At 42.6% G+C, this 72,089-nt stretch overlaps 2 protein-coding genes across 3 annotated transcripts in view; one reads left to right on the top strand and one right to left on the bottom strand.

The window, feature by feature from the left end:
• LOC138955945 (rhodopsin-like) overlaps positions 1-10,895 on the bottom strand; it is a 20,157-nt gene extending 9,262 nt beyond the window's left edge. The window contains exon 1 of the mRNA XM_070327437.1: positions 10,648-10,895. Within this exon, the coding sequence (XP_070183538.1) occupies positions 10,648-10,895 (248 nt within the window). The remainder of the gene's footprint in view (positions 1-10,647) is intronic.
• A 12,504-nt stretch (positions 10,896-23,399) lies between these two features.
• LOC138955943 (ADP-ribosylation factor-like protein 4C) lies at positions 23,400-54,986 on the top strand. Of its 2 annotated transcripts, none has more exons than XM_070327435.1 (3): positions 23,400-23,808; positions 45,544-46,542; positions 51,169-54,986. In XM_070327435.1, the coding sequence occupies exons 2-3, from the start codon at positions 46,313-46,315 to the stop codon at positions 51,503-51,505; spliced, it is 567 nt and encodes a 188-aa protein (XP_070183536.1). In that variant the 5' UTR covers positions 23,400-23,808; positions 45,544-46,312; the 3' UTR covers positions 51,506-54,986. The 2 variants fall into 2 exon arrangements, with proteins under 2 accessions (XP_070183536.1, XP_070183537.1); XM_070327436.1 differs by lacking the exon at positions 23,400-23,808 and adding an exon at positions 44,648-45,044.
• The last annotated feature ends 17,103 nt before the right edge of the window (positions 54,987-72,089 follow it).

Genomic DNA, 72,089 nt, shown 5'->3' with positions numbered 1-72,089 from the left:
ATGCGTTATCAGTGGCTACAATGTCAAAATTGCTCATTTGGCATGACCACTCGTCATGCTTCAGTGTAATCTCGTGAAACTCGGGGAATATTGAGCTCTCACCATGTCTTCCAAAACCCATAAAAGCGGATTGTTCGCCACAAAGAAATCAGACGACAATTCAGCGACGAAAGATGGCCCGATTGAGCAGAGAAGACCGCCAAATTGCATTGGGTCGTTTACAAGCAGGCCAAAGTCAAAGTGCAATCGCCAGGCACTTCCACGTGTCCCAGAGCACCATCAGTAGACTGTGGGTCAGGTTTCAAGCCACTGGCTCCGTTGCTGACTTGCCAAGAGCGGGAAGGCCAAGGGCGACAACTGCTGCTCACGACCGCTTCATACGGCTCCGCCACCTCCGGAATCGTTTCCTGTCGGCCTCATCTTCTGTCCAGGCTCTCCCCGGGCCACACCGATTATCGGACCAGACCGTGCGGAACCGCCTGCATGAAGCTGGTTTGAGAGCTCGCAGACCTCACAGAGGAGCTGTCCTCACCCGCCGCCATCGCCAGAACCGAGTGCAGTGGGGCAACCAGCACCTTCGCTGGACCGTCCGGAATCACTGGAGACACGTGTGGTTCAGCGACGAGCCCTACTTCCTGCTCCAGCGACATGATGGTCGGAGGAGGGTTTACCGGAGAGTAAACGAACGTTACGCGCCCAACTGTGTGGATGAGGCACCCGTTCATGGTGGTGGAGGCGTCATGGTGTGGGGGGCGATCAATACCGCTGGAAGGAGCACCCTGGTGCACGTCCAAGGGCGCATAACTGCCCAGCGATACGTGGAGGAAATTCTGCGCCCACACGCCCTTCCTCTTCTGGCTGACCAGGATGCCATATTCCAGCAGGACAACGCTCGCCCGCACACAGCACGACTCACCACCCAGTTCCTCACCGACCACCATGTCCAGGTGCTTCCCTGGCCATCCATGTCGCCAGACATGAACCCGATAGAACACCTCTGGGATGAATTGGACAGACGTGTGCGCAGGCGAGAAGAAGCGCCGGCAAATCACCGCGATCTATTGCAGGCACTTCAGGAGGAGTGGGACACCATCCCACAGCAAGATATCCGGCATCTGATCCAGTCCATGCCCAGAAGGTGCCGGGCAGTTGTTGCTGCTCAAGGCAGTCACACCCCTTACTGACTTGACAGCCTCGGCACCCAATCGTATTGATTGACTGATTGATTTGAAGATGCAAATGAACTGTGTGTGCATTCAACTGTGTCCATACCAAATTTCAAACAAATAATCTAAATATTGGATTTTCTGTTAATTTTTTCGAAAAATAAAACAAATTTGGCAAGTAGCAACTATGCGTTTCTTTTTTTGAACAGTATATTTGCTGAGTCTGGCAGACATTTGACTTCCACCCTTGAGATAGAATGGTTTTTCCTCGTAAACTTTGTGCCTCAAACCTGACTAAGAGGATACAACTCTACATTAAATCCCCGATTATCAACCCAGATAGATGGGACACTTCCGTCTCAACTCGGACGCCGCAGTAAGAACGATCTCTAGCAACAGACGCTGATACGGTACAGCTATCTGCTCGCCGGCTCCTAAGCCTGTTGGGGTCCTTTGAAGTATTTTATGATTTGTCACGTGCACGATCTGTGAAACACGTGTCCCTTTCCCGGGGGAGGTAACTCTATTTGGAAATCACTTCCTGGATTTGTGGCGAGCAGGAAGTCTCCACATTACTATTGGAAAATCGTCCGTTCTTGGAAGTAGTCCATTCAAGACTTTATTATGGAGATATAATGAAGGACGGGCGCAGTGGCTTAGTGGATAAAACATCGACCTCCTAATCGGAAGGACGTGAGTTCAAATACAGGCCGCGGTCGCCTGGTGGGTTAAGGGCGGAGATTTTTCCGACCTCCCAGGTCAACGTATGTGCAGACCTGCTAGTGCCTTATCCCCCTTCGTGTGTACGCGCACGCATAAGACCAAGTGCGCACGGAACAGGTCCTGTAATCTATGTCAGAGTTCGGTGGGTTATAGAAACACGAAAACACCCAACATGCTTCCCCAAAAATCGGCGTATGCTGCCTTGAACGGTCAAACAACGTAAAATACACTCGTGCGAAAACATGAGTGAACGTGGGAGTTTCAGTCCATGAACAAAGAAGAAGAAAAAATAACGAAGATTTCACGATTTTCAGTTGTTGGCAAAATGCAAATAGAGCCTTGTACTGGATGTTCGATCAGGTGTGTTGCCATTGTCGCGACGCGAGAACAGCACTTGTGTTAGTATGACGTCTGAGTTGGAACCATTGAGTCATCGTGTCCACGGGATTTTTGACCACTTCGTTTAGAGATCTCTTAGCGCCATTTTTACAACAAAAGAGCACACTGAACAACCTACAATCAGCAATAAGTAATGAAGCTGGCCCCGGATCTACGTTATCACCATCGTTCTAACTATGATGTCATATGAGCACGGCATGGTGTGTCCACTGAAAATGTGTAGTGTGTGTGTGTGTGTGTGTGTGTGTGTGTGTGTGTGTGTGTGTGTGTGTGTGTGTCCCGATAATACCCCGTTACGGGGTTTTTTGTTTTTATTTTACTAAATGTCTTTGATGACGTCATATCCGGCTTTTTCCCCAAAAGTTGAGACCGCACTGTGGTGACGTCGACATTTGATAAAGTTTTGGCACGTGTCACTCATCTCTCTGGCTTGCCAATTTCACAACAACGTTAACGAACTTGCCATAAATAAGTGTGCAGGTATCGCTCAACAGGTTTTAGTAGTCTCGACGATGACTGATCCACTATCACAATGTCAACTATCCAACCAGAGATCTCATTTTTTTCTGAAACTGCAATCATCATTGTGACGTTTTATTCAGCTGTTTTTCAGGAAAAAAATATCTGAAAATCAAGGAAGCTGTTGAAATTAGGCACCAAACTTTGCAGACGGAGAAAACCGTGGCAGTGTTCTAAAATCGTTGTAAAAAGCGATATTTTTTAAAAACTTTATTTCGATTCGTTCCGTAAACTCTATTGTTTATGTTCAAGGGGCTTGTTGGCGGAGAGAGTCAATTTGAAACACTGATGATCTTGAATGTCACCGTCAAAACTTGTCTCTCGGGTAGGATCATGTGCAATATAATTTGATCCTGCCTTGGCTGTCCATACTTTCCTCAGCCGGAGGTACCGACACTCTAGCTTGAATTTAATCCCAAGACACCTGACGGCTTTATTTATTTATTTTTTTTTTTACATTTAGTCAAGTTATGACTAAATGTTTTAACATCGAGGGGGGAATCGAGACGAGGGTCGTGGTGTATGTGCGTGTGTCTGTGTGTGTGTGTGTGTGTGTGTGTGTGTGTGTGTGTAGAGCGATTCAGACTAAACTACTGGACCGATCTTTATGAAATTGAACATGAGAGTTCCTGGGTATGAAATCCCCGAACGTTTTTTTCATTTTTTTGATAAATGTCTTTGATGACGTCATATCCGGCTTTTCGTGAAAGTTGAGGCGGCACTGTCACGCCCTCATTTTTCAACCAAATTGGTTGAAATTTTGGTCAAGTAATCTTCGACGAAGCCCGGACTTCGGTATTGCATTTCAGCTTGGTGGCTTAAAAATTAATTGATGACTTTGGTCATTAAAAATCTGAAAATTGTAAAAGAAAAAGAAAAATTTATAAAACGATCCACATTTACGTTCATCTTATTCTCCATCATTTGCTGATTCCAAAAACATATAAATATGTTATATTCGGATTAAAAACAAGCTCTGAAAATTAAATATATAAAAATTATTATCATTTTTTTTTTTCGAAATCAATTTAAAAACACTTTCATCTTATTCCTTGTTGGTTCCTGATTCCAAAAACACATACATATGATATGTTTGGATTAAAAACACGCTCAGAAAGTTAAAACGAAGAGAGGTACAGAAAAGCGTGCTATCCTTCTCAGCGCAACGAATACCCCGCTCTTCTTGTCAATTCCACGGGCACTGCCTTTGCCACGGGCGGTGGAGTGACGATGCTATACGAGTATACGGTCTTGCTGCGTTGCGTTGCGTTCAGTTTCATTCTGTGAGTTCGACAGCTACTTGACTAAATGTTGTATTTTCGCCTTACGCGACTTGTTTTTATATTTAGTCAAGTTTTGACTAAATATTTTAACATCGAGGGGGAATCGAAACGAGGGTCGTGGTGTATGTGCGTGCGTGCGTGCGTGTGTGTGTGTGTGTGTGTGTGTGTGTGTGTGTAGAGCGATTCAGACTAAACTACTGGACCGATTTTTATGAAATTTGACATGAGAGTTCCTGGGTATGAAATCCCCGAACGTTTTTTTCATTTTTTTGATAAATGTCTTTGATGACGTCATATCCGGCTTTTCGTGAAAGTTGAGGCGGCACTGTCACGCCCTCATTTTTCAACCAAATTGGTTGAAATTTTGGTCAAGTAATCTTCGACGAAGCCCGGGGTTCGGTATTGCATTTCAGCTTGGTGGCTTAAAAATTAATTAATGACTTTGGTCATTAAAAATCTGAAAATTGTAAAAAAAAAAAAAATGTTTATAAAACGATCCAAATTTACGTTTATCTTATTCTCCATCATTTGCTAATTCCAAAAACATATAAATATGTTATATTTGGATTAAAAACAAGCTCTGAAAATTAAATATATAAAAATTATTATCAAAATTAAATTGTCCAAATCAATTTAAAAACACTTTCATCTTATTCCTTGTCGGTTCCTGATTCCAAAAACATATAGATATGATATGTTTGGATTAAAAACACGCTCAGAAAGTTAAAACAAAGAGAGGTACAGAAAAGCGTGCTATCCTTCTTAGCGCAACTACTACCCCGCTCTTCTTGTCAATTTCACTGCCTTTGCCATGAGCGGTGGCCTGACGATGCTACGAGTAAAATGGCATTGCGTTTCATTCTGTGAGTTCGACAGCTACTTGACTAAATATTGTATTTTCGCCTTACGCGACTTGTTGTTTTTGTTGTACATTTCTCAACAATGACAGAAACACAATTTCTCCTTACACCTAACTTGATACCAAAAAAGGCTTTCTTTCTTCTGCTTCTATATATATATACGACTAGTGTCTGTGTATCTGTCTGTGTATCTGTCTGTGTATCTGTCTGTGTATCTGTCTGTGTATCTGTCTGTGCGCGATGCACGGCCAAAGTTCTCGATGGATCTGCTTCAAATTTGGTGGGCATATTCAGGTTGACCCGGTACAGGACACAACCTGTGTGTGGGCAAAAACCTGTGTATTGTAGAGTTCTTTTTGTGATGTGGTCTAGCGGCTTTTGTCTGTCTGTATGTTCTGGCATGTGAGAAGCCACAGCAGATAATATAGGGCCAAGAAATAAGCTCTAAAATTCTCAATCCCGTTTGACAGGACTTCGCCTTCAAAGGTGATTGTGGTGAACCGCCACGCTGTCTGTCTCTGTCTCGCGCCGTTCACCCCAAATTCCCGTTTCTGAGTAACTATTTTTAGAATGTCACTGCGCTGTCCAGAACGCTTCCCTTGCACCCGTAAATTGTTCTTACTGTCAAAGTGAAAAGGTCGAATCAATTTATAGCCACGCGAAAAATACACTCTCACCTATCTCTATATATTTATAGATATAGATATACATATATATATATATATATATATATACGGCTTCTCTGTGTGTGTGTTTGTGTGTGTGTGTGTGTGGGCAAAAACCTGTGGATTGTAGAGTTCTGTTTGTGATGGGGTCTAGCGGCTTTTGTCTGTCTGTATGTTCTGGCATTTGAGAAGCCACAACAGATAATATAGGGCTAAGAAATAAGCTCTAAAATTCTCAATCCCGTTTGACAGGACTTCGCCTGCAGAGGTGATTGTGATGAACCGCCACGCTGTCTGTCTCTGTCTCGCGATTCACCCCGGCGAAGCCGGGTATTCCTCTAGTCTTTTTATATTTAGTCAAGTTTTGACTAAATGTTTTAACATCGAGGGGGAATCGAAACGAGGGTCGTGGTGTATGTGCGTGTGTCTGTGTGTGTGTCTGTGTGTGTGTGTGTGTGTGTGTGTGTGTGTGTGTGTGTGTGTGTGTGTGTGTGTGTGTGTGTCTGTCTGTGCGTGTGTGTGTGTAGAGCGATTCAGACTAAACTACTGGACCGATCTTTATGAAATTTTACATGAGAGTTCCTGGGTATGATATCCCCAGACGTTTTTTTCGTGTTGTTTTTTTTATAATGTCTTTTATGACGTCATATCCGGCTTTTGTAAAAGTTGAGGTGGCACTGTCACACCTTCATTTTTCAATCAAATTGATTGACATTTTGGCCAAGCAATCTTCGACGAAGGCCGGACTTCGGTATTGCATTTCAGCATGAAGGCTTCAAAATTAATTGATGACTTTGGTCATTAAAAATCTGAAAATTGTAATTAAAATTATTTTTTTATAAAACGATCCAAAATTACTTTTATTTTATTCTTTATCATGTTCTGATTCCAAAAACATATAGATATGTTATATTCGGATTAAAAACAAGCTCTGAAAATTAAAAATATAAAAATTATGATTACAATTAAATTTCCGAAATCGTTTTAAAAATAATTTCATCTTATTCCTTGTCGGTTCCTGATTCCAAAAACATATAGATATGATATGTTTGAATTAAAAACACACTCAGAAAGTTAAAACGAAGAGAGGTACAGTAAAGCGTGCTATGCAGCGCAGCGCAACCGCTACAGCGCTGAACAGGCTCGTCACTTTCACTGCCTTTTGCACCAGCGGCGGACTGCGGTCATTGTGAAAAAATGCAGTGCGTTCAGTTTCATTCTGTGAGTTCCACAGCTGGACTAAATGTAGTAATTTCGCCTTACGCGACTTGTTCTTTTTTGACATAGAGGCAAAACACAAATTATCCTTGCACAGACTTTAGTCCTAAGGTCTTTTTACATTTAGTCAAGTTTTGACTAAATGTTTTAACATAGAGGGGGAATCGAGACGAGGGTCGTGGTGTATGTGTGTCTGTGTGTGTGTGTGTGTGTGTGTCTGTGCGTGTGTGTGTGTGTAGAGCGATTCAGAGTAAACTACTGGACCGATCTTTATGAAATTTTACATGAGAGTTCCTGGGTATGATATCCCCGGACATTTTTTTCATTTTTTTCATTTTTTTTATAAACGTCTTTGATGACGTCATATCCGGCTTTTTGTAAAAGTTGAGGCGGCACTGTCACACCTTCATTTTTTAATATAATTGATTGACATTTTGGCCAAGCAATCTTCGACAAAGGCCGGACTTTGGCATTGCATTTCAGCTTGGAGGTTTACAAATTAATTAATGACTTTGGTCATTAAAAATCCGAAAATTGTAATTAAAATTATTTTTTTATAAAACGATCCAAAATTATGTTCATCTTATTCTTCATCATTTTCTGATTCCAAAAACATATAAATATGTTATATTCGGATTAAAAACAAGCTCTGAAAATTTAAAATATAAAAATTATGATTAAAATAAAATTTCCGAAATCGTTTTAAAAACAATTTCATTTAATCCTTGTCGGTTCCTGATTCCAAAAACATATAGATATGATATGTCTGGATTAAAAACACGCCCAGAAAGTTAAAGCGAAGAGAGGTACAGAAAAGCGTGCTATGCAGCACAGCGCAACCGCGACCGCACTAAACAGGCTCGTCAATTTCACTGCCTTTTGTGCGAGCGGCGGACTACGGTCATTGTGAAAAAATGCAGTGCGTTCAGTTTCATTCTGTGAGTTCCACAGCTTGACTAAATATAGTAATTTCGCCTCACGCGACTTTTTTTTTTTTTTGGGGGGGGGGGGGGGGGGGGGATCTGCATGAGAAACTAAACAATTCAAACAATTGTGTAGTTCGTTGCTGAAATTGTTACCAGCTTAGTAATTTCGTCTTCTTTTGTGTTTCTCACCTTTTTACTAACAGGTTTGTCCTATGGTGAGGGTTTTGCGTGCTATCCCGTTTTTTACCTCGCTTTTAAATCTTCTTATGAAAAAAGCTGTTCTAACCTTATGGAACACACTTGCAATAGCATTTAATAGCATTAGATGAAACTCGCGTAAACCACACCAGATTTCGTGGTTTATCTATCCCCTGAGCCATCGTGAACCCGTGAACATCATGAGCAGACCTGTTTACCCCCATAAGTGTTTTGGAGTAATGCTCAGCCCCAAAAATAGTAATCCTGGCACAAAAATAGTAATCATCCAGCATTCGTCGCCAATTACAACGCACATGACAACTGTGTCTGCGAAACGCAATCATGCACATATATCCATCATTCACAAACAAAACACATCAGTCAGTTTTTGTGGTCATCATAATTTCAAAGAAGATCACATCAAAAGCACATGCATCACTGATTCTTTTTCTTTTGCTCGTAGTAGGCCTTTTTCAGTGTGTCAAGCGCTTCTCTACTGTACTTGCGCTTGCCGAATGAGTGAGGGCGAGACTTCACCACTAGAATAAGGCTCTCCAGCATCTCATCAGACAGATCTCTGGTCAGTCCTGTGCTTTTTCACCCCATTTTGCCATTGACAAAAACAATGCCAAACATGTGAATTGATATAAAAAAAATATAAAAAAGAAATTTTTTTTTTTTTACATTTTTTTTATTTATGAAAATCGTAGTCTTGACACGGATAGCAGAATGGCGTATTTTTTGCAGAAAATCGTAATAAATTACGCCAAAATCCTAAGGGTAAACAGGTCTGCATGAGCCATCGTGAACCCGTAAGATCCAGTTTCCTTTTTTTCACAATTTAGTAGTCAGTGTGTGATTTCAATGCGACTGGCTGTATCTGCAATAGCACGTTATTGTGTACCTCTGATTCTAAAACGCAACAAACGGCTGCGAATCACACAAACTTGTCGGCGGCGGCTGGCTTCAAAGATTAAGAAAGCGAGCGCTATGCAGAAACATCGTCTGCTTTGAGACACGACCTTTCGTGACCCTGCTTCCGGGCTATCTTTTTTTAAACTTTCAAAACTTCGAATTGTACTGATCTTGTTTTGGTGAAAAAAGAAATCTTTTATGATTTAAGAATGTTTGTGTTACAAGCTGTCAATTTATTATTTAGATTTTAAAAGTTAGTTCTAGCGCCAAAACGAGGCGCCTGATTGTAGATCAGACTGTCCACGAAAATAAATTTTTTGAAAATGTCTCACTCTCGACGGAAAGCAGCCAGGATGTTCCCGTTCGGTGAGCGTTCAAATGGAAGGGTGTTTGTGCTGTGTGTAAAAGCCTGACAGTATCTGTGATGGTTTACAGGAGGCTTACTGTGCCTAAGCCTCCCGTAAACCACCACAGATACTGTCAAGCTTTTACACACAGTACAAACACCCTTCCATTTGAACGCTCACCGAGCGACACACACACACACACACTCACACACACACACACGCACACATATACACACACGCACACATACAAAACGCGCGCGCGCGCGCGCGCGCACACACACACACACACACACACACACACACACACACACACACACACACACACACACACACACAGTTTTAAACACTCACACGCCAACATCTCCCAATCAAATCGTACATGACAGACGTTTACACAATGATGTTCGGCGTCTTGTTCTGTTCGGGCGTTGACCTTTACGCGACCAGGACTCCCGACCCCTTCCTCCGCCCCCTTCTCCCCTCCAACATCGTTTTCCCTTCTCATTCAATTTCTCCGAAGAGGCGGTGGGAAAAGGTATGAAACGATCGGCGATCAAAGCCTACATTCTGGAGACAGAACTCAATTAATTAAAAGATAGAACAAGTTAGATTAACGGTATCTCACGTGAAATGTACACCGGTGTAATTCGAAAAAAATATTCCACGAAAAATTTACTCCCGAGTAAAAATCTTGTTACGAAATTTGTACTCCGAGTACACATGTTGTACGAGCAAAGAACTTCCCATTGAACGAAAAAATGACTCCCGCCACGAAGTTTTTTCTCCACAAAATTTGTCTCCCAGATTTTTACTCACTTATATTTTAGCTGTGAATGTTCTTCTTGCGCGACGTGCTCATTTTAAGGGCAAGGAAGTTTTGCGTCAGGGGAGTACAATTTTCATACGACATGTTTACGCGGAGTACACCTGTCGTGGGGAGTAGATTGCTCGTGCTACGGTTGGAGTAATTTATTCGTAAGGGGGGTAAACATAATGTTTTGTACGACATTTTTACTCAGAGTACACCTGTCGTGGGGAGTAGATTGCTCGTGCTACGGTTGGAGTAATTTATTCGTAAGGGGGGGTAAACATAATGTTTTGTACGACATTTTTACTCAGAGTACACCTGTCTTGGGGAGTCATTTGCTCGTGCTACACCCGGGCAGTAATATCCACAAAGTGTCGTCGGCGTTTCCCCTCTTTCATGAAAGGTAGGGACTTGATTTTTCGCTACGGCCGTGTATCACCCTCTTCCATGCTACACACTCAATATCAACTCAATCGGCCCATACACACTAGAGATCTGAGTGCGGACAGTAGGACAGAAAGCCGGACAGAAAGAATACACAGTGAAACCTAATATTTACAATGTACCTTAAAATTTACAGGAGTGGGGGTGGGATTGAGGTTTTAACAAACAAGTCATACCTGACACAAGCCCACACAACGATGACGTTTCCCGTCACAGCAATGGCGGCTAGCAGCAGCATGTACACGCCGATGATGCAGTGCTGCCAGGTCGGGGTGGGGTCAAGGTCACGCCAGCGGGGATGCTGAAGATCTGTCCACATACGTGACGCACGTGCTAGTTTGGCAGAGGTGTTGTTCTCCGTGTCTAGACTCGTGTTCAAGGTTTGCTGGAACACGTGCAGAGGCTCCTCTGACATCTTTGGCATTGCGGGTTGAAGCTGGGGTGGCCGGTATTGGTATATATCATTCAGAGTGTTTTTGTGGTGAAAGATGTTCACAGACAAGTCGGTATTGGCCGGTCAGGTTTCTCCTGCAATGGGAAATGTTCACTGATCAATCGATATTCAGGTTTCTTCTGTAATGAAAAATGATCACTGATCAATCGATATTCAGGTTTCTCCTGTAATGGAACATGTCCACTGATCAATCGATATTCAGGTTTCTCCTGTAATGAAACATGTTCACTGATCAATCGATATTCAGGTTTCTCCTGTAATGGAACATGTTCATTGATCAATCGATATTCAGGTTTCTCCTGTAATGGAACATGTTCACTGATCAATCGATATTCAGGTTTCTCCTGTAATGGAACATGTCCACTGATCAATCGATATTGAGGTTTCTCCTGTAATGGAACATGTCCACTGATCAATCGATATTGAGGTTTCTCCTGTAATGGAACATGTCCACTGATCAATCGATATTCAGGTTTCTCCTGTAATGGAACATGTTCACTGATCAATCGATATTCAGGTTCTTCCTGAAATGATTTTTTTTCATGAATATGGTATCGTTTGGCACTAGCTGCGGAGATTCACTGATCATTAGGTATCATTCAGCTTGCCGCTACTGAGTCCGGAAATGAAAGTGTTCAATGTGACGGTATAGTTTCGTTGATTTGCTCCAGGTGCGGAGGTTGCGGTATCAAGATAAGTCTATTCTTGTGATGAAACTCGTGAAGTCAGCTGCATTCAGACAGTCTATGTAATGAACATGTACACGCAATAGGTATCCTTTAGCTTAATCTTGAAATGAAAACGTGCACACGTCCGGTTTCGCCGGACCTTTTGGTTATAAAAACCTGCTATCATTTAGCCTTTTCTTGAAAGAATGCATGTCCAAGCATCCGTTGTTGTTGCTGCTGCTGTTCCGGGCGATATTTTTGATGCAGAGTCAATGGCCGTGACAACACTTTTTAATTATCCTAACTGAAGCTTTCACTCTTTTTTGCACACGGAGTATGACATATTTTCAGCAAAATCATTTGTTATCAGCATTTATCCCCGCAAAAAGTTTTCCGTGTAAAGGTCCGGACGCACAAGTAGTTTTATAACACGCATTATAATTTGAAGATCGTCTGTTGTTGGGTTTTTCTCCACCAGTTTCTTTGACTTAGATGATGTCAGACTTCGAAATCTTCGAGGGGTTAGTATCAATGACGTTTACAAGACCACTCAATCAATCATAATCAAGTTGAATATAATATGCAGTGCGTCGTCTGTGCCGCGGACTCTGCGCATAACTCAGTAACTGGAGACGCGATAATTGGTAGCAGTAACCAAACTCACCTCATGCTGTTAATAAAAGGACAAAGACAGGTTTGTTAGTTTCTTGGTGTCCGTCACAGGACGGGTGGGAGGAGGGTGGAGAGGACAATCTTTCTGTGTGTGTGTGTGTGTGTGTGTGTGTGTGTGTGTGTATGTGAGTGTGTGTGTGAGAGAGAGAGAGAGATAGAGAGAAAGAGAGTCTGGAGGGAGAGACAGAGACAGGGGAGGAAAGCCGGACAGAGTGAAACAGGTAAAGAGATGGGGATAGAGACAGAGAGGAAGAGGAAGAGAGAGAGAGAGAGAGAGAGAGAGAGAGAGAGAGAGAGGAAGATAGTGAGATAGGAGAAGGAGGGAGGGAGGGGGAGAGAGAGAGAGAGAGACTGATAAACATAGCAAGTTTGGCAAAAGCATCGTCTTTCTATCCGGGTTTTTTAAAAATATAAACGCACAACACACGATAATCATCATAGGCATATAACTGCACAACAAACACACCGACTAGCACAAAAACCGCAACTTAACCAACAAACAAACAAATGAACAAACGAACAAAATAAACATACGTATTTACAAACAAAAATGACATACATACTAACGCTATTTCCAGCTAAATCGGAAAGACACGTAACAATAATTCAAATAGAAACACATCATCACAACAACCGTAAACCAAGGATTAACACCACTTTAAAAAAAAACAAGTCGCGAAAGGCGAAATTACTACATTAAGTCAAGCTGTCGCCGGAACTTACGGAATGAAACTGAACGCACTGTATTTTTTTCACCAAGACAGTACAGCTTCGTCAATCCCCGCGAGAAGGAAATCGCTCACCTCCCACGTGCAAAACGCAGTGATATGCACACGCCAGAATAGCGCCAGAATTGTGCTAAGCAGGAAAGCGCGCTTTTCTGTATTCGTGTTAACTTTCTGAGCTTGTTTTGAATACAACCTATCATATCTATATGTTTTTGGAATCAGGAAACGATAAAGAATAAGATGAAATCATTTTTGGATCGATTTCTTAAATTTTAATCGTAAGACTAATTAATCTATTTTCGTTAATTGTGATCACATTTTAAGAGTAAACATGACATATGTATATATTTTTAGATTCAGAATGTGATGAAGAATACGATGCAATCAATTTTAAATCTGTTTGCGAAAAATCGATTTTAATGACAACTTTAATGAGCAAACTCATTAATTAATTTGTAAGCCTCCAAGCTGAAATGCAATACCAAAGTCCGGGCGTCGTCGAAGATTACTTGACCAAAATTTCAACCAATTTGGTTGAAAAATGAGAGCGTGACAGTGCCGCCTCAACTTTCACGAAAAGCCGGATATGACGTCATCAAAGACATTTATCCAAAAAAATGGAGAAAAAAAACGCCTGGGGATATCATACCCAGGAACTCCCATGTAAAATTTCATAAAGATCCGTCTAGTAGTTTTCTCTAAATCGCTCTGCACACACACACACATACACCACACCCTCGTCTCGATTCCCCCCTCTACGTTAAAACATTTAGTCAAAACTTGACTAAATGTAAAAAGGTCCTGTGATTGTAACTGATTGGTCAGATACCCCATTCAATTACCCAACCCTCGTTTATATGCTTCTTTGCATGTCATCATATTCAAAATGTTGTTTCATAAAGTCTTACCGATTGATTTATCTAATTTTGTCACACTGGTTTCAACACACTCTGAAACTTTCACAGGCAAAATAGTTGCGAAATCTTATTTTGGGGACAATCGGTGTCCGAAGTCTAATATTTTAATTTCCACAAAATTTCTAATTACGAAGAAATGACACACACACAAAACGTGTATACCTACACAAATCGGAGTTTCGAGTTGAGCAGTCAACATCCTCCGAAATCTTCTTTTCATTTTTTGTTTTGCATTTTTTTCAACGTTCGTGGCCATCAACAACTGATTTGCACAAAAAATAATCGACCGTTACATTTGCTTGCTCGAACAAGAACTGATACCTTGTGTGATAGACTCAGTCAGCCTAGCATGCGGTTGCCACAAGCGCACGAGCAGTCACGTGGCCTTTGCTGTCGTCTGCATTCTGCTAATGTTCCATCCAAGGTCATGGCTTTGCCGGCGGTCAGCAACGGGCGCAGTGGCGTAGTGGTAAGACATCGGCCTCCTGATCGGAAGGTCGTGAGTTCAAATCCCGGTCGCGTCCGCCTGGTGGGTTCAGGGTGGAGATTTCTCCGATCTCCCAGGTCAACTTATGTGCAGCCCTGCTAGTGCCTTATCCCCCTTCGTGTGTACTCACAAGCGCAAGACCAAGTGCGCACAGAAAAGATCATGTAATCCATGTCAGAGTTCGGTGGGTTATAAAAACACGAAAATACCCAGCATGCTTCCCCCGAATTCGGCATATGCTACCTGAATGGCGCGGGGTAAACACGGTCATACACGTAAAAATCCACTCGTGCTAACATATGAGTGAACGTGGGAGTTTCAGCCCATGAACAAAGATTTCTTCTTCTTCTTCTTCTTCTTCTTCTTCTTCTTCTTAGAAGAAGGCGGTCAGCCCTACAAACATAATGGACTGATCAGACACAGTCATACTCAAGACAGCCTCTTCCATAATATCTTATCTGGAGGGATCTTAGTTACGTGATATCGACGGCTTCTGCAAGTCAGCACAAGCGTGTATACCCTTTAAAATAAGTTAAGGACCACTTTTGCTTGTCGGAAAGACAATCGGCCTACGCGCATCTCTCAAATATGACCTTCTCTTGTCTACTGTCTCGGAAGATTTATTCTACTCCCAAATAGCACTTCTTTGCACCTCTTATGACTCCTTCGTCCTCTAGAATCCCGTACCCACACCAAATACGAGCTGATTTGGTGAAATAAAGCACATTTTTACTTGCAAAACCCATCGAACAGCCATTTCCGGTGCTCGATCGCGGACATTTTCAGCTTTGAAGGCTATTTACGGGCAAATATCAATCGCTCCCTGACTTTTTATGCATCGAGAAACAAATTTAGTCATCGCTGAATCAGTAGCATACCTTAAATCCCGACATAAATCAAACAATACCTAGAAAACAGACAAAACTTACCTTCACGCGTGTCATGAGCGGCCTTCGGCTTCTGTTCGGCCTTTGACAGGTTATCCCCCGTGAAGTAGCTGTCGAACTCACAGAATGAAACTGAACGCAATGCAACGCAGCAAGACCGTATACTCGTAGCATCGTCAGTCCACCGCTCACGGCATAGGCAGTGAAATTGACAAGAAGAGCGGGGTAGTAGTTGCGCTGGGAAGGATAGCACGCTTTTCTGTACCTCTCTTCGTTTTAACTTTCTGAGCGTGTTTTTAATCCAAACATATCATATCTATATGTTTTTGGAATCAGGAACCGACAAGGAATAAGATGAAAGTGTTTTTAAATTGATTTGGAAAATTTAATTGTGATAATAATTTTTATATATTTAATTTTCAGAGCTTGTTTGTAATCCGAATATAACATATTTATATGTTTTTGGAATCAGCAAATGATGGAGAATAAGATGAACGTAAATTTGGATCGTTTTATAAAAAACATATTTTTTTTACAATTTTCAGATTTTTAATGACCAAAGTCATTAATTAATTTTTAAGCCACCACGCTGAAATGCAATACCGAAGTCCGGGCTTCGTCGAACATTACCCGACCAAAATTTCAACCAATTTGGTTGAAAAATGAGGGCGTGACAGTGCCGCCTCAACTTTCACGAAAAGCCGGATATGACGTCATCAAAGACATTTATCAAAAAAATGAAATTTTTTTTCGGGGATTTCATACCCAGGAACTCTCATGTCAAATTTCATAAAGATCGGTCCAGTAGTTTAGTCTGAATCGCTCTACACACACACACACACAGACATACACACACACACACACACACACGCACATACACCACGACCCTCGTCTCGATTCCCCCCTCTACGTTAAAACATTTAGTCAAAACTTGACTAAATGTAAAAAGAGGCGGTACCCATCTGTAAACAAGAACAGATAACGTAACCACGTCACATGTCGAGTGCACCAGGCTCGGTGGGCAGGTGGATGGTTGACAGTCAATGTTGTTTTGCTGACTGGGCGTCCTTCACTGAAGTTGAAAGCGTGTAAGCAGTTTGTAACACTTTGATTCCTGACAACAGTGTGGTGGCAGTTCATGGTCGACGCCTGCTGCCTTTTCAGTAACCTTTTTTTGTTATTGAAACAATCCCAGTGCACTAAGGGATTTATAGAGCAAATCTCGAAAATAATTATTGAACTCAGCGCTATGCGCTTCGTTCAATAATGAATTTTCTCGATTTGCTCTATAAATCCCTTGGTGCACTGGGATGTCTCAATAACTTAAATAATAATAATTGTCAGTAAGTACTGGTGTCACATGACTGATGTGAACCAGTTGATTGGCTAATGGCGATGCGCTTAAAACTATTAGCGCACTCTTGGAGTGCGCTAACTTTTCCACAGAGCGTATTCTTCCGCCCTTTGCCTAAGCGAGACTGTACTCTCATCCTCACAATTAATTAATGACATGTAGCTTATATTCTCCACAATACCAAATGACCATAAATTTCCTGCGGCTCAATATTAAAGCAGAAGTGGGTTTTTTTCTGACAGATTGCATGTGCCTGTGCCACAGTGAAGCCCACTGATCTAAAAATAGAAACCGCTGTGTCTCATCTCATTTTCGACTTGCATAGATTCTTCTCATATGCCGTGTTAGTGGCATGTAGCTTATTATCCACATTACCAAATGATGAGTTAGTATACAATTCCCAGCGGCTAACAGAAAACACAAGTGTTATTCCGATGACGTACCAGCTAGACAAGCATATGGAAGTCGACTGACTCGATCGACTCTGTCATACGTAGCAGACTACACTGAAATACGACTGCATCAGTTCAGTAAATGAATTGTTTCCGAATTATTATTTCAAGGCAAGAACAATCGGAATCGGCAATGACATTGTCTGATCAACATTCATGAATTGGAACTATAGTAAAAAATAGAAAAGAAAATAATAATCGTAAACAAATATATTTGTTCAAAAACACATAAAGGACAGAATCACATTTTAAAAGCAAAAATAAACAAATAAACCGACACTTTTTCCACTTCAGGCAAGGGAGGCAACATGTACATATCAGTCTCCGGCTTGGTAGGATTACAGATGTGCTCAGTTCTTTCCCCTGTCACACTCTTCACTTGCGTGGCTCTTCAAAGAATTCTTCCCTATCTTCTGATTTGTGCCCCCCTTCTAGAGAGAGAAAGATAGAGGAGGGGGGGGGGGGGGGTATGAAAGCCTCTATAAAAATACACTCAAGAAGTGACTGATTTTTCTTCCCAGTCTGTTTTCATTTCATTTGTTCATGAAGTTCTTCCTTTAGTTCTTCATCCCTCCTCACATTTCAGTCAGTGTTAAAAGCACAAAATAACAAGTAATTTTTGAAGTTGTCCTTATCCCAATTAGACTGAAAACAAAACCTCAAATATGGAAGGAAGCATGCAAGCAAATCTAATATTTGTTTTTCATTGTGTGTGTGTGTGTGTGTGTGTATGTGTGTGTGTGTGGACGGTGTGTGTGTGTGTGTGTGTGTGTGTACCGGTGTAACACTCCGTTCCGGCTGACCCCGACATGGAAGTGGCCCCAGGGGGACACTTTGGTAACCCAAACTGGTAACCCCCAGGGGGCCCACCTGGGATAGCCCTCACATACTGAATTTAGCCCCCACCGCACTGTCCACTCGTCCCCCATCCCAACTGATAGCGCCCCCACCGGTTTTACATCCTTCCGACACCCCCACCCCACTGACTTAGGTATATCTTCTGGGTGAAAATGGAGATCATCTGTTATACACCTTTTCGGACCCCCGGCTGATGCCCAGTGTTACTGTGACCGGTGTGTGTGTGTGTGTGTGTGTGTGTGTGTAGTGTCAGTGTGTGTGTGTGTGTCAGCGTGTGTGTGTGCGTCAGTGTGTGTCTCAGTGTGTGTGTGTGTGTGTGTGTGTGTGCGGTGTGGGTTTGTGTGTGTGCGTGTGTGTTTGTGTGTGTGTGTGTGTGCCTGCGTGGGCCAGTTCCAGCGTGTGAGTGTGTGTGCCGGTCAGTGTGTGTGTGTGCCCACGGTGTGAGTGTGTGTGTGTGTACGTATGTGTGTTTGTGTGTGTGTGTGTGTGTGTGTGTGTGTGTGTGTGTGTGTGCGTCTGCGTGTGGTGTGTGTGTGTGTGTGTGTGTGTCCGGTATGCCAGTCAGTGTAAGCCACCGGTGTGTGTGCATGTTACCCTTTGCGGTTCAGTATTAGTGATGTAAAGCTGCAATCACGCACGCATGCTAGCGCGCACTCACACACATACACACACACACACACACACACACACACACACACACACACACACACAAACGCACGCACCGTCATATCACACGCACAGACGGACTCTACTGACTGAAGTTGAGAAGTGTCCGCCTAAGGTATAAAAGATGAGATTCTAAATCATTAATATTAATCATACTCCGCTACTCAGAAACTGATCAATACTTTTATGAATTTGAATACCTATTTATTTGATTGATATATTTTTCGATTTATTATCGATTAATTTATTTTATATCTTACGATTTAAATATGTTTTGAAAAAATGTTGATTTTTGATAATAATGTAAAATAAGATATTTTTGTAAGGAACGTAAATTCAGGCACCTCCGTTCGCAAGCCCTAATATCTCTGAAGAAAAGCTGATTCCAAAACAAACAAAAAAAAAGAAGAGAAAAAAAGAAGAAAAAAATATATATATATACTTTAAAACAATAATAGTGTTCACCTCACACTAGCCTGAACTGTTCAAGTACGCGGTCCAATGTCAATGACTGAAGAAACTGATTGCACATCATGGAGAAAATCAGTGTAAGGGAAGTAACTCGGTAAAAAGCTTGTTGCGACCCATCTCGTCATCGGCGCTTTTCCGGAAATGACCTGCGCTTTGTTGGAATTCCAACAATCGCCGCCATTGTAGGAATTCCAACTTTGCGCTACGCGATTCTAGAAATGTACCGCGCGCATAGTGAGAATTCTGCTCTTTCTTAGAATGCGATGTAAAATGAAACAAGTCATGATGGCCTATGATGATCCTTGTGTTTTAAAGTGATCAATGCTTAGTCTTGAAAAAGCACCGAATTACAAAAAGCCAAAATTTTTTGATAACTTCGGCGGGCTGTAACAACACAGTTCAACGACTCGACCAAAACGCACCAATTTTACGTAATTTTTAACGTTTTAGATCTTACATTTTACAACAACAAAAACACAACAAGAGTGTTCCGATATTACTTTTCACAGGTAACTATCGATTGTAATAATTTTTTACTCAGTCTTAACTGATTATATATTAAACTCACACAGTCTCTCTGGGCTGCAGAGACAGCATTACGTCCCTTTACTGAGTAGGCTCTTGTCACTGCATGGTAATCTAGGCTCTTGAAACTTGATGTGCAGGCCGTCTGTGCGCTATATTGATGTGATTGATTGTTGCAAAATGTTGATTCAAATTAAAGATGATTTCAGCCTGTTGTAACAAACTAACACTCTACTCTGAGAAAAAAATCATTGTGTTCAAAATAGATCGAGACAGCAGCAACTAGCTAGCTGCATGCGCTGAGTCAGTGTCACTGAGAGAATTGTTACACAGTGTACCCCCACTCCCCCAATTCAAGACTTCCCCTGAATAAGACCTTGCTTTTTCATATACCTTATTCATGACCCGTGAAAAGGGTATACTTTTTTGTGCCAGTCGAAGGGTTGCCATTTCTTGAACGAGGCAGCTCGTTTCCGGAAATGCGGCGCTTTGTTGGAAATCAAAATTTAATGAGGTTTCGGGAAATCCCGATTATTCAAACTCTGCCCCGGATTCTTACTTTGCGCCCAACAAAGCTGTTTCATTATGGGGGCGAGGACGCCCCCATTCTATACGGATAGTTTCGAGGTTGACCATGGGCAGCGCCATTTTGTTGTGAAATACGTCATCAGTTTGTGTACACAGGAAGTTGTGACATCCGTCACCCTATGGGAGGGGTGACGTCAAAATTGTTCATCTGTAGAAAGTTGTGAAATCCGTCACCCTATGGGAGGGGTGACGTCAAAATTGGTCATCACAGAGTTTGTGTAACACAGGAAGTTGTGAAATACGTCACCCTATGGGAGGGGTGACGTCAAAATTGTTCAACAAAAACATGATATGTCGCATTGTGCAGGGTCAACTGCAACAAACTCAAACCGAGCCATTCATACCTAGCTGTATTTGAGTGACTTATATACCCGACATTTTTATTTCTTATTTTTAGCACAGGTGTAGGAAAAATCATGAACCAAAATGTTATTTATTTTCTAATTTAACATTTTTTTTACAAATATGACCATGGTCTTTTAAACATACAGTGACATTAAACATTGTTATGTTAAAAAAAAGAAAAAAGAAAAAAAGCTTTTGTGCACAAATCAGAAAATACATTGTACATTTTACCTACAGGCCAAACCGTGAGTGTCTGTGGCAAAGCCCGACCCAGGAAATTGCACTGATTTTATATTTAGATCAGAGAGAAATTGTCAAGAACAGGCGCTTGCATTTGGATGTGTCCAATGATAGTAGGTTTGGTTGTGATCAATCAGAATAATGTAGGAATAAAAATGTATGACAGTTTAGTATGATGACATGTAATTCACATATGCTGAAATATGATATTATACATCATGTAATATTATTATGGCTGTTGCCATGACCATGAAACCCAACAAAGGTTTAATGTAATGTAATTCAAAATACCAAAACCGAGCACCTATTAATCTCGTCTTTGCGCGTGAAGATTGAGGCCGTCTGCCAGTAGCGGTTAGGTCATACAGTGGAACCCCTCTCTAGCGACCTTTAAAATGTTGACAAAAATCGGTCCTTGTGGAGGGGGGTCCTTACAGAGGGAGGGGGCGGAGTCAGGGGGCCACAAAGAAAGTCAGATTAAAAAAAAAAAAGAAAACAGAGAAGTTTGAGTTGCTGACGACCGTTCTCTCTGAAAGCAAACTGCTTCGATTTCATGTTTGTCCTTGGTGTCCACCAGTTCTGGTGCATGTACTACCCTGGCCAAGTTTCCTCTCAAGACATCAAAGAGACCGCCCCAGTATACTCTACAGCCTCTGGGCGAACCACCTCTCATAGCTAAAACTGGGTCAATGACCCCTGGGAAGAAGGTCAGTGTCTATAAAAATTTTACTCCTAGGCCTGCGGCCAGGGGGGGGGGGGGAGTATACCGGTACCATTTGAGAATCAGACCAAATGAGAATTGAACCATTTGAGAACATCCTTTTTTTTCAATCACTACATCGAAGGCCTGCGGCCCGGGGTTCACATGGGTTGGTTTGTTTGTTTGTTTCAAACCCACACCCATATACACACATTTCCCATTTAAACCATTTGTCGGCCCCCTGTCGATATTTATCGACTAAGTTCCTTGTTCCAGTTGTGGTTGGGCGCTGAGTGAATCGTTGAGTGCATTTATCGTGAGGGCGGCGTAAACATAAATCATCATCACACCCGGAGCTAATATACTTATCCCACCAAGTTTCCATTCAGTGTCATCAAATCTTATCATCGTCGTCATGCTCGTCTCCTTCTTCTTCGCTGTTTTTGAATCTGCCTCCTCAGTTGAACTCTCGCCCAACACAAACGCTCATAGCTATTTTTAGACCAACGATCGCTGTAGTGGCAAGACGGCGACTTCGCCGCGCAGCGTAGAGTGTTTGTTATCCTTGGCACAAAGGGTCAAAAATCCAAAAAATAAGCCCTTAAAAAAATAAGGCCTTATTTTTGAAAATATGCCCATATTTTTGAAAATAAGCCCTTATTTCTAAAATAAGGCCTTATTTTCTAAAATAAGCCCTTAAAGGCATACTAACGCACTCCCGTGTTTACAAAGTGTAGTTTGCCCACAATCGATGTCAAACGCACCATAAGACCATATAATGACGATATGTCACCATGCGCGGACCATAATACATGCATTACAGCTTGTTCTAGCCTCTGAAAAAGTGAGGATGTCAACAAAGCCGCGGAGTTCTCTCCCTTGCATCAACGTTACATGTGTTGCCAAATCTATAAATAGGACGATCCAGATCAAAATGAAAATTCAAATATCTCAACATTTAAGGGGTCCTAGACCACAATATTTTGCAGGGAACTTAATTTAGCATGTCTCCAGCTGTTGGTAAAGCAATTAGCGTGTATAGTCATCGAGTACATATGGCTTTAAATAGTTACAGCCATAAGGAAATAAGGGCATAATGAAATAAGGCCTTATTTCTGTTAAGGTCGTACTGAAATAAGGCCTTATTTCTGTTATGACCTTAAAAAAATAAGGGCATAAAAAATAAGCCCTTAAAAAAAATATGCCCTTATTTTTCTGCGCATCGCTACTGCGCATCCGGACATTCGAAAGCGATCAAGATGTTACACTGATATAAATGAAACAGTCATTTCATGTAAACAATGCTTATCTTGAGCGCGCATACACCTCATCGGAAACCCCAATTCTCTCGCAATTTCCAAATTCAGCACAAATTCTTCTCAAAAGTTCATCACGATCACTGAACCCATTCGTCATGTATGTTATAAAATCTCTGCGCATGTGCGGCGCAGCCGACTTCTATTCAGCTTCATGATTGGTCAAAAAAATAAGGCCTTATTTTTTTAAGCCCTTATTTTTTTATGCCCTTATTTTTTTATGCCCTTATTTTTTGTTCATGCCCTTATTTTTATGCCCTTATTTTTTTATGCCCTTATTTTTATTAAGGCCTTACAGAAATAAGGCCTTATTTCTCGTAAGGCCTTATTTTTAAATAAGGGCTTATTTTTTATGCCCATATTTTGTTAAGGGCTTAAAGATTTAAGGCCTTAATCATGGAAAATAAGGCCTTATTTTAGAAATAAGGGCTTATTTTCAAAAATATGGGCATATTTTCAAAAATATGGGCATATTTTCAAAAATAAGGCCTTATTTTTTTAAGGGCTTATTTTTTGGATTTTTGACCCTTTGTGCCAAGGATAGTTAGAAGAGGAAGAGCAAGAGGGGGAATCGAGGGCCTTGAGTTCTAAGTTCTCGCGGTCAAGTCTCTTCTCGGCTGTGTCAAAACGAAGTCGCCGCTCTACTGACTACTTTGACTGCGTGTGTGTATGCGTTCTACTTGCATTCCTTGGAGAAAGACTGTTCAAGGCGGAAATGCAGACACACCGTCATGGCGTTGACAAGTATGTAAACCAACCGACGAACGCTGAGAAGTGTGACTTGTGTACACACAGACACACACGTTCGTGCTTGTGACGGAATGTGTTGTTGGTTGTTGTGTGTGTCAGTGCGACATCTGAACTAATTACTGTGCGGTCCGTTTCGTGTCAGTGAACCGGCGTGTCGCCAATGGTAGAAGTAGAACACACACACTTAGGAGGAACTTACAATTGACATCGGACGGACGATCGTTTGGTTTGCAGTCTGCTATTCATCAGTGGATGCAAGGTAAGTAAGCATGGTTTGCCACTGAGAATGTGTAACTGTAAGCGGTGCGGGGGAGGGAGACTCTATAAGAGGCTGTGACATTTTCAGTACTAGTAGTAGTATGTCATGGCCATGGGGAGACGTTGATTAAAATGACCGAGTCTGGAGCAAGATGCAGTCTTGACTAGTTCAGTAGTTGGCGTGGCAGGTGCAGTCTTTACTTCTTGTCTGACCTTTCAGTCGTGGACCTTCTTGCCTTGGACTGCTGTGATCAGTATCTAGCAGGCCTGATCTAGGAACGCCGAAGAAGAAGAAGTATCTAGCCTAGCGACCATTTTAGAAAATCTTCACGCGTCTAGCGGTGTCACGCGGTGCGCTGAATAAGAATAAGAATAAGAATACTTTATTATCTCATAGAGAAATTCAGGCGTGGTACATAACAATAATACAAACAGGACATTGTTTTTACATAAGACATATAGCACTATATAACACTATATAACAGGGCAGGTTATAAACACACCTCCCACAAACAGAGAGTCTGCTATCTCTTCCTCCCCTCTCCCAACCCAGCTTCGAAATGGTCCATAGACTATCAGTATGGATCACTATCATGACTACGGTTTACCTGAGCTTCTTCCGTATCCAGTAGTGTGGGGTATACTTGCCTTGGAGGTTTGTTACTGTGTTAGTATCAATTCATGTCTTGCAACTTGCAGTTTGTTTCTCTCAAACACTGGATCAGTGGATGTAAATAATGAATTAGTTCATCCTATTATGATGGTAAACTAATGGTATGTTTCATAGCTGAGCACCACTCATGATGTGTGTGTGTGAAAGAGAGAGGTGTACAAGTTGCTGTCACGGCGGCTTAGTTAGTCTACACCATGATATGGCTGATCTCATGGCTGCTATTGCCAGCCTCTGTTTTAATAATTTAGTTAATTAGTTTGGGTTGAAGGTTATGAGCATGCTCGTGGTGTCAGTCTGTCACTAGCAGTTTGTCAGTTATGTGGGGCAAAGAATATAATGATGTGTTGTAACTTGTACACATTTGCTGATATCACTGATGAAGCTTTGCAATCACAATAGAAATTTACAAACGATGTGATAAAAGACGTGGGTCCAAGGGAACCGGTGCTGAGTGCAGAATAGTATTTACTTTAAAAAAAACATGACAACAGGTATACACACTAGCCTTTTGCATTGTTTTAATGTTTATGTTATGCAGTATAGTAGCTTAGATGCAGCATGTTGTAGGATTGCCTGATGATATGTAAGCCTATGTATCTGTGTGAGGTTATCACGTGTTCATCTGTAACATAAAAAAGATTACAATGAATATTAAAATTTAAATATAGATCCAGTGCAGTACTCTAAAATGTTATTTTGAGTCAGAAGACTATACAGAGTTAATTTTAAGTAATTTTCTCACTGCAGACTAGCAGTAGCAGGAATTAACACTATTTAAAGTAATATGGTTATTATGTTCTATTTTAGTGGGAAAAGGCGGAAAATGCATGCATTACAGTTTGCACAAATTGTGTCTGACAGTCATAAACTGCCATGGTGTAGTGCATTGAAAAATTATCATTTTTATTGCCATTATGCCAATAACAATATTAATAATCTGTGTTGTTAATTATTCATAAAGATTAGGCTGGTGTCATTTTTAACCAGCAAGTGTCTCCCCTAATGGTATTTATTATTCATACTGCTTGCCTGGTGGGATACAAGGGTATAAAGTTCTGTCTGTGACTGTGTTGAATGAAAGTAGGCCATATATGATATTGCTAATCCAATTTCGTCTGTGTCTGTTGACAGTAGAATTCATTATTGATGTATTTGGAATTGGAATAATAGGCCGTGAAAAGTAGGATATGCGCCGAAATGGCTGCGATCTGCTGGCCGATGTGAATGCGTGATGTATTGTGTAAAAAAAATTCCATCTCACACGGCATAAATAAATCCCTGCGCCTTGAATATGTGCGCGATATAAATTGCATAAAATAAAAATAAAATTTAAAAAATTTAAAAAAATCCCTGCGCTTAGAACTGTACCCACGGAATACGCGTGATATAAGCCTCATATTGATTGATTGATTGATATTTCTGTGGTGGCAGATGGACACTTTTTGTCTGTAGCCAAAGATTAAGGCACCCAGCTAGCCAGTTTTTCTCCATACAGTGGAACCCCCTTAAAGGCCTTTACAGATCTCAGAAATTCAGGTCTTAAAATTGAGGCACATTTGCAGACGTTATTAGTATTACCCAAAAAAGAAAAAAAACTATGGTCTAAAAAGTTAAAGGAGGGTTCCACTGTATTTTGCCAACCTGTGTGTTGCTCCCTCCCTATCTCTTCCCTGACCTCTTTTCTCTTTCTAGTCTTACTCACATCTGTGTGGTACAAAACAGACAGAGGAGGGGGTGGGGTGGGGGATTTGTCTAATCTGGATAATTTGTGGTCATGTAGCCTGTGTGTCTCTTGCTGCAGTACGGTGACACCTCCTCCTCCCCCCACCCCCATCACACTCACTCTTAAAACCTCAACAAAAGGAGGGAGTCTTGAAATGGAAATGAATTTACTAGTGAAGTGAGTTATTGATTGACTATCTCAAAACGTAAGGTCTACTCTTGAAGGGCGATGGGGGTACCGTATAGATATTATACATGTATGTCACTGTCAGTGGTTGTTGCATTTGTATCATACATTCACGGTTTTAGTTGTAGGAATGGCAGACTGTGTATGTGTGAGTCTTTGTGTGTGTGTGTGTGTTTGTGTATGTTTTCATAGCATATGTGGCAGAAGGAGCACCCCAGTGTTCACACAGATTGTGCGCGCCTGCTTGTAACTGAGATTACAAAAGACGGGGAAAATGTGGGGGCAACGACCTCAGATTGTTTTCAGTAATAATCATCTAATACTCCATGTTCTGGTCACTAGAGGGCATACTTAGTTTAACTAAGTCGGTTACCTACGTTTACAATAACAGCTCGAGGCCTACTTTACGGGCGCCACTCAAGATCTGCAAATCGCCGTTTTCGGGTAGATGTACCCCGTTATTCCCACGCACGCCCTAGCAGGTAATGAGGGGATCATCTGCCACCCGATTATGACCCTGTTGTAGTGTTGATCACGCACCAGCTACCTCCAGTCCTTCTCACGGGAGGAACAGAGGGAAGGCTTTCAGGGTAGGATTGTGTTCATGCGGGTGCATGAACACTCCGCGCACTTTCCCAATTTTGAAGCTTCCGCGCATGTGAAACTCCCGCGCGTGGTGTATATGTAAGATGCGCGCGTGTTTTAGCAAAATGTGATGTGAAACTAGCGCGCGTGTCTTTGCTCGGTCAAATGTGAGACATTGAGACATTAACAACTGACACTTGTATATCCATGAAAACTGACACTTGTATATCTATATATTGAACACGTCTTTATTACACAGACAAGTCGATAAAAACGAATGAAGACTTAAACCATGCGTATAAGAATATTTTGTTCACTTATTATATAACAGAAATTACAGAAATTTCGGGTGTCTGGTATCACAGTCACAGAGACTGCAGCAAAGGTACAAGAGGGGGGAAGTCACAGCATGGCCGGCAAATTTTTCCAGGCCATGGACTTGACGTATTCCTTCCTGTCGATTTCCCCCGTGTTGTATCGTTGCTGCAGTCTCCCCAGTTCCAGCAGTTTCTGCCTTCGTGAACAGTCAATGAGCAGTCAGTGAAAAGTGCTAACCGTAGGGACTGTGAGTACGCGCGCAAGTTGTATGAGCCGAACCAGTAATTCGTGCGCGGAAGTTACAACCCGATATTGCGCGGAGCATACATGTATTTTACAAGCGCGGAATTTACATATGCGCGGAAATTACCGGCTGCGGTTCATGCAGGCGGACTTCTGTTGAAAGCACGCACATTCACCGCATTAAAGAAAGTCTACTTAGATAGGTGGCAGGTGGGGTTAGGTTGGACTAAATAGAACTTCTTTTGTCGTAGTTTTAGTGCTGCTCACGTAACACTTTGAATTTGGTTCTCACGCTTAGTCTACTGAAGTCCGGGTCTTAGTCCTGGGAAGTTGCACCAGCTAATATTCCAGTCCCGTTTTGATGTGTTGGCAAAACAGGGATTGGGGACACTTGGGCGCCAGTATCTCAATACCGAATCTTTCCACCCTACACTTATCCAACCCGGGTGCTGCTTTCATTTTCCGTTTTGAAATTAACTGATATAGTGGCACTTTCCGTTTTGAAACTAACTCTAGTGTCCCTTTCCGTTTTAAAACTATTGTAACTCAAGTGTCACTTTCCGTTTTAAAACTATTGTAACTCAAGTGTCTTAGTTCTTGTGTGTGTGTGTGTGTGTGTGTAAAGTGTGCAATGAAATCGGCTCTTCGCTGCCACCCGGTACCGGTAGAATAGTCTGGCAGCCCCATCGATGGTCCAGCATAGCTTTGTTTTCAATTGCAAAAGCAATATGAAACAGCAAAATGTCAACCCGGCAGATTTATTCCAGAATCAGCGATTCGATCGACCCTCCTGGTCCCAGCCAAATCTGCCCGCGCCCTCACCCTTCCCCCCCCCCTCCCCTCCCTACTCCTCCCTACTCTCTCTCTCATGATCATATGTATCTCTTTTACGCGCCAGATTTATTCCAGAATCAGCGATTCGATCGACCCCCCTGGTTCCAGCCAAATCTGCCCGCGCCCTCGCCCCTCCTCCTCTCTCTCTCTCTCTCTCTCTCTCTCTCTCTCTCTCTCTCTCTCTCTCTCTCTCTCTCTCTCTCTCTCTCTCTCTCTCTCTCTCTCTCTCTCAAATGATCAGACGTATCACTATCTCTTGTATGCGCCTTGCGGCCTCTAATCGATTTCTGTTGATTTGCTTTCAAACTTGTCACCTTTCAAATCGGTGCGTTTTGCGTTATATTTCTCACCATCTGCTGCAACAGCAAAGTGGCCTCCGAGCACCATTCTGTTGCTCGGCATTGACCTGTCAAAAAAGCTAACTTAGAAAAACTTGAATGAAAATGCAACTTTGGCTTTGAAAACATCGATGTTCATTATATATATATACACTAGAGGAATACCCGCTTCGCCGGGTAGCCGGCTTCGCCGGGATGAAATACTTAGAGCCGTATGCCGGCGTTGCCGGGTCCGAACAATGGACCCGCCAAGCTTAGGTCCCTCCCAGATTCGTGGAATGGGAACAGCACGAAAATGATTCAGTGGCCATAATGCCATTCCTGACCATATCGAGTCCCATCCTTGTCGACGAATGTAACCGTGTTAATCACCTTTGGAGGCGAACTCCACTCAAACAGGATTGAGCAATTTAGAGCTTATCTCTAAGCCCTTTTGATCTGTTATGGCTTCTCAAAGGAAGGCCAGTACATACAAATACACAAAAGCCGCCAGACCACATCACAAACAGAACTGAACAATCCACAGGTGTTGCCCACATAGAGAGAGAGACACACACACACACACACACACACACAAACACAGAGAAGCCGTATATATAGAGAGATAGATGACAGTGTATTTTTCGCGTGGCTATAAATTGATTCGACCTTTGCACTTTTACAGTGAGGATAATTTACGGGTCCAATTTACGTTCTGGACACTGCGGTGACCTTCTAAAAATAGTAACAGAACGCCGGGAATATCCGAAGATACTATAGTGCACCATACGAAGGAAGGGAGGTAAACGCTGAAAACCTGGAGAAGATAAGGAAGAGTTACTTGTAATGGTGAAATGAACACAAAAACTAAAATCGGTTCAGCGCTGCGCGCTGAGAGCACGTGTTGAAATATCTCATCGATGATATTGTGTCCGGGGTGTAGCTGAATACGGTGTCCAAATTTGAAAAAGATCCACCGAGAACTTTGGCGTTGTGATGTGGTGTAGCGGCTTTGGTGTGTCGGTATGGGGGCCCGGGTAGCTGAGGTGGAACCAAAATCGGTTCAGCGCTGCGCGCTGAGAGCACGTGTTGAAATATCTCATCGATCAGGTTGTGTCCGGGGTCTCTGTGAATAAGCCCACCAAATTTGAAGCAGATCCATCGAGAACTTTGGCCGTGCATCGCGAAGACACAGACACACACACACACAGACAGACAGACACAAGTCGTATATATATATATATGCGTTAGGCGCTTTATTTCATGACATCTGCTGGGCCAATGAAGTTGCCACAAAACGCTTTCTGTCGCTCATTATTGATCTGTCTGAAGTCAAACTATAACAAACAAAATACGAAAAAATACAGCTTCAGCATTAAAAATTGTCTTTGAACAGCAACATCGATTTAGCTGGGTTAATATGCACTTTATTTGCACTTTGTTTGCTGAACCAGCAAAGCGGCCTCCAATATCTTTGTACGGGTCGCTATTGATCTTTCAAAAACAAAACAGGACAAACAAAATTGCTTTCAAACTTGTCTTTCAACATTAAATATCGATTTAGCTGTGTTATGCACTTTAATTCCTGGTATCTGCTGAACCAGCAAAGTGGCCCCCAATTGCTTTCCGCGTTGCTCATTATTGATTTGGCTAAAGTAGAACAGGAAGAGCACCCCCCCCCCCCCCCTCCACCACCACCCCAAAAAAGTGTCATAAGGATGGGTGCCAACGTATTATCGATCTATCTATTCCCTCCCCTCTCGCGAGATTTTGATCTGAATGCTCATCTGCAGAGTGGCAGCGAAGCACACAAAAAATGTCCACACAGCAAATAACTCACGTAAAACTTGTTATTAGCGTAAGCTTCGAAACCCTCATTCAAAAGCGGAGATCTGTGCCGTGTTTTTCCTGCCTCTTCATGCCTGATTGCACACGAAGCTGCAAAATTATAAATCTTCATGGAGAGTTTTCGTGTTATCTTTTTCGTGTAATTGAGCTGGAAGCGGCCATGTATCTCCGTAAAGTGTTTGATCAAGCTCAGACTGTTTTCGTATGATTGAACCCAAGGCAGGAATGAACCTTTATCAGTCTATGCAGAGTATGATTTTCTCGTATGCTGGAGAAGCATCGTTTCATGTTCTGTGGAGTTTTTCTTTTTGATACATAATTTATATGTTTCAAATGGATGCGTTCAACATCGAACGCAGAAGAAGAAGAAGAAATGGATGCGTTACAGTAGATCTGTATATACCCGGTATATGCATGGTTTGTTTATTTTCGTCTATAAAGATTGGGCCCGAAGTAACAGTCCATGCATTCTTGTCAAATGTATATCAATCATGTCAATGGGGTATTAAAAAACTTTGCTCCTCCCATTTCTCTCTCTCTCTCTCTCTCTCTCTCTCTCTCTCTCTCTCTCTCTCTCTCTCTCTCTCTCTCTCTCTCTCTCTCTCTCTCTCTCTCTCTCTCTTTCCACACTAGCTATACATCTTCATCAATATTTCCCTTTCTCTCGTATGATTGAACTCAGAATGGTCGGCGATCTTCACTGCACTTTTATTTTTCTCCTCTTCCCGCCGATTGGAACCCTCGGAGTATTGGCCTTCGCGTCGAGTCTGATCACGCAACCGTTTGATCATGAGCTGCAGATGCGGTAAAGGAAATTGATGAGAATCGAAAGCGATCTGGGGTAAACGGGAGGGGAGCAGGGTTTGGGAGGGTGTAGGCAGGGATGAAGAACGGTCTTGAAGACAGGGGGACAAGCGGAAGATATAGGGTGGCATTGACAGCAGGAATGTGTGAAAGAGATTGAAGGGTACCCCCCTAGCAGGCTGCGTGACACTGTCTTTCACAGAACTCGCTGACATGGAAGGGGAGGGAGTTTCCTTCTCTTTAGGGGCCACTGTGTGAAATTGCCGAAGGGGGTGGAATTTCCTGTGTTGACAATACCATGTCCACTGACCAGTCTTTTTTTCTCATCTATGCATGCACAATTTTTTCAGGGGGGGGGGGGGGGGGGCTTTACGGAGTGGGCTCTGTCATAGTTTGTGTTTTGTTCTCAAATGTCTATTTTGGAGTATTCGCCTCAGTTTCTATAATCAGACTTGGTGATGAACAATATATATATATACGCCCCCACCCCCGGCCATGTAAAGGTTGTTTCGTGTGTGTGTGTCGAAGTTGATTTAATGATTGATTTTTAGTTGTCGTTGTGACTGATCGATATCTGCAATCGTTGTGTCTGGAACACTCAGATTTATCGTCCCCCCCTTTTTTTTTGCTCTCAGTACCCTGAACGTTCCAGAGAATTCTCTTTTGCTAATTTTTTTGTCCCTATTGGTGAAAACTGAAATCGATTATTGTAAGCTTCCGTCTCTGGCTCCCTCCCTTGTACCATTTTCCAACGGCTCGTCTGGCAGCGCTCCGCTTCTCGCCCACGTCCCCTTTCGCAAGACGTGTAGCGTCTTTGAAGACTTTTCCAGAAGTTTACAATCTTGTTGTGCTTGATGTCGGAGCATTTTTTTTCGTTTCTGTCAAGATTAATGTCCATTACCCAGGGAAGGATAGTTCCGGGTCGCCGTAAAATGCTTTTAGGGTGTCTTTTTTGTGCGTGCTTGGCCATTTTATGCTACATACTTCACTGTAATCTTTCTTATACAAAACGTGGTTGAGGGTTTGAGGCTGCCAGAAGTGGCAATGCTTGTTCACTTTACAGTATACTCTTGTTCTCACTCGAACTAACAACTGCCACTACAGTTCTTGCTTTGTGCAGCCAATTTTGTGTCGCGGGAACTGTCAAAGGCCGTAATAGCTTAATTAGTATCACTGTGCTAATCAGGTCCTATTATCTTGCACAGACACGCGATTTGCGGGGAACGCTAAACTGGCAGGATGTCAGAACAAGTCGCGTAAGGCGAACTTACTACATTTAGTCAAGCTGTGGAACTCACAGAATGAAACTGAACGCACTGCATTTTTTCACAATGACCGTAGTCCGCCGCTTGTGCATAACGGAGTGAAACTGACGAGCCTGTTCAGCGCGGTTGTAGAGTGGTTTCGCTGTGCTGCATAGCACGCTTTTCTGTACCTCTCTTCGTTTTAACTTTGTGAGCGTGTGAGCGTGTTTTTAATCCAAACATATCATATCTATATGTTTTTGGAATCAGGAACCGACAAGGAATAAGATGAAATTGTTTTTAAATCGATTTCGGAAATTTAATTTTGATTATAATTTTTATATTTTTAATTTTCAGAGCTTGTTTTTAATCCAAATATAACATATTTATATGTTTTTGGAATCAGGAAATGATGTAGAATAAGATTAACGTAAATTTGGATCGTTTTATATGAGAAAAAAATTATTACAATTTTCAGATTTTTAATGACCAAAGTCATTAATTAATTTTCAAGCCACCACGCTGAAATGCAATACCGAAGTCCGGCCTTCGTCGAAGATTGCTTTACAAAAATTTCAATCAATTTGATTGAAAAATGAGGATGTGACAGTGCCGCCTCAACTTTTACAAAAAAAAGCCGGATATGACGTCATCAAAAGTATTTATCGAAAAAAAGAAAAAAACGTCCGGGGATATCATTCCCAGGAACTCTCATGTCAAATTTCATAAAGATCGGTCCAGTAGTTTGCCAAACTGTGTGTGTGTGTGTGTGTGTGTGTAGAGCGATTCAGACCAAATTGGTCTGAATCGCTCTACACACACACACACGCACAGACACAGACACACACACACACACATACACCAAAACTTGACTAAATGTAAAAAGGGATGCCATGAGCCCCCTGCTGTCGGTTTGTCGTTGGGTTGCGGTGTGCGGAGAGAGAGAGAGAGAGAGAGAGAGAGAGAGAGAGAGAGAGAGAGAGAGAGAGAGAGAGAGAGAGAGATATAGGGGGGGGGGGGGGGCGGGGGGCTCTGAGGACTGTAGGTAGATCTGAAACTATAATGGGTTTTTTTCGCGCAGGATGGCATTACGGTTATTTTTGGGAAAGGTCAAATCCACTGATGACGATTTTTGTTATATTTAGTCAAGTTTTGACTAAATATTTTAACATCGAGGGGGAATCGAAACGAGGGTATGGTGTATGTGTGTGCGTGTGTGTGTGTGTGTGTGTGTGTGTAGAGCGATTCAGACTAAACTACTGGACCGATCTTTATGAAATTTGACATGAGAGTTCCTGGGTATGAAATCCCCGAACGTTTTTTTCATTTTTTTGATAAATGTCTTTAATGACGTCATATCCGGCTTTTCGTGAAAGTTGAGGCGGCACTGTCACGCCCTCATTTTTCAGCCAAATTGGTTGAAATTTTGGTCAAGTAATCTTCGACGAAGCCCGGGGTTCGGTATTGCATTTCAGCTTGGTGGCTTAAAAATTAATTAATGACTTTGGTCATTAAAAATCGGAAAATTGTAAAAAAAATTAAAAATTTATAAAACGATCCAAATTTACGTTTATCTTATTCTCCATCATTTGCTGATTCCAAAAACATATAAATATGTTATATTCGGATTAAAAACAAGCTCTGAAAATTAAATATATAAAAATTATTATCAAAATGTTTTTTTCGAAATCGTTTTAAAAACACTTTCATCTTATTCCTTGTCGGTTCCTGATTCCAAAAACATATAGATATGATATGTTTGGATTAAAAACACGCTCAGAAAGTTAAAACGAAGAGAGGTACAGAAAAGCGTGCTATCCTTCTCAGCGCAACGAATACCCCGCTCTTCTTGTCAATTCGACGGGCACTGCCTTTGCCACGGGCGGTGGAGTGACGATGCTACGAGTATACGGTCTTGCTGCGTTGCGTTGCGTTCAGTTTCATTCTGTGAGTTCGACAGCTACTTGACTAAATATTGTATTTTCGCCTTACGCGACTTGTTTTAATTCACATCTCGCCTTCATTTTCTCATTTTACATTTAGTCAAGTTTTGACTTTTAACTACTTCTTGTATCTTGGAACCAAACCTTCTTTAATCCTGGAACACAAATTTCGTTCCTTCCATCCATTTATTTCAATGCAGTCACGATTGTACAAAAATTAATCAGCTAAGATAAACCCATGGCACCCAGTTCCACGCCCGTCGTGACGATGGCGAGTCTTACAACAACGCTTGACGCATTTTCGTATTTCGCTGACGCACGCAAGGACATCACGATAAACAATCCGTGTCAGGTGTTGACCGCTGCCAAAGGAGGAGATCCACAGAAACCCGTCCAGGTGTGAAGATGAACATCTTACGAACCAGCTCGTTTAGGTCACAAACTGTTGTGACAACATTTTTCACGGACATCAGACATACTGTCAGAACCTCCAGCAATCTCTCGTCGTTGTTTGTCACACTTCAGTGGGCCTGAAAGTAATTTTTTTTTCATTACTTTATTGTCCCATCGCTGGGAAATTCGGGTCGCTTCCTCCCAGTGGAAAGCTAGCAGCAACGGAGTCGCGCTACCCAGGTGTCTGCGTGTTTAGGTGTATTCAGCCACCTGCACTTATGGCAGAATGACCAAGGTCTTTTACGTGCCATTGTGATGACACGGGGGTGGGACATGGCTTCCGTCTCTGGGTCTGCACATAAAGTTGACCCGTGTCCGTCCCGGCCCGAATTCGAACCTGCGACCTTTCGATCACAAGTCCAGTGCTCTACCAACTGAGCTACCGGGCCCCCGGTAATTGAAACTAACGAGAGGATTGTCTTTTATCCTGGTATTCAAACATGAAGCGCAAATTGGTTTGGGTCTTCCAGTTAAGTGGTGGGGGGGGGGGGGGGGGAGGTTGTGGCCAGGGAGCAAATGACCAAGAGCATGTTTATGTGTTCTTCTTCTTCTTCGTTCATGGGCTGAAACTCCCACGTTTATGTGTTCAAGTTTGAAGACGTAACGTTGGTGGAACAAACAAACAGAATATTGAAATAGAGTTACACTTGCAGACGTGGCGCAGAGGACTCAGAAAACAAGGTCGTACAAAAGATGTTTAAAATTTGGTTGGTTTATTCTTCTTCTTCTGCGTTCGTGGGCTGAAACTCCCACGTAGACTCGTGGGGTTTTTTTTTGCACGAGTTGAATTTTACGTGTATGACCGTTTTTTACCCCGCCATTTAGGCAGCCAGCTATACGCCGTTTTCGGAGGATGGTTGGTTTATTAAAACGAAGGTTTCACACAAAATAAAAACGTTTAACAGTTAAACCTGTTTACAGTTGTGAATTGACAAAAGCCAAGGCTGCTGCTAAAAGGAAGTTGTGTGCGCGTGTCTGCCTGCCTGCCCTAGTCTATGTCTGTCAGTGCGTGACTGCGCGTCAGTCACAAACATGGAGGACATGGCCGCATTATTTTCACGGGGTGAGTTTAGTGTAGTGTATAGCGTGGTCGCTGGTGGACAAGACGGAAAGCCCCAACTCTGTTGTCCGGCGCTGACCACAACCCCCTGCTCTTCTGTCGTTGTGTGTGTGTGTGTGTGTGTGTGTGTGTGAACACATGGTGGGTTCGTGTTGTGTCAGGCAGGGAAGGGACGTCTAACTTGTCCCTTAGTTTTTCTTGTTTTTCTGTCTAACTGTGAGGTGTTGTCTGGAGGTTTGGGATTCTTTGTACTGCTGCACAAGAGGACTTGATACTGAGTGTCTGAGAACTTGGCGCCGGTATCGATCTGAAGAAGGTGTGTTTTAGATTGTAAAATTGTTTGATCGTGGATGTGAGATAGTGGAATCATAGATGGTCAGGAGGAGCACTCGCATTCAACGTGTATGTGTGTGCCAGAGAGAGGGAGGGATGGATTGTGAGAAAGAAATTAATTATTATTTTACTCTGTTATTGGACTGGTTGTTTGTGCCTTTTGTTGTGTAAAATGTGACATTCCGTCATAGGTCGATAGGAAGGGGGTTGGGTGGGGGAGGGGAGCACAGACGTAGAAAGAGTAGTTCTTTCTGTCTGGGGGAGAGGGAGGGGGGGGGGTCTACTCAGCGTTTCTGCAAGCTAAAAAGCTAGTACATGAGTGTAAAAAACAAGATTACAGTTGTATTGCCTTGACGACATTTTATATGTCCTGTGTAGTGGAATGTAACATTTCTTCACACTTCCAACAAAACTGAACAAAAACGTTTAAACCCAGCATTCAGCTAGCTTGAAAGCGAGCATACACGTAAGAAACAATATCCCAATTGTATTGCCTTGACATTTGCAGTACTCTGGTGTTGTGTTGGTTTTTGCCTTTGTGTTTCTTCTTCAAACATGCACGGCCCTGCAAGCTCTCTGCTACGCTGTCACATTGATTCACATGCCCCGTTTTGTCCAATACTTTCCTCGCAGCAGCTGCTGCTGAAACAAACTCAAATCGGGCGGGGATATAGCTCAGTTGGTAGCGCGCTGGATTTGTATTCAGTTGGCCGCTGTCAGCGTGAGTTCGATCCCAGGTTCGGCGGAAATTTATTTCACAGAGTGAACTTTGTGTGCAGACTCTCTTCGGTGTCCGAACCTCCCCCCGTGTACACTACATTGGGTACGTTAAAGATTCCACGATTGACAAAAGGGTCTTTCCTGGCAAAATTGCTTAGGCACAGTTAATAATTGTCTACCTATACCCGTATGACTTGGAATAATAGGCCGTGAAAGGTAAATATGCGCCGAAATGGCTGCAATCTACTGGCCGTATAAAATTTCATCTCACACGGCATCACTGCAGAGCGCCTAGAACTGTACCCACGGAATATGCGCGATATAAGACTCATTGATTGATTGAAATCATTGCGCTTCGTATACGTGTGCTAGCCTGTCCTTACCTGGGCCAAGTCGACTACGCGAAGTTTACTTTGCGAAGCTGGCCGAACAAAGCTTTAACACTGAGTTTTCGGTAAAAAAAAAAAAACTTCGGGAAAGGACCGTCTTCACATACCACACAAAAACTGTCTAATTCTGAACGAGATCGGAGTCTCAAAGCTTAGATTAAACCCAACATAGAACTACAGTCCTTGCTAACTACCCACAGCCGGGTTTTCTGGAACGAAGTCAGAGCCTCAAAGCTTCGATAATACGAAAAGTGAAACGACAGTCCCTTTAACTCCGCAGTTTTCATTCAAACAGGAAGTGGACAGGAGGACATGATTGCCCAACCCCCTGTGGTCAAATGGGAAGGGAAATAGAGGTAGTACAGTGTAGGGTCAGCGTGTGGGCAGTAAAAGTGTCCACCCTGACAGATGGAGCGGAGAGGGTGGACACGGCACGACGCTGTGACTGACACTTTCTGTGTGTGAAAGTGATTTTCCGTGTCCGTGTAAACTTACGCTGGAGGGCATGAATTTGGGACGAATTTTCAGAACAGTATTAACATGTATATACTTTATACATCTGTGTTATGGCTTTTATGTACATTGCTATCGTTGCTTGATTTGCGCAGTAAAATAAAAAGATTAATTTCTACTGGTTTGTTGTCCCCGTTCGACGCAAAAACATTATAAGAGATGCCTTCAATGGGTTCATCAGTGCATGCATCTTGTTATTAATCCTCTATCTGTTCTGTACTGAATACATTTACAGTTGATAGTGATTTATTACATGTACAGTCTTCGGCAAAAGATTTATTTTCATATGGTTACATTAACAAGGCTGAATGAACACTTGTTTTCTATGTGGATTCTAGTGTGCCAGTTTTAAACGTTTGCGAACACTATTTTTTATATCAACATTTAAATCCAATCTCCTTGTACTTGAGGCTGTTTGGCCAGCTTATTTGCACATCTGCGTCTATTTAGAACATATTTTGCACGACGGAGCTGATGTAGTAATGAGATCGCCTACATAAATTAGTTGCTCTTGCATGCTTGACCTAGTTAGCCTGTTTCAGTAATTGAATGAGTCACAGGTTAATGGCTTTTGATCTAGTTTAGATTTATGTGGCGCATTTATTTATGTCCAAGTTATGAGCCCCGTCAGCTGTAACGAAATGAAACCACTGTTGCGATCAGGTGTGTTGTATTTTAGGTGTCGACTAGATACGATATCAGAATAAGCAGAGGTTGTGCACGTGTTGTTATAGGTGTAATAAACTTAAAGGTCCTTGTCTACATTTTTATACCGAAATCGCCATTTGACCATTAAAATGCAGAGTCTATTATCTACAAATATCAACAATACACCCCCTTTCGATCAGGAAAGACGAAGCCAGTGTAGCCGTTTGAAAATTCATTGTAGTATTCCAGCGTAGTACTCATAGTAGGATATCCTTATTTGGAAAATGCCAAGCGCAAAACTCCTCTCAAATCCCGTGCATTTCGTGCGTTTAAAAAAAGCGTGGACAGCGCTCCAGTGTCAAACGGTGTTGCTGCACTTGTTTGGGCGTGGCTATAAGCATAGTGACATGAATTTGATTGGTCAGTATTTTTAGGCATAGCACATGTTCTCAGCAAACAGAAAACAAAATATTGGAAGCGTGAGTCACGCTACCCAAAAATAAAATCTTTTTTTTACATATATTTTTTTTCTATAACTTTTTTCCCCATGGTTCATTTATCATCTGACATAACTTTTTAGCGAAATCTAACCACAAGAATATTGAAAAAAAAGCAAAAATGTAGACGACCACCTTTAATGAAAAAGAAGAAGAAAAAATCTTCGCAGTGTTTGCTTGAATTGTTGATGCCACCTATAATTTGTAGGTAAGCGTTGATTACATTAATGAAAGGGTATAATGGCTATGTTTTATTATCTTTGTTGTTCTAAAACTAAGAAAATGTGGCTGTTTTTGGTCGATATTTGCTTTGCCACGAAGCAATTTTTGTGTGATTTATTTTTTAATATATTAAATGTTCATATATTTGTTTGTCTTCGGTTGATGCATTACCACAGAAATGGGCTATTTTTAGAAGAGAAGACGCTGCTAGCGTCGTATTATGTAAAAGTAGTTATCGTGATGCGAAAGGGCTGCTTGGGTGGCTGAACAAAGCAGATAATTTCTTCATTGCTTTACCCAGATGGATTTCTTGATTGTCCTCGGTTTAGTTTGTGAACTGGTCTGCTTTTGCACGCCATACTGCAAGGATTTTATTCGTTTTCGTGTGTGTGTGTGTGTGTGTGTGTGTGTGTGTGCGTGCGTGCGTGTGTGCGCGTGCGTGCGTGCGTGTGTGCGCGTGCGTGCGTGTGTGTCGATACTTCTTAGTGCACACGAGCTCTCGTAACTCTGCGAACATAGCGCTCTCTTTTTAGAGCAATGTGTCCTTTTCATAGCATGTAATCAACACAAATTCTACTCCAGTTAGCGAACAGTGTCTGAGAGTAAGACTGCAAGTATCATTGTCATTGATACTGTTCAAAAGCAGAGATTTTGGATTCGGTGTGCGTGATATCTGCTCATTAGATGGCCTCTGTCACTCAAGATAACACTAGCAGGTATGAATTGTAACCGATAAAAATGAAGGTTCATTACAAGGCCACCACTGTGGTATTTAATTAGACATGATCGTGTTCAGAAATACCGTATGATTTGGCCTGACTCGGTTGTTACTGTTTAGTGGGTATGACACCAATTTAATTATTTCCCCGTGGGTTTGCATGCTATTTAACTAATTACGCTCGCAGAAACTGTGAAACAGACTTGAGGGTGCATAATTATAATTTGTGCATGTCGCTGTACAGTTATGAATAAGCACGATTCGTAAAGGTTGTGCTGTTTACTGTAGTGATTACGGCGCACTGCTTTTTTTTATCCACATGTTCCACTTCGTCACGATTAGGGAGGAGTCGTACGGTGTAGTTATGTTGGGATTTCGAGGAAAATTGTGCGAATGAAATATCCTATAACGTAAGCTTTTTCTGTGTGCTACGTTCCACTGGCGACTCACTCTCTTTCTTATCTTTGCCTCTCTCTCTCTCTCTCTCTCTCTCTCTCTCTCTCTCTCTCTCTCTCTCTCTCTCTCTCTCTCTCTCTCTCTCTCTCTCTCTCCCTCTCTCTCTCTCTCTCTCTCTCTCTCTCTCTCTCTCTCTCTCGCGCGCGCGCGCCCCCCCTCTTTTCTACAGAGAATATTTTTATATATTATAACTCACATACACACACTAACATACAGACTAACACACAGTAACACTAGCACACACACACACACACAACGGCAAAACTTCCATCTTCACACACACTAACACACACTAACACTAACACCCACTAACACACACTAACACTAACACACACACTAACACACACACAACGGCAAAACTTCCATCATCATACACACACACACACACAAACACACACGCACACACACACACACACACACACACACACACACACACACACACACACACACACGTACACTTTTGTTGTCTGTTGTGTTTTCTGTTTTGTAACTGCTTCTGGTGCCTGTGATGGGGACAGGAAAATCGAACGACTTGGGGCAACAGCTGACACACACACGATTTAACACAATTTTTTTAGTGTACCTTTTCACACTCACTGTTGTGCCTGACGTACGCGAGCATAACTTCCAATACATGGAAATTGCATTTTAATTCATATTACCCACCAGTCACATTACCCCGGCACACGTCACCCACCTGTACGTATCAGAGTCGTGACAAATCATCGGACAAATCTATACAGATGGGCCTTTTGTTGTAAACGGTGCAAACGAGATGCTGAATGGTTAATATAATAATTACCAATAGCTGTGGCAGACAACGGCGTTGATGAAAGATAACGGGAGATAGATCGATCGTCACTGTGACGTCTTCGACATGATTTCGTGACATCACAGGTACCCAAAATCGATGAAACAGAGTTGATTTGATGCGTATCATATAGGCAGTCTTTCCAATGGTGTATTGGTGACTGAAAACAACGCTGAAGAGACGGGATACTCTGCTTTTATGAAATCTCTCTCTCTCTCTCTCTCTCTCTCTCTCTCTCTCTCTCTCTCTCTCTCTCTCTCTCTCTCTCTCTCTTTCTCTCTCTCTCTCTCTCTCTCTCTCTCTCTCTCTCTCTCTCTCTCTCTCTCTCTCTCTGATGGTGCAATAGTCACTCATTCTCTACAGTAGAAAGGATCTTTCTTTCATTTCTTTCTTTCTTTATTTGGTGTTTAACGTCGTTTTCAACCACGAAGGTTATATCGCGACGAGGGAAAGGGGGGAGATGGGATAGGGGAAAGGGGGGAGATGGGATAGAGCCACTTGTTAAGTGTTTCTTGTTCACAAAAGCACTAATCAAAAAATTGCTCCAGGGGCTTGCAACGTAGTACAATATATGACCTTACTGGGAGAATGCAAGTTTCCAGCACAAAGGACTAAACATTTCTTACATACTGCTTGACTAAAATCTTTACAAACATTGACTATATTCTATACAAGAACCACTTAACAAGGGTAATAAGTGAAGAATTTTATGGGTGAGAAAAGGAAAGTAAAAGGACTTTGGGGAGGCAGAAATAGAGAAGAAACAAGAAAAAGATCCTAATTAGGTTCACGGCATCGAGAGTGATGCGACCTTCTCTCAGAAATTAGTAGAGAAGGCTCCCCCATCCACCACCCGGGGGACGCGCCTCTACGCCAATTAGGGGGCGCGAGGAGTAGAAAGGATCGTCTTACTAGAAATAGGTGCAGTTTTAGTAAAGCTACATGTATGCTTTGTGCAATGACATTGAGGGTCGTTTGTAAGAAGACTGTAACAATTTCAGGTTTCATTTCAAATCCAGTTAGCCCGCACATAAATATTGACAGTCCCTTTTTTCGTATTCGTATTTCCGCTCCCTGTTGACATTCATACTAATGCGATGATGCTTTACCAACTATATCCTTTCAATCCTCAAAACTACTGCATGATAGAATTGGAAGGGTTGCCCGAAGGGCTCTACCACCCGACACACACACACACACTTACACACATCCACACACTAATACTAACACACACTAAAACTAACACACACACTAACACTAACACACACACACAACGGCAAAACTTCCATCATCATACACACACACAAGCACACACACACACACACACACACACACACACACACACACACACACACACACACACACACACACACACATACACGTACACTTTTGTTGTTTGTTGTGTTTTCTGTTTTGTAACTGCTTCTGGTGCCTGTGATGGGGACAGGAAAATCGAACGACAATTGGCAACAGCTGACACACACACGATTTAACACAATTTTTTTAGTGTACCGTTTCACACTCACTGTCGTGCCTGGCGTACGCGAGCATAACTTCCAATACATGGAAATTGCACTTTGTGCTTGGTTTAAATAAAAAGCAATTGTGTCATTTTACCAGGGATCGATAGAAGTTTTAGTTTTTTTAAATTTACGTTTTTGTTGTTGTTGTTGCTGGTGGTGTTGAACTTGCTTTATTTGGTGGCTTAACTCGTACTGTTTTCGGGCCTTTTGTTTAATGTAATTCCAGCATAGTTGTCTTTTCGGGGAGAGAGCGGGGGTCAATATGATATGGGGGAGACAGCTAGAATTTATGATTACAGATCGCACGTACACGATTGAACACGAGAGAGAGACAGACAGACAGACAGACAGACAGACAGACAGAGATAATGAGAATGAGTACGTCAAGTGTTTTGTACAATGGTGTGAAAGTGTTCCCTGCCTTTTTACCCCATACTCTTAGCCTACCTCTTTTTGCCAAGCTATTGTTTTTCCCTCATCCCCTGTCCCTTGTCTTATCGAGGCACGCACCAGCTGCGTTTTATCAGAGCCTTGTGTTGGACAACTCCGCAATCTCCGTTTCTATTCACATTACCTTCTGAAAGCCTCGAAAACAAGGGCTGAATTCTTCACGAAGTCTATAAGAATCTCTCTCGTATACACAACGGTCGAGATCCTTTACGGCAAAACCAGGACATCAGAAGTAAACTGATGCTCCTCGTGCTTTTTATTCCCCCCACCTGGCTCCATGTATTACTTACCTATCCTGTATCGTGTATCTACCTGCCCCTATTCTGCTTTCCTCCCTGCTCCTCGTGCCCCCCTTCCTCGTCCCGTCCCAGCCCAGGTTCACCTGTCCCCGTTATTTATTTATTTTTCTTTCATCTCTGCCTCCTCTCCTTATCCTTCTCGCACAGACACTTAGCTATCATGTGCCACCACCACTACCCTCCCTGTCGACCGTCTTTCGCTTGTCTCGACTACTCTCCCTCCCCCAATCCAAGACCCAAATTCAACTGGCCCCTCAATGTTTTGTTTGTATTGTTATTTTGTTGTTAGTGTTTTGTTGTTGTTGTTTTGTTGTTGTTGTTGTTTTGTTGTTGTTGTTTTGTTGTTAGTGTTTTGTTGTTGTTGTTTTGTTTTTAATGACCCCCTTTTTCTCCTCCTCCTTATGTTCCTCATTATACGGCCACTTAATTACCTGTCATGTACCACTCCCCATCCCTATCGGCCCCTCCCCCTCTACCCTCCCCTCTCCCCAGACCCAAATGCACCTGTCATCTTTAATATTGTATCACCTTTGTGTCCATCCTTCCATCCGTCCTCCTCAACCGCTACCTCATCCTCCTCCTCATTTGACCCGAGCATCCCTCCCTCCGTATTTACCAACCTCACTCCACCCACCTCTTCTTTTCTTATCTGTATTCCTCATCCCCAACTCCCAGACCCGAATTCACCTGTCCCCGTTATAGTTTGTATCACCCATCTCCCTCCTCCCCCCTCTCACCCCCTCCTTACAGACCCGAATTCACCTGTCCACTTTATGGTATGTATCACCCCCTGCCCTTACAGATCCGAATTCATCTGCTCCCTTTATAGTTTTTTTAATCAGCCCTCTCCCTCCTTCTCTCGCCCCCCCCCCCCCCTCCTCATTACAGACCCGAATTCACCTGTCCCCTTTATAGTTTTTATCACCCCTCTCCCTCCTCCTCCCCACCATCTTTGCAAGGACACTCCTTGGCGAAGGGGGTAACTAACATTTAGGAATAGGCCACAAAGCCGGTTAGATAAACAAACAGGCCAGGCCGTCTCCACTCAGTGAATAGGAACTGGGCGCGTAACTGCTCGCATGTCGTAGGAGGAGGTCTTTTTCTCCCAGTCTAGGCCACGGATTTGTATTGTGCGTCAGTTTTTAGGGGGTGTGTATGCTATTGTGCTGCAGTGTGAGTGGGAGTATTTTGAACTGTGGGGGTAGCGAAGGTTGCGGAGATATCTCAGCTAGCAGAAAACAAGGATTGATATGTTGTTTTAGGTTGGTCTGTTAGGAATCACGGATGTACTACAGTACATACAGGTCTGTCTTATCGTATTCGTATGCTGGAGACAAGTAGGGTTTGTACCATGTTCTGCACACGTGTGTGCCTGGGGTTGACATTGTGATGAAATAGTGGTGTGTTCAGTTCGACTGTACTCTTTGGTGGGAAACGTGTTTTTGTTGTTTTTATTGGACATATCACAGATTGTTTTCTTCCATTCTGAATTGTTTGACGGAAAACATCTGTTCGTTGAATTATTTGGGCTTACCAGAGATTGTTTTCTCTAGTGGTGTGTTATGTTTGAATTTACCGTTTAGTGGAAAACGTCTGTTCCTTGTTTTCATTGGGCATATCAGGGATTGTTTTCTTCTATTAAGAATTGTTTGTTTGTTTTCGTTGGGCTTATCGGAGAGCGTTTTCTAGTACGAACTATTTGGTAAAAACTTGGGGTTTTTTTTCTTCGTTGAGAATGTCAGAGACAGTTACCTACTGATTTGAATTGTTTGATGGAAACGTGTGGTATGTTCTTTTCATTAAACGTATCAGAGGTCATGTCCTGTTAATGATTGAAACTAGAAGAGAGGAGATGTATGTCAACAGCAGTTTAGCTTCAGGGGAATTATGAGTGTTGTTTAAAAGTTTTCATATTTTTGGTTACAGGCTCGTACTGGGAGGAAGCAACGTCGATTCAACAACAGCAAGGTCTACAGCGTAAACCATGTCAAAAGGAGTAACAGCAACTGGATAGGTAAATACTATCTTCTAGTCAACAGTGGGAACAGAAGCTTACAGCCGTTGTCTTCGATTATCTGAGGGCAGTGCAACGAAGATTCTTCACAGCAACTACATTCCTCACTACCTTCACCGCAACAAAACAAAACATCAAGAACCTTTTGACTAAACTTCGCAGAGTTCTGTCGTGACATGCAACGACCCAACCTAGGATTTGCATCACCGCAATCACCGTCACCACCACTACCACCCCAACAAGCTTGAGTTTGAGCTCTTTCAGGACATGCGACAACCTAACCCAGCACTCGCAAAATCACCATCACCTTCACCGCCGCTCACACCGCGACAAGCTTGAGTTTGAGTTGTTCCAGGACATGCCACAAACCAGCCCATCACTCGCACCACCATCATCGTCCTCACCACCACTACCACCCCGACAAGCTTGAGTTTGAGTTGTTCCAGGACATGCCACAAACCAGCCCATCACTCGCACCACCATCATCGTCCTCACCACCACTACCACCCCGACAAGCTTGAGTTTGAGTTCTTTCAGGACATGCAACAACCCTACCCAGCACTCGCAAAATCACCATCATCATCGTCCTCACCAGCACTCCTATACCGACAAGCCAGAAGGATGTAGGAGCATCAGCGGTCAGTAGAGAGAGCGAGAGAGGCTAGCCAGCTGGTCAGTCCGATGGGCAGCGGGTACTCGGTGCAGCTTGTCCTGGTGGGTCTGGAGAACACGGGCAAGACCACGCTGCTCTACCGCCTCAAGCTGGGCCACTACATGCACACGCAGTCCACTGTGGGCTTCAACTGCGAGAAGGTGGAGGGCCGCTGGGGCAAGGCCAAGGGCGTCACCTTCTCCATCTGGGACGTGGAGGGCAAGGACAATATGCGGCCATTGTGGAAGTCCTATCTCAGGTCAGTTGGATTCTTGGGATTTTGTTGTTGCATGTGTGTATAATACATTGAGGTATAATTGGAGGAAGGATATAAGGCATTAAGGGAGGTTAGGAGAAGACGGTGGGTCGTTATTGGGAAAGCAAATAGTGCAGCTTCTCTACCTGGGTAGCAGGGTGGGTTAGGGTTAGAACAAAATGATCCCATGGTGGAAGTCCTGTCTGGGGTTGTTGTTGCTGCAGATCGGGTTAGCGAGCGCTTTCCAAAGAAGACATGCAAACTAGTACAAGTATTATTGTCTGGTTGATTTTGTACATGGGAGGGATGTCGACGGCTGATATTTGTGCATGTAGATGCATGGAGAATTGGGGAAATTATGTGAAACATTCAAAAATCTAAAGGCATGCTTCCTCTTGCCTGATGACTTGAACGCTCAAGTTAGAAAACATATGGGTGTTTCAAAGGTCCTCTTTCTCAATAGCGCATGTTTTGTGTGTCATCGAAGAAAAGGATGAGAATGGTTACAGAGACCAAGGGTCGCTTGGGTGTGACAACACCAAAGGTGCTCATCTTTTGGGGGGACAAGGAATGTGCCCTTTTGAATGTTGCCATGTGAACTTTTGAGGAGGAGGGGTTAGGGGAGGATGACATGAACTTCTAAATAGCACAATCCTAAGTGTCCATTGTTTTCTCACCTACTCATATTCACCTCGGAGTCTGAGTGTACATACTTGCCGAACCTACCTGTAAGTTTAAGTAAGATGTACGTGATTGTGGTATATTCCAACTACCGTTACCGTTTTCACGCTCACGAGGCATCATCTTCATTCAGTAGCTCATGAATGCGGACTGTAGTTATGCATAAAGCCAGAATTCCGATAATGTGATATTAATAAAGCAATCTGGCAAGCAGTGTGCAGGATACAATGAAGACAATCCTGTGAATAACCATAGTTATCCCATGACCTGCCTCTTTGTCTCTGTTAGCTGAGAAGGTGATTATTCTGGATAATCCATCACAACCATATGGATAACCCATCACAACCGAGTTTCGATCTCAACTGTCATTGGTCATTGTCTTTGATTTCAGAGTACAATTGAATCATTTATAGAGGTCATCTGCATATTCAGAGTTTACAGATGGACTACTTTTTTCAACATACGACTGAAATATTTTGTGGTGTCAAAGTCAATATCACGTATATGTATAGGCCTACATGCGTCAATATTGAGAAAATAAAGAATACTTCAAACGATACGTACATTCTGCATGGATTTAAAGAGCGGAGTCGAGATATTTCGCTGGCCGAAGCGACTGCATGGTCAAAGGCATGTTCAACGAGTATCGCGAGTGGGATCAAGGGACGATACTCCCTAATTTTTACACAGACAGCCATCAACACAGAACCGAGAGAGAGAGAGAGAGAGAGAGAGAGAGAGAGAGAGAGAGAGAGAGAGAGAGAGAGAGAGAGAGAGAGAGAGAAAGAGAAAGAGAGAGCAATCAAAACACAACCCAGTCACCTGGTAGTTCGAAAACTCAATCTGAAACTGACATCGATTGTCGAAGGCATGCCTGCGGTGCATAACGTGACTCTGGAAAAGTTGTCGTAGCTGGGAACCCGTTGAGATCCATTCCAACGCCAAACAAATACATGCATGGGTGAAAGTAGCCCGTCAATTGACTGAAATCCGTCAATCTGAAAATAAGTCCGACGGAAATTCCGTCAATCCGCAATTTTTATTAAAAAAAACAAAAAAAACCAACATTTTTTAAAAAAAATAAATTTTTAAGCGGAACGCGTTTTCGAACTGCTATGCGGTAAACCCCGTAGGTGAGGTTTCTTCGCTTTCGGATTCGCTCTGCATCACGATAAAAAAAAAGTTCTCGCGTTATGGCAGGCATTACGAAGTGGTGACATGATTTCTGCGACAAAGATGCCGGTTTTGACGGAAAACGCATGGACAGATCTTATTGATGCTGGTCTAGCCAACAAATGGCGATGGGACTGGTTGGAGTTCATGAAACTAAAACTGTGTGTGATAAGTTTGGTGCTTGAAACTCAAGTGCTTTTCCTTGAGAACTTTGCACTATAAGAGATGCTACTGCTTAGTTGCTACTTTGTGCAGTGCTACATCATGCTGTTTGCATGTGTGACATTCTGTTTCATCATTTATTTCAATGCCTGTCTGGCAATGTTTGCTTCTTATAATTAAATATTTTGAACTTTTATTTCAGTTGTTCAGTTGTTCAGTTTCTATTTCATTTAGTAATTGGCTGTTGTCAATGTTAATTGTTATCAATTGTGTCGTTGTGTTGGAAGATGCAAGTGTGAAAAGATACAAAAGAAAAATGATTACTTCTGTGAATTGTTTTGATTTTGTTTACCCTTTTTACCGTATCATTAGAATCTGAAGGTATTTTTTTGACCTGCATGATAGTGACAAAAAGTGTATTTTTTTGCCAGGAAAGGCCACAAAATCACAATGTATAATGCAAAAATTCGTTTTCGGCCGGGGGGCGTTGCCCCCCTGGACCCCCTCACGGGGCCCTGCCCCGTACCCCGCCAGGGCCTGGGCGGCCCCTGGACCCCTGCCTCAAAAATGTTTCAGTCAATTTGATTTTCATAGGTTTCACCCATGTACATGTAATCAGAAGAGTCACCATGAAGTCAAATCAAACGTTAGGTTTTCTCATTTGGTTAATTTTGGCTTTGGCTTTAAGTGTATTGCTTCGATTGATAGCTGAATCTGCTTGCAACCGTGCTGTTCAAGACTGTTCGAACTGTCGTCTGCTAGACGGGCTTGTGTGAATCCGAGTTCAGCGACAAATGAGGGAGTGGCATCAAAATGAAAAGAAGAAGACGAACGGAAGTTGGAGATACAGTTAAGATATATGGGGAAGAGAAGAGGATGTGAGGTGTTAGATGTATCCAACCTTAGGTGTTCAAACTCAAGACCGGGACAAAGTCGAAAGCGATGTACCGCGACCGACTCTCAGTGCCGACATACAACTTCCAAGCTTTATTGCTTAACGTCTACAACAGGTGAAGTATTGAAGCTTTGGCTCACCTAAACCCGACGACTGAATATGTAATGCCTGGGTCTCACATATACGATTTTTCGGAAGTGTCGGGGATAGTTAAGTCGGCTAGGTCGGAAGTGTCGGATGCAAATTCGGCTCCAAATTTCACTCCCGACCTGTCCTTACGACTGATCCGACCATGTAGCCGACAAGCAGACGACAACCACCCGACTTTAGGGCCGACAAATCCGACATGTGTCCAGACACTTCCGACTGCAGTATACTAGTAACGACAATTCCGACTGCAGTTACGACAGGCCCGATTATTAGCTGAAAAACTTCCGAACAATAGCCGACTCTCACGACCAGTGTAACGACTAAACCGACTAGCTAACGACTGTCCTAACGACAAATCAGACTGCCCTAACGACAAATCAGACACCATTACGACTAATCCGAACGACACTATGCTACCGACAAATCCGACCACCCTTACGAGTCTTCCGACTACCGTTACGACTAATTAGAATCGCCTTACGACTAAACCGACACGCTTACGACAACCTCCCGACAAATTTCTATTCGTCTGAGTCGGGAGGCTCTTCCGACTGTTTTGAACATGTTCAAAACAGTCTGAAGGGCCTTCCGAACTAACCGACTTTTCAAAAACAAAATTGCTAATTCTCACGAACTCTCCGACCTCTTCCGACTTCCAGCCAACTACCTAAAGTCGGGTGACATTCGTAGATGTGAGACCGGGGCATAAGGGATCCACGTGTGAAAACTGAAACAGAACAGCGCGATGACAGCCAACATTTCTATCCCCGACTGACACTGAACAGTAACACTGCATGCGAACTGACTTGGGTCAACGATCAAATCAGCACGGCCCGAACTGAATTTGTTGCGCTGCCATTATCGTGCGCAATTCTGGTAAAAATATAAACCCGGTATGGCGAATTGAGTACAACGAAAGCCGATGTCAAATATACACAGGGATATTTTAAAATGACTTTCAAAATGTAAAAGCAGATAGCATACCTTTTTATAAGCAATATGAATGACTGAATGTCCACATACAAGTCGAATGATGCCGTCCATTATGCTGACAAATGGGAACTAGCTTTGCGCATGAATTCATTGACATGAATTTCACCTGCGGAGGCTTTTGGCAAGCTGAAAACAAGCACGGGCAGGTTTTAGTGGAAAAAGTAAGTGTTTTTAATGAAAACGTCGGAGTAATGGGATAAATAGCTTACACACCTCGTCCTGAATATCTTGCATATTTTCCCTCGGGTCGATTTTCAGGTATTACCTCGCCAAAGGCTCGGTAATACCGACCCTCGGGAAAATATCCAAGATAATCAGAACTCGGAGTGTGTAACCTATATATCCATGAAGCCTTTAATACCAGGGATGCCAGCATCCTTCCACTTGAACAGATGTGTGTGTGTGTGTGTGTGTGTGTGTGTGTGTGTGTGTGTGTGTGTGTGTGTGTGTGTGTGTGTGTGTGTGTGTGTGTGTGTGTGTGTGTGTGTGTGTGTGTGTTTTTGTTTTTGTTTTGTTTTTGCAACTGACATCTAGGTTCGTTTCTGAAACTAATTGTTATATCACCAATGTCTCAGGTCGTCGGACGGCGTCATCTTCGTGGTGGACTCGGCAGATCGGGAGAACCTGGACGAGGCGCGCGTGGAGCTGATGCGACTGGTCAAGGGTCAGAACAACCCCTCCTGCCTCCCCACCCTCATCCTGGCCAACAAGCAGGACCTGCCCGACGCCATGACGCCGGAGGAGATCTCCAAGGAGCTTTCGGTGCAGGAGCTCTCAGTGACTCAGCAGTGCCAGCTCCTCCCCGTGTGTGCGGTGACCGGGGAGGGGCTGCCTGACGCCATGGACTGCATGGTAGACATGGTGCAGAAGTGGAAGAAAGGCAAGGGCAAGGCCAAGACCAAGCACAGGTGACAACGAGGTGGGAGAAGATAGGTTAGGATTTGAATTGTGAAGCACAGAAAGTGCTACGTGTTCAGAGAAGTGGAAACGACATGGCGTGCAAGTGGAAGAAGGACAAAGGAGGCTGTGAATGATGGATTTTTTACCAGACTGTGCAAACGCAAGCACAGGTAAAAGGGAGGCTATACCAGGATAGGCACAGTGTGAGAAAAGGAAAAATTCACAAGTGAAAACAATTTGAAATAAGGTGGTGCTCACGTGGAAGAAAGTCTGGATCTGAGTGAATGTAAGGAAGGATTTGTGCTAGTTAGCTACTGTGTCCAGCTGCAGCGCTCTGCAGTACATCGTCCATTGTCTCTGCTTCTGTCTTGGAAAATGTTCGTTCTGGTGCACGATGTTCACTGCAAGGTATCAGCCATGTAAAAATGAAATGTTCGGTGATCTGCAGAACATGTGTACGGTTTCAGTTTGTGGACTACAGACTCTGTTCCCCATTGTTCAGTACAAGGGATTAGCTGTGAGGACATATATATGTGTTCGGCGAACAGTGCACGTGTGAGGTTTCTGTGTATCAACTATAGAATTGCTGGCATGGAGTCTTCGAGGCATACGCTGTTCTCAAGAGGACCAGACCATTTCTGCTTGGAAATCGACCTGACGAGCAGGAGTTTACTGTGTGAGAACCCGTCGCGATATAACCTTCGTGGCTGAAAACGACGTTAAACACCAAATAAAGAAAGAACCGTGTGAGAAAGTAAGCTGCTCGGTCCGGGATGTGTGAAGTGTTCTGTATGGGAACTGCAGGAACTCCAGTGTGGACATCACAACGACGGGTTTAGACAAAGGGCATTATTTCAACGACAAGCAGACTTGTAAAGAGCAGGTGATTATTCTTAAAGGAAAGATGTTCAGGTACATGGCCAGCTTGGTAGGTCTGTGGACAGGAAGCAATTGTCCAAGACACAAGATTGACCTGCCATGGACAGTAGGACTTTCTGTGATGATACTCCAGTCTTCAACATGCTAAGAGACCTTATTAGAGTGTGAGACTCACAAGGGCACTGCAGACATTCTGACTGCTGGTTTCTGCTGTGAATCACGGCTATCAAGAGCTCTTGCTGTTGTGTGCTTTGTGACGGGTATACAGATGACATAGTACTCTTTCAGTTTGTAGTTTATACTTCAAGTAAATTATGCTAAGTGTAGATCTGTGTTGTTTCAGGTTTGGGTGTCGATGGTGTTGCTTCTCATGGTGCCAAATGCTTCAAAGCTAACAAGCATTCAGTATCATGGTATTTACTTAATCAGCAAGTGTTGAAGCTGTCAGTCGTAGGCGATGTTCACCGTAACTCTGAAGGCTAACTCAGAACTTAGTCAGAAGCCTGTATTTGTTTAAAAAAACAAAACAAGACTGTTTTAAGCTTTGGGGTATAATCGCTGATGCAGGTTATATACTACATGTTTTATTTGAGACTATTTGCCCCCTTTAATCATTGAACATATATTGAAAGCTCTGATTTAAACAAAAACAAATAAACAAAAAGCAGTAAAGGAAGGCTCCGTTTGTTTTTTGTTCCAGTTCAACTCCAAACTGCACTTAATTTATCAATCATTCTATGTCCGACAAGTCTGTCACTGTGCTTTTCTGATATGAATATATATATGTCAGATGGTTTACGTGTTTACAAAAGAAACACATAGATCTAGGTAGTTGAATTCAAACGTCAAAACCAAATGTGATAAGATTCTTGCCGTCTGCTCTTTGTCTTATCTGTGTCTGTAAGGTCAATGTCGGTCTAGACTTATCTCAATTTGTCAGTGGTAATGACCTCATGGGGTCGCAAGAACGTTGTCTTCGCTGACTTATATTCTTTTAATCGTGTAGGGTTGTGAACTTCTGTGGATTGCGGACTGTGATATCTAGAACAATTTTGTTGTTGTCTAGTTTGGTTGGAGACGATATTCTCGACTCTAATAGACAAATTGCAATATATATAAGAATAGAACTAGCAGAGTTGTGTTTACCGAGGTGTAAAAAGGACAACCTGCGTATGTGTTTTGTGTGTTGTTTTTGTTTTTAGTAGCTGTTAAACATTTGACTCGAGTCACCGGTCACGGTACCATTCGCAAGGAATCAGAGTGGAAAAGTTGTACTTCAGCACGCTAAATTTTTTTAACTCTCCTTATGTTTATAGAAAAAGAGGAAGCGTTAGACCTTTATCAGCAGTGCAATAGCTTGAACGTGAATGTAAGATCACAAGCTGCGTAATCTTTTTGCGTGATTGATGTGCAGTACAAGTAGATTGAATATTCATCCTTGCCTATGTGTTGAATATTCATCCTTGCCTATGTGTCAATGCCAGCTTCAATGGTGCGTCGTACATGCTTCGCTTTTGGTGTCAAAAAAGCTACATGAAACGTACATGTTTGATAAATTCGTTTTGACTTTGACAAGCGTGCTGATCTGTATTTCTTTATGTCAGTCAACGGTGTATTATATGAGGCTTAAACTACTAGAGGCAAAAGCAGAATCAGGAATACTCTAAATTCCAGAACGATCTGGCAGCAGTAAAAAACAAAATGATGCGTGATACTCACACAATTGTAATATTATTATTTGTTCTCGCTGCTCCATCGATTTCTAACGACCAAGAATGACTTCAATGGACTGATTTTATTTGCACAGTTGATATTATTCCGAGTTTTGTCGATTCATCTTTGTTTTTGATTTGGAACAAAGACTAAAACCCTCACTAAGACCTACTACGGCATCTATGTGATGACTCATACCAACTGACAACCGAACGTCTCTCTCCCCAGTTTTTGTGTGTAGATCTATCTACTTTTCCTCTGAAGTTATCTGTCGAAACGGACACGGTATCTTATTCGTCTCGTGCATTTTAAAGGTAGAGTTCCCCAGTGCTGGTGCAAGCGATCATTTTGCCTTAAAGACTCAGTTAATTAGATATCTGTCTGGGGCATTACATGGGATAGCAGTTTCCTCCCACTTGGACCCACAACAAAAATCAACAGCATAGCTGCTCCATGTTCAAAGTTTCTTTTATGAATGTATTTTGTAAGTGACACCCATGTCCATCTGTAAAATTAATTCTTTAAAAAAATAATCAGACTCTGCACACAAAGCAGCTGGGCTGTTGATATTTTGCAAATGCGTGTCCAAGTGAAAAAATGCTCTTGTCAAGTGAAAAGATGCTCTTGTCAAGTGAAAAGATGCTCTTGTCAAGGGAAAAGATGCTCTTGTCAAGTGAAAAGATGTTCTTGTCAAGTGAAAAGATGCTCTTGTCAAGTGAAAAGATGCTCTTGTCAAGTAAAAAAAAAAAAAGCTCTTGTCAAGTTAAAAAAAAGCTCTTGTCAAGTTAAAACAAAAAGTCTCTTGTCAAGTAAAAAAAATGCTCTTGTCAAGTGAAAAGATGCTCTTGTCAAGTGAAAAGATGTTCTTGTCAAGTGAAAAGATGCTCTTGTCAAGTGAAAAGATGCTCTTGTCAAGTGAAAAAATGCTCTTGTTAAGTGAAAAAATGCTTTTGTCAAGAGAAAGGATGCTCTTGTCAAGTAAAAGGATGCTCTTTTCACACGTGAAAGCTAGGACAGATCTTTGTGGTGAACATGATCGCTTACAGTTACACAGAAAGGATGCTACTACCCGTAAATGAAACCCTTCTCGTCCTCAGCTTCCTCCCTGATTTATTTCTAACGTCCACATTTATGACTCTCTACATTTGTTGGTATACACGTAATTTGGGTAAAAGAGCGTAAACGTTTTAAGATCATTTACGATAAGTAATCCCTGTCATAGGCGTTGCGTTTTATTCTTATGAATTATGAGTGAAGTCTTTTTTTTCTACCGTGATTTTCTACGTACCCCCGATGGCCTTCCTGGCTGTAGAACTGGGGGGTTTTTACACACCAAAAGACAAAATGTGACATGTGCCCCGGTCGACGGGCCTGGCACTACAACTCAAGTGCATAACGTTGCAGTAATGCTGAGAGAGAGAGAGAGAGAGAGAGAGAGAGAGAGAGAGAGAGAGAGAGAGAGAGAGAGAGAGAGCAATGCTGAGAGAGAGAGAGAGAGAGAGAGAGTTGGGCGCTTGCTGTTTCTTCTTTTTCTTTGCGTTACTGTAAAGTTATCCACTTGAAAACATCAGTGTTTTTCTCCTTTGGTCGTAGTGTGTTTACAAACCGTTCACATATATATCCACTGTGACGGCTAGGTCCCGAGGTATGATAAATTAGTCAAGGGGTCTCAGTGGACTCGATGAGGATTAGCGCATACCACAGAGGATTAGACCTTCGCGGATTAGGCTGCGTTTAGACGCGACATTGACCCGCCAAAATGTTGATCTTGAAGAGGGGCCTTTCCGCCATACCTATAGCTAAATGAGGAGGAACAAATGGGGACATGAGGGCTTGGTTTTGTGTAGAAGAACTGTTAGGGGTAAGAGAGGAAGGGGTTATAATTTTCCTAATCAGAGCTGAGTGTTTTTGTGAGAATAAGAAAAGGGGGTGGGGGTGGTACGGGGTAAGAGATGTAAGGGTTATCATTTTCCAAAACAAAGCTGAGTGTTTATGTGAGAATAAGAGAAGGGGGGGGGGGGTGATGGAAAGGGGTAAGAGATGGGAGGGGTTGTCATTTTCCAAAACAGAGCCGAGTATTTATGTGAGAATAAAGGAGTTGGAGCATGGTAGTCGTATGGGTGGGTGGGGGATTGTAATATATTTAACAATACAGAGGTGAGTATTTATTTGAGAATAAGGCAACGGAAACGCAGAAGAAGAAGAAGATCTTAGAAGAAGGGAAGGGGGGGGGGAGCAGGGGAGGGTTATTTAAGAGAGGAAGAGGTTGTTATTTTCCAAAACGGAGCGGAGTTTTTAAGTGTCAATTGGTGAGGCTTGAAAGGCGGGAGAACAGTGGAGGGAGGGGATTAGACCAGAAATATTAGAAACAAAATAGTTACTTGTTTTGTGTTGGGTTTTTTCGACTGGATTTCTCAGCTACAAAAATGTTCCTGCTAGAAAGCTTACACTTCTGTTGTCATCTGACAACGCCGAATTCCTTCAACCAACAGTTGTGCAGTACTTCTTGTTTAGCAGATTTTGTTCATCATATATGATATATATATATTGATAATGAAACTGAAGGCAGCAAACCTTGGAAACACAACATCTACACCTCATAATGGGACCAAGTCACAGTCAACAAAGAACCCGTTGTAAGCATTCACTGGAAATAACACCTCTGAAGGACAGACTGACCAAATTAACTCAGTCAGGGAATTTTTTGTCATCTATTTATTTTATTTTAATTGAAAAAATCCCAATTCCATGTTCAGAATCACCCCCCGCGGGTTAGGGGGAAGAATGTACCCGATGCTCACCAGCATGTCGTAAGAGGCAACTAACGGATTCTGTTTCTCCTTTTACCCTTGTTAAGTGTTTCTTGTATAGAATATAGTCAATGTTTGTAAAGATTTTAGTCAAGCAGTATGTAAGAAATGTTAAGTCCTTTGTACTGGAAACTTGCATTCTCCCAGTAAGGTAATATATTGTACTACGTTGCAAGCCCCTGGAGCAATTTTTTTTATTAGTGCTTTTGTGAACAAGAAACAATTAACAAGTGGCTCTATCCCATAACCTTCGTGGTTGAAAACGACGTTAAACACCAAATAAAGAAAGAAAGAATCAGTCAGCCAGAATCCGTTCTTAATAGACCTACATACGCATAGAAAGTTTTACACAAATGCAGCGCATCGTCTAATTTCACTCTCATTTTTCCATATATTTCAAAAGTTACGAATATACCACTGATGTGTGCAGTTACCATACTCATCCTCTAACAAAATGCCAAAAATCGTCACTAGTACCAGAGACATGTCTCCGCATGTAGCACACAAACACGGCTCTCCATCTAATATCACTTCAAACGGACATCTTTGCGGGTATCAGAAATCCGAATATCACACGATTTTCATTGTACAGTGAATCTTCACTCTCGTACTACTACTAACCAAAATTCCAGAACACTACCTCCTAGGTTTACCTGAATGTACGTGAAATCTGGTTACGATTTGACTTGAATGTGTGATCTGGTTGCAATTTGATTTGAATGTGTGCGGTTTCTATTGGTCGAATTCCCGTGCAGTTAGCCGTAAGGAGGGTCACCTGCCCACTGGCGTGCTTAGTCGTTAGAGCACAGAGTGTAAGCACACACACCGGTCTGTTGGTCTCTCTGGTTGGCGAAGTAGGTCGCGCATATGGGGAGGGGAGGGGGTATACCTTCAGGGATGCAGTGGTGTTTGGAGGTTGACATGGGGAGGAGAAGGGGAAGGTAAAGTTGCTTGTGGTTTTGAGGATAAGACTTCTGCGTCATCCATAGAGAATACAATACAATATCTATTCGGCCTGTGAAGATAGAGAAGATGTTGTAATCAAGTTCTGCGCCTGTGGTACTAATGGGATTCATGGTGGGATCTTCCAAATCTTTCATGACAAGTTGTAACGAAAAAAAACCGCGGGTTAGGGGGAAGAATTGAAAACGGCGTTAAACACCAAATAAAGAAAGAAATGAATGAGCAGCATGTTCTAAGTTATTCGTCGCAGACACATTTTTAAGAGATCTGATGCATATATATAATTATATATATGATATATATTGTTTAACACTTTTTTTAATTTTTATTGTTTCTCCTTTTACATCAGTTGAAGGTTAGTACTTTCGTGAGAATAATTATCTATTGCACAATGTTATTTATTTTGTATCTTCATTATGTACCGCTTTTTAATTTATGGTTGTGAGTACTTATTTTGGATTCGCAAATATTCAAAAAGTTTTGATTTTCCCCAGTTTTGTCTCTTTGCATTTTGTTCTGTTATGATTCTGAGCGGTACTTTTTATTCGGAGGACGTCAAACAAGAGCTTTGAAGCAGTAGAAGTGATGAAGTTACTTGAGGTAGACACCTATAGTGCAGAGGAGATGCAGGGGCCGGAGACGCCTTGATCTACGATCCTTCCCCACACCGGTGACAGGGCAGCAGATAACACCCCCCACTCTCCTGTCAGGCGGTGACAGATCCGCTTTGCTCCTGCCCTTACCTTGACCCCCGGGGCTAATTATTTTAGTACAGAAGCTGGTGTTGAGGATCTGTGTGTAGCGACGTGCATGTGATGTGTTAGAATATATAATATCGGAGGGTTGTGTTCAGTTTGTGGGGTGAGAATCTTGAAAATAACTATATATATAAACGAATGAAGCGATAAATGAACCAATAAAAGAATATCATAGTAGATAAATAGACATATAGTTAGACATATCACTAAATGAATCAGATCTTTCTATCAGATCTGGTTGAGAAAGAAGGTGGGGGTGGTCACTTGTTCTTTTTGTAGTGATGTGTTGACGGGAGGGGGGGGGGGGGGTTGTAAGATTAGGGCCCAGAGTTGTTTTTACGCCGGGACAAAAATGTACATTTGGTCACGATGAAGCTTTTTTTTTTTAATTTAAAGATAAATTGACGTTTAAATACAGAGGTGTTGTACTATTGCTCACTTCCATGTTTAGTTTCTTGTCTTAAAAACACTACCTTTCATCTAACCGTAGGAGTGTAAGAGAAAAGCTACAGATTTCCCCTCAAAAACCGCACTAACCAGTTTACAAAATACGCAGTGTGTTTATTTTTTTATTGTTTTCGTCCTGATACCTTCCCTTTCATTTTGCCGCAGATTTCAAAAGCAAACCTGTACTGTTTTGTCTTGAAATTCCTATGTTGTTTGCTCTGTTTGTTTTAGTGTATAATTTATATATATGTTAATTGAAGAGTCCATTGGGAACGACGAAGATTGATGATATATTCATGATGGTTCTTCAGAATTAATACTCTAATTGTACAAAATCGTTTTGATTGTGCATATTCTACGTGATTCTGTTATTATTCCCACCTGTTGAGAGTGACTGTGTGTGTGTGTGTGTGTGTGTGTGTGTGTGTGTGTGTGTGTGTGTGTGTGTGTGTGTGTGTGTGTGTGTGTGTGTGTGTGTGTGTGTGTGTGTGTGTGTGTGTGTTCTCTGATACTGGTGACCGACCACTTTAAGAAAATGGAAAGCAACAATGTTTGTATGTTAAGGGGGGGGGGGGGGGGGGGGAATGTGTACATATTAGGAATCAAGCAGTGTCACTGAATAAAGACAATTGTGTGATTCTTTGCTAAAATGTGTAAAATGGTGCATCTTCAGCCCACAGCAAATTTAATGTAGGTAATCACCCCAACGACCAAGTTATTGCTGCTGAAGCGTTTGACGATCTGTGTGTGTGTGAGGGTGTGTTTGTGTGTGTGTCTGTGTGTGTGTGTTCGTGCGTGCTTGCTTGCTTGCCTGCACGCGCGTGTGTATGTGTGTGTTTTTGACACTCTATCTGTAAGTACGTGTGTGAATGAATGTGTGTGTTTGGTTACATAGAGAAAGAGATAGTAACCAGCTTCCGATTGAAACGTGTTCAATTCCCAACTATCCATATTATATAGCTTGACAGTGAAACTGTCAATGTTTTTAATGCTAAATTTATCATGTAGGCATCAGCACGTGAGTGCATAGCAAAACTACGAAGGATTCATACTTTAACGAAATAATGACATTCTCTCACACAGATCCCTGTCGATGTGCAATCCTTTAAAGATGCTTGCCTTCTCGTGCATAATCCCGATTTATAAGATGATTTGCACGAGGAGGAATGTATCTTTCATTTTCCCCATGAACTCTGATCCGTGAAAAGTCATTGTTAAATCAATGACATTACAAATACAGGTTTACACCATTTTCAACCATTGGTAGTTTTATCATGTTCGTGCGATGTTAGCGGGAATAAATGGTTGTTGGTTTATATGCTTGACTATGTGTGTATAGACATAAGCCGACAGTAGAACATTATTTTGTGAAGATTTTGTTGAATTGTAAAATGGCATTCCACTTTCATAATATATATGTAAGAAAATATGTGTGTGCATTCGTGCGTTCATGCTTTTTGAAGAAAAAAATACAATAAAAGAATTGAAGAATGCTTTGTTTTACTTTTAGTTACTGTTTGTTACGAATGGATCCCTCTCTCTCTCTCTCTCTCTCTCTCTCTCTCTCTCTCTCTCTCTCTCTCTCTCTCTCTCTCTCTCTCTCTCTCTCTCTCTTTTTCAAAACACACACACACACACACACGCACACGCACACACGCACACACACACACACACACACACACACACATGTCAACATTACGGAAGGTATCATCCCAAGGGCGAGAACACGAAACAAAGTCAACCTAACGGCGTCTGTACAAGAACACGCACACGCAGGCACACACACACGCACACACACACACGCACACACACACACACCTCAGCTGTTCAACCCCAAACCTTTTCCCGAAAGAAAACGTCACTTGTTTCAAAAGGTGAAATGGGATTTCATTAGGGATTTTTTTCACCTGCAGTTGAAAGAGCGGGCAAACATTGAACTGCAACAAAATATACCAGCGAAAGGGAAAGGGGTGTGTCGAACAAACATCGTCAGATTTCAATTCAATGGTTAGCGTAACACAGAACTTTTCTTCTTTTTTATGTGTATGTTTAAGAGGACCCCACTTTGCAGCAAGTAACATTACACACACAAATGTTGACATTTCCAAAAAAGCGCCACTCGGTCTCTCGTTTCGGGCGATCGTTAAGATTGGGGTTTGAAGCCTTGGAGAGTTCTATAGATGGGTGAAAAATGGAATGCTGTTAAAAAATGTGGTTTGGGAGGAATGGTGTGTCAGTGTGTGTGTGTGTACGTGTGCGTGCGTGCGTGCGTGTGTGTGTGTGTGTGTGTGTATGTACGTGTGTCCATGCGTGCGTGCGTTCATGCGTGCGTTCATGCGTGTGTGCGTGCGTGCGTGCGTGCGTGCGTGTGTGAGAATACAGATAGACTGATACGCTGAGAGAGAGATAGAAAGCAACCTGGAAACGATTAATTGTGTCCGTGTCTTTTCACGTTTTCGTTACATCTGCTTCATTGAAGATAATCTGAAATGCTTGAAACAAATCCGTTGGAAAAAAATCTCCCCGCAATTTCTCTTGAATAGACGCCACTAAGGAATCAAGAGACGGATTTGGGGAGGCGGAGGGGAAGAATGAGGTTATATGTTATCGTGATCGGCTTTGCACAACAACAACAAAGAAAAGTTAGAAAAAAGGGGGAAAATAAAATAACTGGTACTGACACTTGGGTCTTCATTCTAAGCCTATATCCCGTCGACTTACTCCGTTTTCCCTTGTGTTCAAAGTACCGTGAACATTCTTGTACATGGTTCATTGACTCCTGTAATTTTGTCCACTGTTTTCGGCAGACAGTATCACAGTCACGCAGCAATTCCATGCATGGTTGGACATCTCCCAAGCAACATCCTATGACTTTGTTTTACTGACGCAGTCGGGTGAATTTCAACTGTCAAAACTTTACAATGACAGATAGTGTGAGCTGTAACGGTAACTTTTTGAAATATGTCTTTTGACACCTGCGGTTATTTATGAGATTGGGGCGGGGGGGGGGGGGGGTATGCAAATAGGTCAACCGGAATGCAGTAATGTATATCATGAGGTACTGAATAGGAAGGGGGAGGTGACTGTCTGTCTGTCTGTCTGTACGTGACTCCGTCCGTCCGTCTGTCTGTTTCTATGTGTTTGTGTGCGTTCGTGTATTTGTGCGAGCGTTTGTGAGTGTGTGTGTGTGTGTGTGTGTGTGTATGTGTGTGTGTGTGTGTGTGTGTGTGCGTTGCCACGGTGTGTGTGTGTGTGTGTGTGTGTGTGTGTGTGTGTGTGTGTGTGTGTGTGTGTATGTGTGTGTGTGTCAGTGAGTGTTTGTATGTGTGTGTGTGTCGGGGGGGGGGGTGAGAAGGGTGATCATTACAATGCACGCTGAGGGGCAAGGGTTCAGTGCATGACTCAGATAATAAAGAATGTACATTTCTTACAGTCGAAAACCAGAAGCGACAGGTCGCACATCAGTCATACAAGGTCAACACATTGCAGTGCTTTTCAGCTACGACCTTAGTGATCTAAACTTGACTCAAAATACCACTCTTTGTGCCCCAACTGACTAATTTAATTTACACGGACTCACAACTTTGGTGTGAATGTGTTCCTGTGTAATCTAGCTAAATCTGACACCGCGTATTGTCACACTGTTTTTCGTGCACAAAAATCATCGAGGACACAGAAATAAAAACTTGACGTTCGGACAGACAGAACAACAAAACAATAAGCAAACATTACTGGTCCATGCATACCGACTAAAAACCTCAGAATTCGTATTCGATATTTAAGAATTCTGTGACTAAAACGGGAGGGAAAAAAGTACTACAAAGGTGAAAGGTCAAGGTTAAGCTCACAAGGGAAAGTTCAAGGTCAAAGTCAACGATCTCTTTGACAAGGTCCCACAGCCGTGACACTCACAAGAGAAGTCAGGGATCTGCAGACACTTGTGGCCTGAGGAGAGTCGAGTCTTTGATCTTGGTCGCACCGGCAAGGAACCTAGCAGCGGTCGAGTGCCATCTGCACTTTGATCCCTGATGGCAACTGGATATGACTGTAACTGACGAGGTAGAATAGAGCAGGCTGCACACGAAACGGACATCGAAGGTAAGAACTAAGCCGGAACGTGTGGGCTGAAGAAGGAGAAGAAGAAAACAGAGAAGAAGAAGGGGGTTGATTTCGGGTTTTCGGGTGTTCTGTCACTTTTGAACCCGACCGATATGACATTTTTTCCAAATTACCTTTTCTTATAATTGGCCCAATTCGTTGGAAAACGTAGGCCTAATTACGATCAAAAAGAAAAACACACAAAAAAAAGAAAAACAAGAAACATCAAAAACATCAACGACAAAATAAACACTCTTTTTTCAACAAAATAAAGTGTGTCAGTGTGTTCCAAGCGAAATATTAAACAAAGAAAGAGAAAATGAAAAGCAAAGGGCAAAAGCATACCAAGCACATTTCATTAAACGTTGAATCCGCCGGGTGTTTCTGACACCGAACGATCTTTCCTTGGCTGGAAACTCATCAACTTTGCTCAAATGCCGCCTCGGAAAGCTTCAGCAAAAAGATAAACTCTAATAAATTTCGAACAATACACTTTTGTGTCGTGAGGCAAAATGCCATTAGCAGCTTGGGGAGGGGTGACGGGGGGGAGGGGGGGGGGGGGTCAGAAGCAAAGTTAGAGCGAAACGCGAAGAAAATAGGAGCTTAAGGGAGTGAAGAAGGGGGGGTTGAAGAGGGGTAGGGGGGGGGGGGGTCTTAAAGATCGGCGATAGATATTTGACCCCGTGACACTGCGGACGGGATAATCTGGAAGTGCGCTCTGTCATCTCTTGCGTGCCTGTCACTTAACTTCTTATGCGATAAGTCTCAACCACCCTCACCCCCTACCTCGCCCCCATCCCTGATTTTCACAACAGCAGGTGTCCGTGACAGTTTCGCCAAGCTTGTCGGCTTAGTCCTCATACATTTATGTTCGACTGAGTTCCATGTGAAAGACATATTCCCATGCACGCACTTTTGTTGAAATAAACTTAGGAATAAATAGATGCTTCCTGTGCAGAATGTCAATTTTTGTGAATAAATTTCTCAAAATTGACACAGGTGCTAGTTGCGAAAGTAATTCAGAAGACAAAAAACATTCTCACTTTCCACGGAAAGCAGCCAGGCTCTTGGTAATTGGTATGTGTTCAAGTGGAACACATTATCCACGTTAAAGTCTAGACAGAAGTGTGTCGTCTTACACGATAGCTTACATGGGAAGAAATGTACCTTTGACTTTTGAAGCAACATTTCTTTGTTGGGGATAGTCACCTTAGCTTGAAGTGATGTCTGAGGCAAATGATTAGTACATGCCTTTCACGGAGAAGAACATAAGAAAAGAGGTGGGGAGGGGGTTGTCGTTGGGTTAGGGGGGGGGGGGGAGGGTTGGGCGGAAGAATTCAATTGAAACAGAGTCTGCAATGTTTTTTCCTTTTGTTATGCAGCTACCTTATATATTTGCACGCGAAATATCCTGTCGTGAATTTCTCGATTTCTGTTGGAATATTGGGGCATCAGTACAAACATGTTCCAGTGCTAACAAAGCCAATTCCAACATCTCTGGTGTTGGCTGGCCAATATTTTGTTGAGACACCAAACAGCTCGGAATAGCTGCTGGACAAAATTATTGTATTGATCCTGCTGTGTGGAAAGATGGCAATGTTGTTACAGTGCTGTTTTATGATTCGTCGTCTCTATCGCAAAATTAGCCTAGCCTGCCTTGTTGATATGGGATCTCTTTGGGCGCAGTGTTTGTGTGAGTGTTGGAATGTCTGTGTGTGTAGGGGGGTATGTATATGTGTGTGTGTCTGTGTGTGTGTGTGTGTGTGTGTGTGTGTGTGTGTGTGTTTGTGTACTGTGTGTGTGTGCGTGTGTGTGTGCGTGCGTGCGCGCGTGCGTGCGTGCGTGCGTGCGAGGGAGTGTCAGTGTGTGTGTGTGTGTGTGTGTATGCGTGTGTGTAGGGGAGGCGGTGGTCTGTGAGGTTTTGTGTTTACATGCATGTGTGCGTCTGTAGCGACATTTTTTTTAAAGAGAGAGAGTGAGAAAGAGAGAGGGTGATAAAGAGAGAGAGAGCGCGCGCAAGAGGAGAAGAGAGAGAGAGACGATCAGCCTGACAGACATGCAAGCACTGACGCAGGCAGGCACTGACTAACATAGGCACGCAAGCAGGCAGTCCGACAATCAGACAAACAGAACGTGTAGGCGTGTGGTTACCTGCGGGGGCGTGCGCGTGTGTGAACCTGCGTGCGCCCATATTAATGTGAGTCCATTGCTGCACACACGTACTCAGTGTAGTAATTAATAAAATTGCTTTTGAAAAAAAGGTCATGTCAGTTTTGTCCCGTCCCACGCACTATATTGATCGCATAACGAACAAAACAGCCACTGTGTTCGTGAGCAAAAAATGAGCAAACACTTAATCGTGTCAAGCCCAGGAATGAATAGGCTGGGTCTGCTGCCACGCTCAGATCACGTCCAGATGAAATAATTTGACAGGAAGAAAAGCGAGAAAGAAGAACATGGTGTGATAATCGGAAGTTCTGAGGAAACAGTTAAAGAGTTAGGCTTGTTTGGTGGGTTTTGTGCTAGTCTTTCGGATGAGACGAAAAACCGAGGTCCCTTCGTGTACACTACATTGGGGTGTGCACGTTAAAGATCCCACGATTGACAAAAGGGTCTTTCCTGGCAAAATTGTAGATAAAAATGTCCACTAAAATACCCGTGTGACTTGGAATAATAGGCCGTGAAAAGTAGGATATGCGCCGAAATGACTGCGATCTGCTGGCCGATGTGAATGCGTGATGAATTGTGTAAAAAAAATTCCATCTCACACGGCATAAATAAATCCCTGCGCCTTGAATATGTGCGTGATTTAAAAAAAAAAAATCCCTGCGCTTAGAACTGTACCCACGGAATACGCGCGATATAAGCCTCACATTGATTGATTGATTGATTTGTTTTTGCGGTTCTGTTTTTGCTTTTTTTTTGGGGGGGGGAGGGGTCTTTTTGTTTTGCATTTATCATCTCGTTTTATCAGACATATGCAAACAAGGACAGCCAGGTGCATGCCGGAACGCAATAACAAGCACGTACATGTTTACGCATGCTGCATACATCTGCTTGTTCCCATGCGTATGCATTCACCAGGATGTCGACGCGTGTGTGCATGCGTAATTCCGGTACGCATTAATGGAGCAAACAGACACAGACACACAGAAAAAGACACGCAGAAACACACATATACTCAAAGACACACACACATATACACACACGCACGCAAAAACGCACGCACACACACACACACACACACACACACACACACACACACGCACGCACACACGCACGCACACACCGTGACACACACACACACACACACACACTAACTATACCTCAATGGCGTCGATATGCACAGCCCTTGCGAAGAGGACTAACTAAGTTAAGTCAGTCAGTCTGTCAGTGTAACCTGTATGTGCATGGGTGCAAATAAGCATAGTCTGCAGTATTCTCTACCACAAAAAGCTGTCAAAACCCTCACACAGAAACTGACAGTCCCCTTTGATCTATGTCAATCGTTATGCTTCACTGTAGTTATAAAGAATGATCAAAAATAGAAATCATTTATGCTGTCAATCCTTAACAAAGAAGCAAAGAACTTTCGATCAACTGGAATGTCAGGCATAATAACCCCCAATTCTGCTGAAACTGACGTTCCGACAAAGGTGGGAAAATGGCTTTCACTTTGATGTGACGAAAAATTGCGCAGAATACCGGCCGTGAGAAAAGATCGAAGCAAGTAACTAAAGTGTCTAGAGGGTGGTTCAATGAACGTGCTGCAGGATTGCTATTTTCGCGTCACGGACATTGTTGTGAGAATGGAATGCCTAGTCAATGGCTAATGGAATGAAGACTGGATTACTGGATGCATATGAAAGGTTGCATTGTATTAACAATACTGAATAATTATGGCATCTTCGAGGTTATGATTAACCCTTATTATCAGCCCCCAACCCCTAAGCACCTGCACAAATACAGTCAGCAAGACAGCCAGCAAAACACATACACACACACACGCACGCACACACACGCGCACACACACACGCGCACACACGCACACACTCACACACACACACATTTACACACACACGCACACACACACACGCACACGAACACCCATACACATAGTCTGTCTGTCTGTCTGTCTGTCTGTCTGTACGTACGTACGTACGTGTGCAAGTGTACATTTGTGTGTGAGCCAGTGTTTGTTTGTTTCATTCTTTCTTTCTTTCTTCGCGCGAGTTACAATTTTTCCCCGTTTTTCTCTCTCATTTTTTTCAGCATGAAAGAATGGCTAAATACCAAAACTTGTTGCAACAGATTCCTGAACGTTCAGCGACTCATGTGTCGCGTTTATTGCAAAAAGGCGCAAAGTGCAAACACCTGAGAGTTTTACTTTTTTCAACATAAATTAAAAGCAATATCATCTGATTTTCTTTTCAAAGAAAAAATCCTTAGCTCCCTAAAGAAAAGGGTATTCTGTTCTTTTTTTTTCTCATTAGCGAACAATGAATCCTGATAAGGTAAAAAAAAAAAAAAATTAAAAAAAGAAACGGTGAACATTGCTTGAAGCGCAGTGCATTCCAGCATTGTTGTTTTATTTTGGTGGTTATATTTCTTTATGCTTTGTGGTGTGTGTTTTTTTTTTTATCGATTTGTGAACAGAGCCGCACTTTTGTGTTGAGGTCGAAATTGTGCAACGATCTCTGTTTACAGAATAAATGACCAGGAAATGTAACATAATTCGTTTTCGTTTCTATTTGATCCAATATGTTTATATCTGTTCTTTTCTTCGTGTTGTCTTTATACTTTCCACTTCTTATCTTTCTTTCCTTCACTTTTTTCATTTCGTTTTCTTGTCGCTTCCGCATTTTCGCTGTGTATTTCAATTGTCTTTTTTTTTCTTCTTTAGATTCTTCTCTTTCTTCGCTCTCTGTGTGTTTAATAACTCTCGGATCAAGACTTGTGAACCCTGACTGTGCTGTTTTGCTGAGCGATATTGCGAAACTTTTCTTACTAAATGCTGAGGGAGAGATTATGTGTGTGTGCGTGTGTGTGTGTGTGTGTGTGTTAGTGTGTTAGTGTGTGTGTCTGCTTGTGTCTGTCTGCTTGTCTGTCTGTCTGCTTGTATGTCTGTTTGTCCATCTATGTATTTGTGCGCCTGTGCGTACGTGCGTGCGTAAGCGCGACTGCTCCTGTGTCGTCAAATTGTGCTACTCTTCACTTCAAAAACATCCGAAAACGTTATAAAACTCTCACCAGGCTACGCCCTGGGCTAGCTGCGACTGAAGAAAAAGAGTCGAGGCAAATAGGACCCACATTATAAACAGCTTTACTTCTCGCAAAGAGTGTGATCTTTCGAGAGTCCAAATGACTCTGACGCCTTTCGACTCGACACCAAAGTAGAAAGCAATTATCAGAGGCCGTCTTGATTGAAGTACCCCCCCCCCTCCCCCCTCCCCCAAAACAAAATGGATGAATTGACCTCATCAGACAAAGTGAGCTTTAAATCGGTACAATGACCGCTGTCCGTTTTGTCCGTTTTGTGTTGAGATGTCAACGGATTCAGTTTTAAAAGCAACGTTTTTAAGTGGTCAGGGTTTTACTCGTACGTAGAATTGTCATTATGTTATTGCAGCATGCCACTGCAGCTTGCAGGAAAGTAGGAGCAACACTGAGGTCCTAGAAAAGTAACGTTTGGTGCGTTAAGATTCCAGTAGTCTAATATATAAGTATGTGTATCATTAAATCTGCTTAAGGCTTAACAAAGTTTATTTCGAGAGACAGTTTCAATTTAATATTAACATCCCCAAACCATCGTTTTACAAATACTTCTTTCACTGCATCTAGTATAATACCGAGTTATTTTCACACACACACACACACACACACACACACACACACACACACACACACACACACACACACATCATTCTGTGTTGTTGGTAATGATATAGGAGATGTCCACATGTCTGCACAGCCATTATGTCTCCTGTTCTTCTTGTTGCTGGTCAAATGTACAAGTTACAAAGGTTGTAAAATACGAAGCAGACACGACATATCAAAGGTAAAATCTGATTCGTGCAGGATATTTAACTTGTTCGGTTTTTACAGATCACGTCTAAGCGGTCCTTACTTGATGTGTGGGGGACGAATGGGGGGAAGACCGGCACGGTTGGCCTAGTGGTAAGGCGTCCGCCCCGTGATCGGGAGGTCGTGGGTTCGAACCCCGGCCGGGTCATACCTAAGACTTTAAAATTGGCAATCTAGTGGCTGCTCCGCCTGGCGTCTGGCATTATGGGGTTAGTGCTAGGACTGGTTGGTCCGGTGTCAGAATAATGTGACTGGGTGAGACTCATAAAGCCTGTGCTGCGACTTCTGTCTTGTGTGTGGCGCACGTTATATGTCAAAGCAGCACCGCCTTGATATGGCCCTTCGTGGTCGGCTGGGCGTTGAGCTGTAGGTTTATACACGTATACATACACACGCGTGAACGTCCGACTCATTTGGAGGGTGTGGTTTTTTTGGGTGGTTTTTTTTTTTTTTGCTTTAACGCCCAGCCGACCACGATGGGCCCTATCAGGGCGGGGCTGCTTTGACATATAACGTGCGCCACACACAAGACAGAAGTCGCAGCACAGGCTTCGTGTCTCACCCAGTCACATTACTCTGACACCGGACCAACCAGTCCTAGCACTAACCCCATAATGCCAGACGCCAGGCGGAGCAGCCACTAGATTGCCAATTTTAAAGTCTTTGGTATGACCCGGCCGGGGTTCGAACCCACGACCTATTTGGAGGGTGTAACTGTTTGATTGGCCGTCTGACATTTCAATCCTCAAAACTTTCCTCCGTTTGCCTAAAGTTTTGCCGTTTCTGCTGTACTCTGGCCCACCCCTAAATCGATTGGCATTTACCAAACTTGATGTGGATACTCCTAGGTGGAGTGTTTCCTCTGGCGACACCATGTCGCCAAAGTTTCTGTTCCGCAAACGGATGTTTTTTTGGTGTTTTTTCTTATTTTTGTTTTCAGAAGTAGAAAAACAAGTACGGAGGGTCTCATCATGACATTAAGGGTTCGAAGAGGATTTAGAGAGAAAAAAAATACTTCACAATTATTTTCTTTTTATGATGTAGAGGGAGGAAATCGGACCAAATCGTAGCCAGGGCGTCCGCAATTATGCACTCATGAATACACGCAAGGAAGTACACACACACGCACATAAATACACCACCCAAACACACACACATACACACACACACACACACACACACACACACACACACACGCATACACACACACACACACACACACACACACACACACACAACAATGCAGACAGGCAAAGGGATTCATAAACAATAGAATTGCAAATGAAATATCAGTGCACTGTTCTTACACAGCCTGGTGGTAGAGACACAGTCAGAAGTTCTGCCCGCATTCGCCTCTCTCTCAGTATCATGCATGATTTATCAGACAGGAATATTCAAGCTTGCCCAACACGGCATAACAAGAACCCTTGATTGCTTTTGTGTCCGGCGGTGAGAGAAAAAGGTCAGACTGCCTAATGTTATTGCAGACTCTGAGTCACACAGTTTAAGACAGACACTCAGAAAACTGGACATAGCGAGTAACAGTCCGGAAAAGACCGAGAATGGGACGAATACTTCTGTGAAAAGCTGCAGATAAGAAGATACTAGATGGAAATAAAGGTGCATAAATCCACCAGTACACGTAAAAATTGAAGATTCGTAGACACAGACAGGCATGCAAGCATGCGGAAAGACACGACATATGATGACACATGACGACGACGACGACGACGACGACGACGACGACGATGACGATGACGATGACTATGATGATGATGATGATGCTGATGATGATGATGATGATGATGATGATGATGATGATGATGATGATGCACATTGAAATCCGAATCGTTTTGACAGGATTTCGGTGTCAAGCAAAACAGGATTATAGTTTTTTTCCATCTTCAAAGCCAGAAAGGGGACCCACTTTCAGGTCACCTTTCGCCCATGTGCCAACCCAATCCCTGTTTATTTGTATTACCCCCAAACACACACACACACACACACACACACCATCTCCCCACCCCCATCCTTCCATCTGCTGCCGGTGTTTTGTCTTCCGTGCTCAGTTTTCTAAATCTCTTCTCGAATTTAATTCTGTTGACTAGCCTCTGACATTTTCCTTCCTTTGAGACTCGTCAGCAATTTTGAGACATTTGCTTGACTTTTCTTTTCTTTTTTTGCGTGTGTGGATTTCACTGGTTTTTGTGTTTTTGTATGTTCAGTTGTGGTTTTTTCTTTTCCCTTTGGGATAAATCTCATTTGCTGTTCTCTTTGAAATTCAAAATGCCTTTTGTTGTATGTCCCTTTTCTCCTCGAGTTTTTATACTGCTTTGACTTTGATGTATATATCGCATGAGATAGCATTCTGAGTCTTGAAACCTACTTCCAGCTTTCTTTTTGTTTTTTCCTCTCGTCAAAGTTTTAGCGATCTTGTCAACTGCGGTTGGGTTTTCTTTGGCTGCAAAACTGAAAAATTAGGGTTCAAGAAAAATAAACGAGCAACTTCCACTATATGTACAGATTTCTTCCGTGGTGGGTGAGAATGATCATTCAGACAACCACAGATTCTTCTTCTTCTTCTTGCGTTTGCCGTTACAACCACAGATAAATATGTGCCTGCTTTTTTTCCCCGACGATTTCTTGCGGGATCACTTTTAATAAGCATCTATAGATGGAACGCACTTTTTCATAGATATTATTGAATCTGTTTTCCAACTGTGAACCTCGTATATCGCTACTGATACACAAGCTTAAAAAACAAGTTCCGCTGGACCTTTTAATAATGGGTTTTGAACGTGAAAAATCGATGGCTCATAGTCCACTCTTGCCATCAGAGAAGCT

This window comes from Littorina saxatilis, unplaced genomic scaffold (genome assembly GCF_037325665.1).
Source record: "Littorina saxatilis isolate snail1 unplaced genomic scaffold, US_GU_Lsax_2.0 scaffold_360, whole genome shotgun sequence".
NCBI lineage: Eukaryota > Metazoa > Mollusca > Gastropoda > Littorinimorpha > Littorinidae > Littorina > Littorina saxatilis.
Note: the sequence above shows the minus strand (reverse complement) of the source record. Positions and strands in the feature narration are given on the sequence as shown.

Coding starts and splice junctions, on each gene's coding strand:
- LOC138955943 (XM_070327435.1), top strand. CDS start 46,313: ATGGGCAGCGGGTACTCGGTGCAGCTTGTCCTGGTGGGTCTGGAGAAC. Junction 46,543..51,168: donor TTGTGGAAGTCCTATCTCAG/GTCAGTTGGATT, acceptor CCAATGTCTCAG/GTCGTCGGACGGCGTCATCT.